At 37.7% G+C, this 68,711-nt stretch overlaps 2 protein-coding genes across 2 annotated transcripts; both read right to left on the reverse strand.

The window, feature by feature from the left end:
- Positions 1–3,742: 3,742 nt before the first annotated feature.
- Positions 3,743–9,217, reverse strand: rab18a (RAB18A, member RAS oncogene family). The gene is made up of 7 exons (XM_016230488.1): positions 9,025–9,217; positions 8,712–8,767; positions 6,992–7,053; positions 6,578–6,650; positions 6,248–6,366; positions 5,842–5,908; positions 3,743–4,798 (listed from the first exon to the last, which is right to left on the reverse strand). The coding sequence occupies exons 1-7, from the start codon at positions 9,090–9,092 to the stop codon at positions 4,626–4,628; spliced, it is 618 nt and encodes a 205-aa protein (XP_016085974.1). The 5' UTR covers positions 9,093–9,217; the 3' UTR covers positions 3,743–4,625.
- A 2,890-nt stretch (positions 9,218–12,107) lies between these two features.
- Positions 12,108–57,823, reverse strand: LOC107549403 (actin filament-associated protein 1-like). Its single transcript, XM_016230471.1, has 16 exons — positions 57,447–57,823; positions 49,665–49,793; positions 49,452–49,534; positions 36,187–36,295; positions 35,822–36,033; positions 34,843–35,022; positions 25,349–25,441; positions 24,628–24,703; positions 18,234–18,383; positions 16,288–16,499; positions 15,933–16,078; positions 14,636–14,784; positions 13,962–14,126; positions 12,932–13,122; positions 12,646–12,810; positions 12,108–12,477 (listed from the first exon to the last, which is right to left on the reverse strand). Exons 1-16 carry the CDS (start codon positions 57,478–57,480, stop codon positions 12,451–12,453), a joined length of 2,121 nt encoding a protein of 706 aa, XP_016085957.1. The 5' UTR covers positions 57,481–57,823; the 3' UTR covers positions 12,108–12,450.
- Positions 57,824–68,711: the final 10,888 nt, after the last annotated feature.

The following is a 68,711-nucleotide window of genomic DNA, read 5'->3' on the forward strand; positions in this document are numbered from 1 at the left end:
AACCAAAATTGACTTGGGCTGGGAGGGAAATGTGAACAGATTAAGAATATGATTTCAGTTTACATTTTTTGTTTAGCATTTGTATTGAGATTTTTTATAATATAATTAAACATTTTAAGTCATCCTATAGACTCCTTGGAAGTTTGCTGAGGCCCCAAACTGATCTCAGTGTAACTAGTTTACAGGGCGATTTCATCCGAATCTGTACAATATGAATCTTTGGTTTTTTTTTTAGAATAAAAGCAAACATGAAGGTTCACCCCAAACCCCATTTCTGAATATGACCGCCACTGGGGTATAAACAGATCATACAAAAATGCACAAATGAGATCATGCGAATTCATACATATTGTACCAATTCACCAAAATGTAAAATAGATACAAATTGCTATGACATTTTGTTGGAGACCCCCAATTGAGAACCACTGTCTTAAGGTAGTAATATGTACTCTTTAAGGGTAGAAATGGTACAAACTTGCCCCTTTGAGGGTACTGCCCCAGTGACAATGTGTTGTACCACTGAAAGTAAATATTTGCTTTTTTTTCCCCAGATTGTGCAGTTTCAGCATAGTGATAGGAAAGTTATTACAACCAACCAACACTTGTTAAAAGAATGATTTTGTGAACAAGTCAGCTGCTAAAATGTCGTTAAAAGGCCACACAAAGCTTGTCAGCTTCCAAAGTACATAGCCAACTAGTCAGAACAACTATTTATCTAGAGAGAATAAACTGTGGTTATTTTGATAGTTTATGTATTTTATACATTTGGAGGCAAATTATTATGACAGTTGTAGATGATTATTGCAAAGAAATTATGCACATTATACCACAGACATTTCTAATCAACATGATACTTAATGTTTTCAGATTCAGACAGTCTTATTCTAGGTTAAGAAGGATTTGGAAATGGATGGCAGCCAAGCAAATTGCTTTTCAAACCAATGTCACGCTTATCTGAGGCTTCAAAACTGGCCAAATATGCCAGCAGTAACTAGAGGACATGTGGTACAAAGAAACCCTGCATTTCACCCCCCATTAAGTTGCATTTACCATAGAAGTCTAATTAAATTGTTCCTTTGGTTTATATACAGCACGATGTGCTAAATGTGTCTCTAGAATGAAATACAGATCCCGAAATCATCACTAAACCCAGACCCTTTCCGCAAGCCATTCTCCAAACCACAACTGTTTTGTCTCCGTTCCCCGCGGCCGATACGGCAAATCAATCAGACTGATAACGAGAGCAGGGTGTGAGAGCAAGCCAAATGCAGCGATGTTTGGGGAACTCGACACCTAAAGAAACCACCACTGCAGTCTTATAATGATCTCATGGAGGAAAGTGTGATGAGCCCACAGAGAAACGGTCTGATCACTGAGCCATGCACGAGAGAGAGAGGAGGGGAAAGAAAGAATCAAGACATAGGCTGATAAATAAAACAGATAATAAAACAGAACCTAAAGATCTTCAACAGTCTATCATTACTGCTCCACAAATGGCAACACAAATTCAAATTCCAGAAGTGTTAATCTCACCAACTAAATTGCTAAACTAGCACTGACTAAAGGCTAAAAATATGCATATTGATGACAATATACAAGACGAGGGAAAACACAAACACAATGCTAGATATTAAAAATGCACCAACAACATTTCTGTTTAAATAAAAATGCAGTTTGGCTGACTGTCAATAATATCTGATTGCTGTGGCAGAACAGTAAATGAATAATGGAAAACTGAAGCACTTTGTTAGCGATCAATTAACCCAAACACATCTTATGAGATTACACATAAACATAACGTAATAACATAAACATGCGAATGAAATTAGATGCCATTTTAGTCATTCTAAATCTGACTAGAATGAAGATATGTGGTGAAAATATCTATATTTACAGGATATTTTTGTCAAAAAAATATATATGACAAAAATAAGGAAAAATTAACAGGACCTCAGCAACTCCTTGATTGGTTATTTTTGTATTATGCATTTATATAAAATTAAGAGTGCAGTATTTCGAGCTCTGGAGATGTATAAATCCTTTCCATGAAATTCCAATGCAAATAAATGAACAAACAATACATTACTAAAATGAAATGGCCTAAACTGGCTGAACAGAAAGTAATACAGCATTCAAAACTCAATACAAGGGCCTAAGAAAGTTGATTTATATCCTTACCCTGAAAAGACCAGAATGGCTGGTCACCCACACATGTTGAATTTTGGACAGTGATCCTCAGCATACTGGTCCAAACCAGGTTTTTAACTATGCCCTAACCAGCAGAGTAATTAGGCCTCAGTATTATATCATACAATTATAATATTGTGCTTGGAATATCCCTTTCTGATCCAAGAGAAAGATGAAACTGGCAGGTGGGAGCATTTAGAGAAGACTTCGGGGGAAATATAACATACTGAATTACAGGACTAACCAGTCATATAAGAACAATACAGTATAGACACCTCAAATCGCCGATGATGTATGATCGACACATACTTTCTTCAAAACATTTTGCACTTTATCCAAGATCTTTCGGCTAGGCCTTCATGTGTCTACTTGGAAATACGCACCTCCTGGTCAAACGGCTCTGAAGACACATCTACAGTGAGAAACCTGCAATCACTATGGTTACCGGACCTGCCTGTCTGTCCAAATGCAAGAATTTGGATTCACCCACATCGGACTGCTGGAGAAACCATATCAAGATGCCGTCTGAACACATGAATAAGCAAACACTTCAGTAACTACAGTATTCACGCAGAAATGTAACGGGAAACGGTGAAATCACAGAGGCCTGGAGATACATTCCTGTGGTGGGTCATATTTAACAAGAACTCACTGCTGGAAAAAGTATGAGAGAAGGTGAAAGAGAGAGAAAAAGGTATTCAAAGACAAAATATTGTCATTTGAAGTGCAGCATTATAGTGCAGAGAGTCAAACATCAACGTTACAATGTTTTTATGACCATTATCAGCAAGTATTTACATACAGCAATTAATGTGCAATAACAGTATGCACTCTTGTGTATTCATTGGATTTAGTGCTGAATAGCAATAACTTCCATACAAATATCAATGTGATTATTTAAGGAATCCAAACCAAAATTAGTTAGGTGTCCTCAGATCAATGGTGATTAACTACCTCATATGGGATGATTTTGATATGTAGTGAATGGTCAAAGCATACACCATTACATATAACTGCCATAAAAAGCACAGAAGACATCACTGCATGCTACTGGAAACTACACGACACATTTATAATTGCTCAATAATTCACATTTTCAAAACAAGTGAAAAGGAACGCATAAATGCTCAAAATAAGTAAATTGTCTGTGGGTGTATAACCCAGCGTTTCCTTCCACATGTGCCACACACTTTCTGAAACGGCTGGAACTGAGGTTGGCTCTCAGCAGGATTTTACCACCCAGTTATTAAGCAATGAACACAAGACCAGACATCTGGGACCCCCTGGATGATTCTCTAAAACAAACATAACAGACTAAACAGTCCAGATTAAACCAGGAGAATGGAAATATTCATTTGGCATCGCTGTTCAGTGTCATAGATTTTTTTTTGGTGAACATTTATTATTTCTAAATTTGTTCTTTTGTTCCATTTCTCTGTGTGTGAAAAGCAGCCATCTATAGTCACACCCTAATGACTCACTCGAAGGATTAAAAAAAAAAAAAAATTCTTTCTCTGAGATGGACAGTCATGTCAAGACAGTAAGTTTTACTGTGTCCATGAGTCTGCAGGCGAAAAGTTCCCATCAAAAAAAAAAAAAAGAACCTTTTCTTGTTAATCTATTCCAGCTATTTTTTACCCTCTTTTATATTTATAACAGAGACGCATTGTGCCAATCTGCTTGATTTATAAACCTTTCAAAAACCTGTTTTTATGCGGGCGGTCCATGTCAATAAATAGTAGTAAAACACAGATCCAAAATCTTGGTAACTCTATTATTCTGTAGAGAGGGACAGAGGGACAGAGAAAAAGAGACGGAACTGAAAGAACTGAATTGAAGACAGATACATGTAGCGAGAGAGAGGAAAGAGAGTTAACAAGTGACTGACAGTAGGAAAAAGTGGGATCCAAAGATGGACAGATAAAGAAAGAACGGAGTTCCGCACGTTGCAGACATCAAGCGAGGGCATGTTGATGGAAATCTGTGTTCTACTGAGGTCTCATTCCAGCAGTTTGAAAGGTCGAGTTAGACTGATGAGTGTTTACTTCTCCCTAAATAAGAAACACAGGCACTGGGACAAAACAAAGTAAAGCACTACGAGAAATATGCAAACTGATCTGAGGTATAATGAAGTAATTAAGCTTTTTTTATCCACCTCCCGAACATAAATGATGAGCATGCCTTCAATAGTGCTCTTTAAATTAATTTCATTGCTAAAAATGTGGAAGGTCCCCCCCAAGGCTTATCTAGTTTTTCAGCAATTGTTCTAATATTGTATGTGCTGGACCAGTTAAATGATTAATGCTTTAAGCATGAGATATGAGTGTTCTTGAATTTTGCTTGTGTGCTTGCACAGATACATAGGCAAAAAAGGTTTATGTATCCTGCATACATAAGCGTTAACTAATCTAACCTGCACTGTTTAAACAGTTTTTGTGTTAGAGAAGTGAGCAATACGCCCCACAGCCTCCTTGACCAGTTTCAGAGAGTTCAGACAGGGCAACTCCTCTTGTCTTGTGCACGCTCTCCCACAAGCCTGGAGTTTGCAGGATTTTTTCCACCAGCTCCTCAAATGCACACTGAACACCATCCCTCGTCTTTGCACTGGCCTCTGTATGAAAAAGAGAGAGAGAGACAAGTGAACACACACACTACACATAAAGGAGGTCTGTAACACCTGGAGAAATCTATGGCATGACCAATCACTATATATATATTTGTATCTATATTTGAAATCATTTAGTTCTCAAAAACATTTCTTATTACGATCAATGTTGAAAACTGCTTACATTTTTTTTAACTGTGAAACGGAAACTTTTTCTTTCAAGACTCTATGCTGAAAAGAATGTTCAAAAGAAAAGCATTTATTTAAAAAAATATATCTTTTGTAACATTATATAAGCCTTTACTATCAATGTAATGCATCCTTGCTGAATAATTTCTTTCAAAACAAACACACAAAAAAAACAACAACAACAAAAAAAAGAAATGTGAGACTGGTGTGCTGCAAAAACATAAGAAACACTTGGCCTTTAATATAAAAAAATCAGGAGAAAGTAGAAGCGATTAGGAAACATTAAATCTGAAAAAATAGCATTGGCCTCAAGCACACAGACCGCAGCCATGGTGTCCATCTGCAGATTTCATTTGGTCTGAGGGCTTCACGGCTAATTCAGACAGATTGCTGCTTACATACCCACTCATGAGGCGTGTCACATGACTTACAAATCAAACCCACAGTGGAGAAGAATGCGGCACGTCACCCACAAATACATATACAGAACTGTTACGATTACACAAGCTCAAATGAGAAATAAATCAGAACCATTGTAAAGTCTGACTTGAATTTACTGTCATAATAAATGAATGCACGACTTATACAAACAATCCATCTCTCAATTAAATAACATAATCTTTGTTTTTAGCAAATGGGCCCAAGTGTTTAAAAATAGTAGCCTGTGAGTATTACGGCAGTTGAATAACCTAGCTTACGTCAAAAGTCAGATTTTTCCATGTGTGAAGATGATGACTCTTGAAACGAAATATTGGAAATGAAACCAAAGTAAACGGTTAGTGTATTCCTATTTAAAGCTAGTGTATTAGTGAGTAAGGAGGGCTCAAGTAATTCTTCGGCAAATCTTAGCGACAACTCACCTATGAAAAGCATGGAATGTTTTCTAGCGAACTTCAGACCCTCTTCTCGCTCAAGCTCATGGTCTTCCTACGCAAACAGAGAAAAACAGCTCTGAATTAGGCATCGTTTTTCATTAGAGTTACAAATACAGAACCATTTTTCCATGACAACATCAGCATTATGTATTTAACAATCTAGAATAACTACTATTTTTTATAGATACATATAGAGCAGTGTAGAGATGAAGCTGAAAAAGCAAACAGAGAGCAGATCTATGTCAGGCTTTGGAAACTGAGTCCAGGCAGGTGTTTTAAAGACCAAAGGAAAATATATGACAATGAGTGCAAAGACTCTGCTGGACTTGTACAGCTTTAAACAAAACTAATTTAAAATAAAAACACATTAAGTGCATTAAATGTAACTTACCTTATCAATTTTATTTCCCACCAGCATTTTGACAAGATCATTTCTTGTACAGTATGTATCCAGCTCATTCAACCAGTTATCCAGCTTAGCAAACGTCTCTCGCCTAGTGACATCATACACTAAAAAGACGCAATCCGAGCGGGACAATTTAGAAATGACACTTAAATCACAACATTTTATGGTTCAGACACCATTCCAGTTTATCGTGTATAATTATCAGTGTATAACTTTGGATTATTCTAAAGTGGTACAACGTTTTCATGTTGTTGTTTGTTTTTTTTGTTAAATAGTATAATAGTGAAAAAAACTGTTTTATGCATGCTTGCTCACCCAGAATGACACCCTGAGCTCCTCTGTAGTAACTGGGTGTTAAAGTTCGAAAACGTTCCTGACCCGCTGTGTCCTGTAAACACGAAACAAAATCAAGGCAAATAGTGTTAAATAATATGTAGCAATGAATATGTTGACATATAAGACATTATAAAAGAGTAGCCTGCCTTCAGAGAAAAAAAAGAAAAGAAAAACACTGCCATCTTGTGTTACATTAGTAAAACACAGCAAGTCAACAAGCATTATAAGAACTTAATACATTACAGTAATGTCCAAACTAAGACACGATTGCCCTGGAGACTAAATATGTCTAAATAACTAACTAACAAAAAGTGAGGGAAAATAGTTAACTTCACAAAACATAAATCTGTGCAACTCTAAATCTCTAAATGTCGGGATAAAACACGTGCTCACCCAGATTGCAAGCTTTGCTCTGTTCCCATCCACAGCCAGGGTTTTCACCTTGAAATCTACACCTGAATGGAAATAAATTATGTGTTTAGTACATATAGAATACCATATCAACTTTCATTGTTTTACACTTACATTTAATCATTTAGCAGACACTTTTATCCAAAGCGGCTCACAACGGATGACAGTAGAAGCAATCAAACCAAAAAAGAGCAACATTATTTAAGTGCGGTGACAAGTCCTGGTTAGTCTAATTCAGTACCCGAAGCAAGTTTTTTTTTTTTATGATAGATAGAATAGAGAGTGCTTGTTTTAGAGGGTCAAGTGTAGATGGAAGAGTTTTACAGTGGGGCAAAAAAGTATTTAGTCAGCCACCAATTGTGCAAGTTCTCCCACTTAAAAAGATGAGAGAGGCCTGTAATTTTCATCATAGGTATACCTCAACTATGAGAGACAAAATGAGAAAAAAAAATCCAGAAAATCACATTGTAGGATTTTTAAAGAATTAATTGGTAAATTCCTCGGTAAAATAAGTATTTGGTCACCTACAAACAAGCAAGAGTTCTGGCTCTCTGCTATAAATATACTGTAACCAACCCCTAACCTTAACAGAAAGGTTTTGTCAGGTTTACCTCACTTCTGGGTACAAATTTGTCACCAAAAGATGGTTACAAAATATTTGTCCCCAAAAAATGGTTAAAATACACACACATATATACAAACACTAGCAAATGTAAACAGTCAGGTGGAATATTCAAAAAGATTCACAATCATATATGGAAATACAGTCTAGATGTTTTATGAGGATTATGATAAAACCATACATGTATAGCGAGACAGATTTAATTTTTAATGGCCCAAGATATTTGTCAGGCAACAAGCCCAGAGCGACAAGTTAGAAAGACCAGAATTTATAGCTGAATGGGGAATTGTTGGTTTATTACATAAAGATAAAAAGAAAATAGGACGACTCAACCACCTGTCTCATCACTAAGCAAAGCCACATCACTTACAAACATAAGCGATTTACATTCATAAAAGAAAAATGAAAGTATGTGTAAAGATGACAGGGGAATAAATCTCTCAGCACTCTGTGAATGAAAGATCTGGAGGCATGAAGCACTCCTGAATTTGAGCACAGCACTGACAGATTTACCAGAGGAAGCCAAAGAAGGAGATCTGGACTTGCTTGGTTTGGATTGGATTGGGGGGCTTTGAAAAGAAGACAGCGGTCACATCAACACGCGTCAACCTAAATGTGTCAAAGTGATGGCCACAGCTTTGAACAACCAATGAATTTCCACAACATATATGGTAATAATAACCAGTAAATTATTCATTGATCTCCAGTGTAAAGACACTAGTGAGAACATGTAGCTGTTAAACGGGATTTGATGTGGATAAATATACTTTTCAATATTTAAAATGTAACGTTTAGGTCCAGAAATCAACAAAGCAAGTAAAGCTGTTTTTCAAGTCAGACCAGCACTAGTGAGGAATGTGTGATAGTCGTCAATGCGAGCTGTGATTTGGTTGGGTTTCTGTATTCACTACATTATAAAGACAAACAATTAAACGAAATTATTATTATTGTTCTACATATCAGTTATCAGAAACTCAAAACACAATGTGAATGTCTGTTTTAGCTACACATGATAAGAATACTGTCGTGTTTAAACCTGCTTTTTATGTGTGTTGGACTTCTATGATTTTACATACTTACCAATCGTTGCACCAATTTCTGGATCAAATGTATCATCTGTAAATCTCAAAAGAAGACTAAGGAAGAGAAGAGGGGAAAGAAAGGTGAATCAGAGACTGTACTTTCCTTCTCTCTAGCAAATTATGACATATGCACACATCTGCACATATATGTGGTATGGGAATCTGAGAATACTGAACTGACAAACATTCAGAGGTTCCTATCTAAAGCGAGGAAAGGTTGTTTTAATATACCGTTAAGCAGTTCGTGAATGTGTTGTTGTTGTTGTTGCATCAGATGGCGTTCGGTAACGTTAAACTTGAAGTATAATTACCTGGATTTGCCCACTCCACTTTCTCCGATGATCAGTATTTTCAGAGTGGTTAAAATATCCTCAGTCATATTTTCCAGAAGATGCCACTATGAGCAAAAGTACCGTCGATATAAATAAAAATATATAAAATGGAAAGCAAAACTATTATTTGAGGGCCAAACGTTTCTCTCTTTTCTTCGGTCAAATCTTTCGATGGAGGCGAACGTCTGAAAAACCCAGCTCTGCCATCTAGCGGAGGTTTATAATCAACATCGTAGTAGAGTATAATCGTTTTATTTATTAATTTCAAGAGCTTTATACTAGACGCACAAAATGGAAATCCTCCTCGTGTATTTCTATACAATTGTTTTTTCAATCTTTATTCAAAAACAACTTTGATTAGTCCATCTTGACTAGCGATGAGAAAAGTAACAGATACCAGGTGACAAAACAATCTTAAAATTGAGAAATATTAATAATCTGATGGACCCTTTTCACAAGACTGTGACAACGCGTTTAACGGTCGTCAGCATCGTAAATCCTCGAAAGTTTTTCATATTTGTATTTTATTTTTATGTGTCTACATTTATAACACTATTTTTTTTATTATATCACCTTTGCATCAAATTACAAAAAAAATCAGTTAACGCTAATGAGAGGGTATTTCAAATGCAGCCTCAATGGTTCTCTCTTCTAACAGCCGTTATCAGTCTCTCTCAATTTTTTCCTTTTATTGAAAGTCATGAAAACACTATCGTGGAGTTTTTCTTTTGCTATTTGAGCAACTGGGAATGCAAAAAAAATATATTTGTGGTGCTCTTCAAGTTAACCCAACTATGACGACTTCCGCTTCTGAGAAACCCGGAAATGTGAAAAAGGTCCATTGTTCTGCATAAATCACTACATCTAAGAAGCAACTGTTTAAGCGTGGGATTTGTTAGCCAGATAGAAAAGAAGCTTTCCATCTTTGTAAGACTTTGGCTAGATTCATGTGAAGCAAAATCTACAATAGTAACCTGGCAGAGTGAAACATCACTAAGAGGGTCATTGTGATTTGAATATCATTAGTTTCCCAAAATCCAAGAAATGTTGCCAGTTATGGTCTATGGAGGTATTGTAATAAACAAATTGGTACACATTCACACACAAGATTTTTTTTAAAGCAGTTTAATTTTCTATCCTTTTGTTGCCAAGTTGACAACAGTCATCAGCAAAATAAAACAGAGTCATATCCATAAGGTGCAAAACAAACAATGGTGGCTTTGCTCCCACCCTCAAAGTTAAAATGCCATTTAAAGCAAAGATTTTTCACATTCCACATTCCTTTATTTCTGCAAAGTGAGGCTGAAAGATGGCTCAATCTAAAGGTTTTCTTTTACTTTGTCGAATCAGTAAATCACTTTGAATAAAGAATAAGCAGCTGTGCAGAAAGACTGAAGCATCTCATCGACTTTGAGCTGGAGCTTCTCCTTTACAAATATACGGATACCAGGTTTCATCCAGTGCTGATTTGTACAAAATGACTGGACAAAAAACAAACAAAAAAAGCTCTTAAGATTTATAGGCCTAAGCAGAAAAGAAGTATATTTACACAGGACCCTGCATATAGTGTAGCTTGAAAATGTGTAGCAAACTTCACTGCACAATAAACAAAGTTATAAATGTGCCTTGAACATTAATACGAAAGTTGGTCTGAATTAAGTACCAAGACTCCATAATCTGGCTGAATTAGGAGTGAACAGTTTAAGCACTGCTTAAAAGCACCATTTTCAGTACATCAGGTGGATGGACTTTGAGTGGTCAAAACAAAGCAGGATTACAGCCTGAACTCTTCTGCCAAATATTCTTTTGTTTGACCAAACATTCGCAAACGGATTACTTACAAGCCCTAAAACCTGCACGTGCACAGCTAGAGATTGCAAACTATAATGAAACTTCACATATGCACACGGTGTTATTTGTGTTGGAATGTAGTACATGTATAACTCTCAGTGTATGATGCATTGCAGTGTAGCCTACTGGGTGTTTCAGCTGTTTCAGTGCAGTGGCTGCAGTGTGTTCGGCGGAGGGGAAGTGTAGCGGTAGTTTCAGGCCCAGTTTCCAGAGCAGTCAGCCAACAGAGGACCACACCCTGGCCTGAGCTGCCCTGTTCTCCATGGGCTGCTCTTACCATAGCCAAAAGTTTGGCCAGACCACTGGATTGAAAATAAGTGGCCAGACACTCAGGAGGAGGAGGAGGAGGAGCAGAGGCTGGTAAAATACTTTCATACAGATTACACTTTTTTCTGCAAAGAACAAGCTTTGAGTGATCACATTCTGTAATTTACCTTAAGACGTTTATCCTGAAGCTGCTCTCTACAACTAGTGTGAAGCCCGATGAAAGGCATTACTAAACATCAACATACAAACACAGAGTGGCTTATATTTATTTAAACATTTACAAATAAATACTTGAAGATTTTGTCTTCCATTAATGGCTTCTTGTTGAAGAAAGAAACAGACTTTTATAGACTTTTAAGTAATTACCGAGACCAGTGAGTTTTGTGCACATTATATTTAGATGGTAAGTTATGGACCATACTATGTTCTGTGTTCTGTCATGATAAATAATAAAATCATAATAAAATGATCTTTCCTCTAACTTTACACTACCATTCAAAAGTTTGGGGTCTCTTACGCTCACCAAGGCTGCATTTATTCGATTAGAAATAGAGAAAAACAGTAACATTGTGAAATATTACTACAATGTAAAATAACTGCTTTCTGTTTTAATATATGGTAAAACATAATTTATTCCAGTGATGGCGAAACTGAATATTCGGCAGCTATTACTCCAGTCTTCAGTGTCACGTGATCCTTCAGGAATCATTCTATTATGCTGATTTGACACTCAAGAAACATTTGTTGTTATTAGAAATGTTGAAACAGTTGTGGTGCTTTATATTTTTGTGAAAACTGTCCTATATTTTTCAGGATTCCTTGAACAAAGGTCAAAAGAACAGCATTTATTTGAAATAAAAATGATAAATGCCTTTACTGTCACTTTTGAACCATTGCATACATCCTTGCTGAATAAAAGTTCAATAAAAGTATTTAACTTTTCAAAAAAAAAAAAAATGTACTGACCCCAAAATCTTGAACGGTACTATATATACTGTACATTTGGTATTGTGGCATTACTGTTGGCCTCTATTTGGTCTCTATTTTGAGTTTGAGTATTTTTTCCTAATTTGTTAGTCATTTTATAGTCAGATCATGACCCAAGGATAGTGCTATAATGAATAATGATAAAACAGCACCGGGCACCGGACTCAGTCAAGATCTTCCAGAATTAATTCTGGAAAATAGTGTGTCTATGGTTCAGTAAATTCAATTTCAACATCACTCATACATGGACAAAATTAAATAAATAGACACAATGAAAGTGAAAAGTTGGTGGAAAAGAACTTATGTGCCAGACTTCATCTCCCATTCCTAGGGGAAAAAAAAAGGAGAACAGAGTGAGTACATAGGGGAAAATACATTATACGTATACACTGTAAACTGTAAAAGCAACTGGAGGATCATGCTTTTACATGAGAACCAGAATATGTTACCTGCTATTAATACCTAGTGTGATGTAGAAAATAAGTGTTTACTGACCTTGGCTTTCCTGAGGACGTGTCCTCGCACAGATGAGGCTTTCTGTTGTGTCTGACGCCGCAGCAGAGATGCACTGTTGACTGGCAGAGAGCAGGTCTCAGTGTCACTGGTGTCACAGCTGGAAATGGGCGAGTTGTCCACCGTTCGCCTCATTAACACTGGAGACTAAGAACAGATGATACATTTTAATTCCTGCTTTTCTCTATCACCAAAAACTGAACGTGACACAACCCTACAGTTAGCATTACATCATGTCTATGTTAGAGAAATTGCTGTTTTTCCAGACCTGTGGGCTGGAGCTGCCCGTTTTGGGTTCAATGGTCAGGCCCAGGGTGACGCCTCCATTCAAGGCTTTCTTCAGACTCTCCTTCACCTCTGTCAGCTCCAGTTCCAGATTGACTCGTTCCTCCTCTTTTAGTTTGCATTCATCCTCCACTTTCTTAAGTCTCTCTGTCAAAGATGCCTGAGAACGCTTACCTGTGTGAAATAAACGCCAGGAGAGGTTATAACTGTCACTTAAGAGACAATTTGAACTACTGCTTGATTTTATTTTCAAGACAGATCAGTGTTTCCTTTCCTGCTGCTGAATTTAAAGTCAAAACATGGTTTAAACATTTGTGTGCCAAATTAAATGTGATGAAACAAAACAAACAAAAATCATATAGAGAGAACTCGTGCAGACACTCATAACCTTGATTTGTGTCAAGGTCAGCAAGTCTTTAAAAATATCAGATAATTGTATCTTTTTATGACAAAAAAAATCTACAACAAAAGGTACAATTCTAAGTACACTACCGTGCAAAAGTTTGGCATCGCTCAGATTTTTCATGTTTTTTTTTTTTTTAAAGGAATCTTTTATGCAGTAATAGTGTGAAATATTATCAATTAAAAAAACTGTTTCCTATTTTATTATAATTTAAAATGTCATTTATTCATGCCATGGCTGAAGTTTCAGCAGCCATTACTCTAATCGTCAGTCACATGATCCTTCAGAAATCATTTTGATATGCTGATTTGGTGCCTAAGAAACATTCCCTATTAATATCAATGTTGAAAAACTTTTGTGCTTTTGTGAAATTTTGATAATTTTTTTTCAGGATACTTTAATGAATAGAAAGTTTATATACAGCATTTATTTAAAATAGAAATCTCTAAATCTCTAGTAACATTATAAATGTCTTTACTGTAGACATTTGTAATGTTAAGTATTTATTACCAAAACCTTTGAACGGTAGTGTACAGATTTTTCCTTTTTGTAATCTTGAACACTCAGATTCAACCATAATTGAATGTCATAGTCCCACTGACATCCTCACCTGTGTTGTTCTCTATAGCAGTGCGGAGGTCCTTCCTGTCTTTTTTCAGCTGGGCCAGGCGGTTTCGAATTTCCTGCTTCCTCTTCATCAGCTCCTCATCTTTAGCTTGGAGTTTCTTGGCATCTGCCTCCACTCTGTTTTTCCCGTACTTATACTGGTCCACACCTGTGAAGGTTAATGACGCATTATAATCAAAGTAAACCATGATCAGAAAATCTTTCAATTTTTAACTTTTGGATTCGGTCTCTTCATCACATTAAAGACCTCTGAAACCACAAACGCAGATTAAAAGGCAGACAGAATATACAGTATACCACATCCAAATAATTGCGAGTCCACGAAAATGGCCACTGGATGGTTAAGATGTCTGTGACTGACTGACTGACTGACTGCCTGTCTGAAATGGAATTTGGGGTGATTGAGTTTACAAAGGAGCATGTCAACAGATCCACTGCTGTCTAACAGTACTGCAATTTCCACATACCAGCATTCTCCACAAATCTGTGTGGCTTCTTTTTCCTTGAAAGAAATTAGTGGTGTAATAGCTAGGATAATGGATGCAGACTTAATGTCTGCTTAGTTTAGTTTGAGCCTTATGTCCACTTAAAAAAAAAAAGAAAGGTTCATTTTGAGATTATCTATCAGATGTGCTCTTATATGTTAAGATCTCTTACTAGAGTTGTTGTGTTTCACTGGAAGAGTTCTGCTAATTCCATTGGCCTTTTTGGGCTGGTTCTTGTCCAACTTCTGCTTTGCAGCGAACCCATTGGTGAGCAGGCCTTTCTTTCCCTTCAGCTGATTGGATGAAAGAAACACGTATGAGCTTTTGAACACACAAAAAAGGTGCAACTGATATGTTGGCCACTAACAAACATCTGATATTTAAGGACTTTGATTTCGCTGTTAACACCTGTTACATTTTAAAGGTGTGATTTGTGATTTAGTTCTAAGATTACTACTTCATACAAATTATTTCACAAAGGTTATATCCGAAAACCACATCTACTAAGCCACACATGTTGCTAGACGGGATATTTTCTTTTAGTTAAACTATAGCTGTCAGGAACGCGTGCGTCCTTGCTGAATAAAAGTATTAATTTCTTCAGAAAAAAATCTTACCTCTAACTTTCGAATGGTGAATGTACAAATATATTAAATATTTGGTATATTTATTAAAAATGTAACAAACAAATAAATAAATATAATGAATATAAAATGTATAATTTAAAGGGGTCATATGATGCTATTTTAAAGATCATTATTTTGTGTATTTGGTACAACAGAATATGTTGACATGCTTTAATGTTCAAAAAACACATTATTTTTCAAATACTGTACATTATTTTAGGTCCTCTATGCCCCGCCTCTCTCAAACGCTTCGTTTTCTACAAAGTCCCTCCTTCCGACAAGCGCAGTCTGCTCTGATTGGCCAGCTGACCCAGTGCATTGTGATTGGCCGAACACCGCAAGCACTCGTCGGAAATGTCAGATAATTATCTTGATAAAAACAAAGAGGGTTTTTTGAATAAGCACTGTAACTATAATATTATATAATATTTAATTAATTATATAAATACAATGTATTTTTTGTGTATTAAATATACTGTTGAACAGCAGTGTTTTGTTAATCATATATTATACTTAAATATTAAAAAATGTGAAGATGCAAATGCACTGCAGGAAACTTTTGGCCAAAGATACAATTTGTTAACCAGCTCTTTATGAACTGGTTCATTAGCATGAACTCTTCAAACGAACCAGTTCAGTCAAATTAATCAGACTTTCCAATGATACATACTGTATAAGAGAGAGTTTTTAAGAGAGCATATTAAAGCTCAAATGGCTATAAGGCTATGTGTGCAATACAATCGGAAAAAAATAATGCTATACCGCTATGTGTTGAAAAAGTAGGTTGTTAAAGAAGTTACTGGCATGCTAATGAAAATATTTTTAGCAGTACTGGGTTCCCACCAAAATGACTGCTTGGCCAGTTGAATGACATTAGCAGTGGTTTCGACGTCAATGTAATCGTAGTGCAGTGCAGCAGGATCTGTTGTGGAGCCCGTTTCGGCCAGCAAGACCCCCAGCCACCTTCCCATATTCTCAGAGGAGGAGGCCTGACAGGAAAAGAGTGAGGAAAGATGCAATGAATGAGTGTCAGTGGAATATGAGACAAATAAATCACTAATCTATGCAATCTCTGCAAATCCACTCTACACATGATACAGCAGAGCCAGCCAACCAAATCATCCATCTAATCCCTGCCCTGAGGTCCTGTCTCAGACACATTAATTGCCCCGCAAGAGCTGAGGGACTTGGCACGTACCTCCAGAACAGCCACCTCCTGTCCGTTGCGCAGCAGACGGAAGGCAAAGGGATGTTTGGAGTCCAGCCCTGGAATGACCTCACACCCCCGCAGCGGCAGAGAGGCCATGTGTGTCTTCAGATCTGCCCGGTCCTTGTGCAGCAACAGTTGGTTGTCTTTTAGCTGGCACCAGCGCTCTCTCCAGCGATTATTGGACAGCACATTCAGATAGCCTGTTAATGAAGGGTTGGGCCAACAGACCCACACACAAGCAGAATGTAAAATGTTGATGATAGAGTTGGGGGAATAATTATTAAAAAATGTTGCCAGTAATTTATATTTTCAGTTCAGTTTTTAAGGTTAATATTTTTTGGGAAAAGAAGAATTTTCTATTTGAATATATTTAAAAATTTAATTTATTGATGGAAAAGCAGAATTTTAGCAGCCATTACTCCAGTCTTCAGTGTCACATCCTTCAGAAATCATTCTAATATGCTGATTTGCTGCCCAAGAAATATTTCTTATTACTATCACTGTTAAAAACGGATTAATATTTTTGTGGAAACAGTGATACATATATTTTCAGGATAATTTGATGAATAGAAGTTTCAAAAGAACAGCATTTATTTGAAATATAATTTTTTTTAACATTATAGATTTTGTTACTGTACAGGACAATCTAAAATGTATGCCTAATAGTAAATATGGTTATAAATCTGATCAATTTAATGCATCCTTGCTGATTAAACAGTAGTATATTTGTGCAAATCACCAAGTCCTATAGAGATAAAACAAGTGAGTACAATTTTGCAATACATCACAGTTGTATACTATACAGATAAACAAAGAATAACAATATCATAAAACCGTTAGCCCATATTGATGTAGTATCACATTGTCAGGTCCCTACTGCTGCTACTTTGGTTATTTAATAAACTGACATTACATTATCTAACTTCAGTGATTTTCTGAATTTTTTGAATCAGGACTGACAATTCGTAAAAATATTAATAGAACTACAGTCAACAACTAGAATGCTTCAGTATCAAACTTGAGGGGCTATCAACCACTAATGTTAGGACTCTCATGTTATGAAAATGGCAAAAATCGTGGTATTGTGTGGCTGGAGAGAAGACAATCCTTTGTTTGGGTAATGTGTTTAAGAGGTGGAGAAAGAAAAATCCTAGATGGAAAAAAACTATACAGCAACTAGTTTTGGCAGCATATCTGAGAGGATGAAAACAATCGGAGCTGCCTAAAACAGATATAACAAAATAATATGCATTCAAAGTTCAAAGTCTTGATATTTACTACCTCTATCTGTCACTATGGATATTACAGACATTATTTAGTGACTGACTTCAGTTAGCTGGTCATAAAGGCATTATTCTACCTGTATGTATAGGGCAATCTAAAATGTATGCCTATTAGTAAATACAGTTATAAATCTGAACACAGACTGTGTGAATGAAACCACTGTCATCAGTGAACATACACTATTCTAAAGTTTGGGGTCAGTATTATGCTTTTTAAATAATTTTTTTTTTTACTCCGCAAGGATGCATTCAATTGATAGTAAAGACATTCATAATGTTTAACAAGATTTGTTTAAAATAAATGCGGTTCTTTTAAACTTTCAAAGAAGCATCCTGAAAAAATTACCACAGTTTCCACAAAAATAAGTAGCACAGCTGTTTTCAACATTGATAATAACAAGAAATGTTACTGTTACATATTAGAATAATTTCTGAAGAATCACGTGACACTGAAGACTGGAATAATGGCTGCTGAATGTTAAGCTTTATGATCACAGGAATAAATTACATTTTAAATATATATTAAAATGAAAACAGTTGTTATAAATTGTGATACTATTTTACAAAATTTGAATATTACATTTAAAAATCTTTACCAACCCCAAACTTTTGAATGGTAGCGTATATCAAAATGGTATTGCAACAACTCACCACATGTTGGGACATCCTCCTCCGCCGATGAGGTCTGTTCATCTGTAGATGGTTTTTTCTTGCCCAGGCTTATGATTTTAGTGATTTTCTTTCCAGTCACACGTCCCACCGTGCCTTTCTGCTCTGATTTAGAGTTCTTCTTGCCTTTGGCTGCAAAAAAAAAAAAAAAGGCAAATTAGTGTCAGAGTGTGAAATATATGTATGAGATTTTATGAAGTAATATATTATACAGATAGGCTAGTTATCTAGAAACCAGTTGGTGTTGCAACTATAACAAGGGATGGGTTTGGAAAATATTTTGTTTGTGGGGTGGATTTGGTGGGGAAAAGATTATTATATTATTTTATTTTATAAAAAGATTATAGAATTATGGAAAATGACAAATCTGTTAGTAATTTAGACCAGAGAGTAAGAGGCTGAACTGACAATGACAGGACAAGTCTTCAGACTTGGAATCCAAATCCTAAACAGTGCGTGAAACCAACTCTGTTCTTCTCCAAGTTGTTCAGATACTTTTATCTGATGAGTGTGGTCTGTGGTTAATGGTATTGTAAGAAACAAAAGATCTAGAAAAACAAACTTGAGCACTGAAAGTGAAAGGACACACTGTGGAAAACCGTTCAGGTCACATCCTATTCCAAACCAATGGTGGACAATGTGAGCAAACTAGCAGTATGGGATTTGGACTGGGTTAAAATGTGTAAGACACTGCAGCACAACAAATTACAGGCTTTTCTCCATTCTCCAAAAGACCAACTACAAAGGCAGCTCAGAAGGACAAAGAATACATAAAAAGAGTGACACTCTTGCTCTTCTGAAGGACTGACTTGGTCCAAGTGATGAGGTATGAGGCAAAACCCAGAGGCACAGATGCAAAAATCATTGGCCCTTAAAGGACCTATACAGACATAGTTTTTCATTTTATCATGAAGGAAAATTCTGCGATCAGGCTAATATGATTTCACAGCGTCTCGGCACTTACGACAGCTGGAAAGAATATGCCGAATCTGATTCATCTGCATGGTTTTTTAAAATTTGCTTTCATCAAAGAAGTGCAGCAGTTGGCTACTGGTTTGATGTAAGAATATCTCAGGTGCTATCAGACAGAGACAGAGGAGATCAGATAGAGATGGTTTGTGTTTCTGCTCCCAAGAAACGCTACCCTAAATTTTTTGTTATAAAATAAAAAAAATACCTTTTTCATTACCGTTCCATAACCTTACACTTTTACAGGAATTATTATATGACGCCAGTCCTTGTTTATCCGTAGGTTTATCAGAGGTCAGCTGCCATAACTCATGTGAAAACAGCACAGCAGTTCCCTTTCAGTCATTCACGTTCTACGTTACGTCAGTCGCGACTGACGAATTGGGATCTCGCCTGAGAGCCCAATCACCTTTGAGTGTAAACTAAACAAGCCAATGACAGTTGGCGTGCGTGTTTCGCCACGTGCACCCCTCCCCGCAGCGCGGGTATAAAAGGAGAGCGCGTGCAAATGCACATCAGCTTTTCGCTTCGGAGCCGAGCCTTCTACAAGATGAATCTCCGCAAGTGTTTGGAAACAGCTGGCGTTGGTGTTACGGCGTGTCAGCGGGGGTTGCCATCCAGGCTGCTGAAACCTCGGCGAGCTGCAGCTGCCATTCTGCGGTCTCGCCGCGACCTCCCCTGGGCGCTTCAGCGCTCTCTCTAAAAGAGTGTTTGTTCTTTTAAAAAAAAAGAGCAATTTCTAAAAGAGCTTCACGAACGACGGGCGTCTTTTTAAAGATGGCTTCCCACTCGTGCGTTTCTGAATGTGGTCGCTTCCTGGCTTCATCTGATGGTCATGATCGCTGTGTCTCGTGCCTGGGCTTGCAGCACGCTGAAGCAGCGCTCATGGATGAGTCAGTTCTCAGTGCGGGAACATGACCATTGAGACGTTGCGGTCTAGATACCTCCTCATTAAATGACAGGATGTCGATCGCTGCATCGGAGGGCGAGCTAGGCTCTGGAGATGAGGATTCGGCTGTGCTGCCTCCGTCAGGAAGAGTGGCGTTGCCCGAGTCAGATCCAGAGCTGACCGCTATGCTTTCCCGGGCCGCCGAGAGTGTCGGGCTGCACTGGAGGCCTCCTCCTTCTCCCGAATGCTCGAGGCTGGATGATTGGTTCCTGGGGGCGCAGGCCGGGCATCGGCAGCCGCCTCCGGTTCCATTCTTCCCAGAAGTACATGAGGAGGTTATTAAGTCATGGGAGGCACCTTTTTTTGCCCGAAACAGATTGGTGCCTCCTCCGTCCAAACCACCCTCGACGGTGGGGCGGCCCAAGGGTATGTGGACATCCCCTCAGTCGAGCACACTATTGCTATGCAGCTCTGCCCCCAAAGCGCCGCCGCCTGGAGAGGTAGTCCACGCCTTCCGTCCAGGGCCTGTAAGTTCTCGTCCGCGCTGACGGTTAAGGCTTACAGTGCTGCTGGACAGGCCGCTTCCGCCCTGCACGCCATGGCCCTCCTGCAAGTCCACCAGGCCAAGGCGTTGAAGCAGTTGCACGAGGGTGGTGCTGACCCAGGTGTGCTGCAGGAACTGCGCACGGTGACGGACCTCGCGCTTAGGGTGACGAAAGTCACGGCGTGGGCCCTGGGTCAGACGATGTCCACATTGGTGGTCCAGGAGTGCCCCCTAAGGCTGACCTTGGCGGATATGAGGGAGGCCGACAAGCATCGCTTCCTGGACTCCCCGATCTCCCAGGCCGGCTTATTCGGTGAAGCGGTGGAGGGCTTTGCCCAACAGTTCTCCACTGCGCAGAAGCAGACGGAGGCATTTCGACATATCCTGCCCCGGCGGTCTGCTGCGGTCTCCACTCCACCGCCGGCTGCAGCCCCTCTGTCTGCTCGTCGCCGAGGGCGCCCTCCTGCGGCCTCCACCTCCGCTCCGGCGCGGCCACAACAGCAGCCTTCACAACGGCCGCAGCATGGAGCTGGCCGCAGGAAACCGGCGCAGCCCGCCTCCGCCCCTGCCAAGCCCGTGAAGCGCCAGGGCAGGCAGCGTCCCTGAGATGGGCGACCCGGAGCTCTTGGATCCTGCTCTTCAGGAGATGGTGACCGCACGACTCCTTCCCCTGAAGGAGGGCCGGGTGGAGAATCTTTTGTTCCCGTTTGTTTCTGTTCCGCCACTGGCTACCCAGCCGGTGGTAAGGCCTGGTTAGCGCTCCCCAGGCTGTCCCGCTGGCTCATGAGAACCATCAGACTCGGCTACACGATTCAATTTGCCCGGCATCCTCCCAAGTTCAGGGGCATTCGGTTCACCTCTGTGCTGGACAGGGATGCTCCTATCTTGCGTGCAGAGATCGCGGTCCTGCTGGCGAAGGACGCGATACAGCCGGTCCCTCCAGCTGAGATGAGGTCAGGTTTCTACAGCCCATACTTCATCGTACCCAAGAAAGGCGGTGGGTTACGACCGATCCTGGACCTGCGCGTAACGTCTCGGTTACTTGTGTAACCCTCGTTCCCTGAAGGAGGAAACAGAGACGTTAAGTTCCATCGCCACAGTTGCTGTACCACTAGTGTACGGCCGGGGCGCGTAGTCTCGGATCCTCAGCGAAAAACTGATGTGCGTTTGCACGAAACACGCACGCCAACTGTCATTGGTTTGTTTAGTTTACACTCGAAGGAGATTGGGCTCTCGGGCGAGATCCCAATTCGTCAGTCACGACTGACGTAACATCTCCATTCCCTCCTTCAGGGAATGAGGGTTACACAAGTAACCGAGACGTTACTGCGGCTTGTGGCTGTGATACTGAGCTATCAATCATATGGGTTTGCAGATTCGCAAGTTTTGGATTCCACTAAAATTAGGCAATTCTTCACCAACACATCTAAGGTAAGACAGTCTCAAATTGAAAAAAAAAGAATTTCCACAGACCTGAAACAGATGTCTCGAAAAGTTAAATCCCAGATCGAGACAACGTGGTGTAAATACTTGATAAATAATATTAGATTATTTAAGAAGGGTCTCCTTGCCTTGACTTTGGCGCTGTTCAAACAATGGGATTTTTCAATTCAAATAAACATCCACTTTGTGGGATTACAATTTGTTTTTTCAAGTACTGTTACTCTGCTGTTTTACCAAGTTTGTTTTTTTGTTTTAACCAAAAAAAGTTCAGATTTAAAGTTCACTTCATGAATTAAAACACTAACAAATAATATATATAATAATATTAAATAAAATAATAATATAATAATAAATAAAATTTTTCCTTTCTCTTTGGAGTGTTACAAGCTCTTGGTGCATAAAGAAGATCTGTAAAGTTGCAAAGACTAAAGTCTCAAATCCAAAGAGATATTCTTTATAAAAGTTAAGTGTCAACCACGCCTACCTAAAACGGCTCATTCTAACACGCCCCCACATGTCTACGTCACGATGTGAGAAGATTTGCATAACACCGCCTAAATTTTCATGCAAAGAAAGAAGGCGTAACTTTGATTCTCTCTGTAGTATTGTTGTTGCCACTGCCGCCATGTCGTGAAGGCATTTTTTTGGCCTTCCAAAAGAGGACGATATCTGCTTCGTCATGCCTGGAGCTGATCCGTGATGGTTGCTGAGGAAATACAACAACTTTGAAACGGCTCATTCTAACACGCCCCCACATGTCTACGTCACGATGTGAGAAGATTTGCATAACACCGCCTAAATTTTCATGCAAAGAAAGAAGGCGTAACTTTGATTCTCTCTGTAGTATTGTTGTTGCCACTGCCGCCATGTCGTGAAGGCATTTTTTTGGCCTTCCAAAAGAGGACGATATCTGCTTCGTCATGCCTGGAGCAGATCTGTGCTGGTTGCTGAAGAAATACATCAACTTCGCGATGTGGATCGCCAGAATGGCTTTCACCGTGGACGAAGTGGAGTCCAGCCCACTTCCGTTGTCACATGTGGTTGCCGTGCCGTTCTCAAGCCTCACTCTAGCCCGCCGTGTGTTTCGTTGTGAGAGCAAAACTACTTTGTTTGGCCTTCCAAAAGAGGACACGACTAGAAATCGGTGGATAAGTTGTATTTACAACACTGTTCCAGAACAGTTCAACCCAGATATTCAGATGTGTCAAGCGCATTTTATGGAGAACTGTTTCCTGATCCTGGTAGAGTAGACTACAATGCCGGCTGTTCTGACTCACAGACTGTCAGTAAATTTTTCATATTTAAAGAATTTGCCACTGACGATTCAAATGTGAGTTTTGAGCAATGTAGAGTAGCACTTGTTGTTTGTCATTTCTCCGATCACAAATGCAGACATGGTTTTATGTTCACGCAACGCGTAAAAAGACTGTATAATCCATAATTATGTCCCCACTGGATGCAACAAATGCCTCGTTTATAATGGGTTTTAATGTTTTGTCTTGTCACTCCGGCAGGACAGGGCATCACAGTATGGTAAGGGGCGTAACATTTCCATCACACGCTTGAGGTATTCGGCCAATCACAACGCACTGGATAGCTGGTCAGTCAGAGCACACAGAGCTTTGTAAAAATCAACGCGTTTCAGAAAGGCGGGGCATAGAGGAGAAACAATAATGTACAGTATGTGGAAAATAATGTGTTTTTTTTTACCTTAAACCACATAAACAAATTTCATTACACCAAATACACAAAATAATGTTCTTTTTAGCAACATCATATGACCCCTTTAAATACAGTGATTTTAGCTAGTAACTGACAGGTGTAACGAAGAGTCAGAGGCATGCGGATCCATTTGCAGCTTTATTCTAATCAAAGGCAGAGTTAAACAGGCAGTAATCAGTCAACAGAGTCACGAACACCAGGGATAATCCAGGAGAATAAACAGTAACAGAGCGAGGGTCGGGGCAGGCGGCAGAGAATCACACTAGTAAGAACAGTCCGAGGTAATACCCAAGAGATGACAAGCCAGAAATGTAGCCGGGGCAATACAAAACTTCGTGAACACTGAGAGTCTGGGAGCTGCTTAAATAGGGAAGCTAAGGGGAAACACCTGTGCCAGTAATCAATCCCAGGTACGGGGTGTATGGGAAATGTAGTCCATGGACATTAGTACTCGGGAGAGGGTGCCCTCCGGAGGCCGTCGGAGAGAGCCACAGAGGCCTGATTCGTGACAACAGGTTTTCCAAGCACAATTCAGCAGTCAAAAACAACTGACAATTGATTGACAAACTGATGCTGAAAATATTTATTATTAAAAATATTATTTAAATATCACTAAATCAACTCATCAAATACTAATTAAAACCTGTCAAACACTGAATCACATATTTTAGAGAGACAGACAGCTATAGATAGATTAGCTTCTTACCAGTTTTTACAGTGTATGACACAAAATACTCTCCCTTTACATGGACTCTACAACTGTCGTCTCCAATGATATGAACCAAAAAAAGGACTGAACAAAGACTCACCTGGATCTTTGCCATCTGAGATGCCATTTTCATGACAGGGCTCTCCATCTGAACTGGGTCGATCGCAGGACAGCTTCTGCAAAACAAGAGTAAGGTTACAGGTATGCTTGCAGTTACAGAGAAAACATGCATTTTAGCAGGAGAGTGAACGGCACAAATAACAGTGGATTCATTGTTAAATTTAATGACAAATTGTTTATAGAGAGACACATTATATACATACACAAAGAGTATGGAATACTAAAGTGCATACACACATCTCTGCAGTCTACCCAAACAAAACTCGGAGCGCATCTGTTTTGCATTAAGTGTGAATAATTAGACTGGGCTCATGCATGATGTGCCAGTTTAAGAGGTTTGACATTAAACCCCCTTTAGATCTGTCTTAAAAACAGAAAACACACATAAACAAGTGCAACATGCGCACGCTGCAAAAATAATGTCACAGCATACTGCATATTAAAGAATGTGTTCTAAAAAATTATAAGATCACATTTCCTCCCACACCTTTTTAACCTTGTCAGCAGAAGACATCCATAGCAAGCTGTGCAGGAATACAAATAGGAGGCGCCTGTGCAGGGTACTGAGGTGTGGTGAAGCTGGCAAGCATGCAAAAGTCTCACAAACCTGCATGTAGGTAGACCAACATACTCTGCAGGCATAGTAACCCCACACCCACACATGCAAAGTATTATACATAATTAGAATTATGAATTTGCACCTTTTCCAGCTCTGCTTTGTGAACTGGGGAACCAGAACCAGCTCCTTCACAGTCCACCACTCCATTTCCATTAGAGCAGACTTCCTTCATCACCTTAAAGAGACCACAGAACAAAAAGTTGAAGTGCAAAATAACAGGCAGAAATTCTATATTTCTCAATATCCCATTTTTAAATGAATGGGAATGCTTGTTCTATTATAAATAAAGAAACACTGATCAATTAAAAAAAAATGGTGGCATTAAAAAATGCTATTTTTATGATGTTTAACAGGGTTCCAACACTTTTTGCTCAATGAATTTCATGACTTTTCTGGAATTAAGATAAAAAAAATATTTTTTTAATTATTGCACTCAGAAAGATCAATTTACTGTAGCTGATATATATTTTACGTTAATAAATACAGGTAGAAAGCAATAGAAAACAAATGACATTAACTAGAGAAATTTTCTTAAACCTATAAAAAAAGAGCAATTTTTTGGTCAATATATAGTTTTAAAATATGATTTGAAAATTTAAGACTTTTCCAAGACTTTATTATTGTATTAGATTGTTTTAATTTTCACGATTTTTCCGGGTTTAAAAATTTTATTCTATTTTCCATGGGAACCCTTGAATAGTCTGAAACTTTCTTTGCTCCCAGTCAAACAGATAACACAAACTCTCCACCACCTCCACGTTCTGCCATGCACATGCGCTCAAATGGATTCTGCACGTCACATGCAGTTGGCAGTGCAGCTGGAAGGCTGTTACGTGCGTCATTGCTCTCGTGGCTGTCTATGCGCTGTGCAGTGGCTCTGTGTGAATGAGATATCCAGAGATCTCCAGACTGCACAGACTCTTCGCCACCACATATAAGTGTGACCTCACATTACCTGGGGGTAACGTCCAAAAAAAAACCATAACCAGTGGTGTCGAGTGAACAAGATGGACACAGAGATCCATCACAAAGTGAGAAGCTCACCTTTACACACCCTACACAGCCCCTTCCCAAACTGCCCCCATGCCAAAGACCCATATATATCTAAATATCCTTGAGCTCCTCTGAGCATCGTAACTTGACGTGCTGTTGGGGTTTGGCAACCGGTTTACATAATTGGGCTCATGGGAAAATTACAGGCTGTGGCCTCACTCTTTGGCTTTGACAGCAAAGTGGGTTTCTGGGATACGCTCAGTCAAAAAATCTTTTGTGCTGTGCTAATGTGCCCTCATTAGCAATTGATATTTTCAAATGAAGAGTTAATATGGAGAACTACTGCATGAAATCCAACAACCAAAGTCAAAGTTACAAGTCAAACAAATGTTTGTAGACATTCAAACTTTGAGTTGTAACGCAAAACTGTCACAATAGATAGTGAAGAGAAGCAAAGCCAATGACGAGCATTCAGCATAGGCAGTAATTAACAATTTCACACCAATCAGCACACAAACACAAACCTACACACTCAGTAGTTAATAAAATGCAACGCAACAGAAAGCAGGAAGTGACAAGAAGAATAAAACTTTCAACATTATACAATGGTCACGTTCATTGATACAATAGACAAAGACTAACATGAGAACAAATGCACTCCATATCTTACCATTCCCGCCAAGGGCAGAGGAGAGTCAAAAGACAAAAAATAGAGAAGAAAGAAGAACGAAGGGAAGACGAAAGACAGGAGGTGGAATTTCCCCAGGCCTGTCCAAAGGATCAGAACAGAGGAGCTACACGGGGAGAACTAATCGAATAAAGACTGGAAGAGAGAGAGAGAACAAAGAGGAAAACAATGCAGTGGAGAGATACAACACTAAAGCTAATTAAAAATGAAAAACAACAAGCCAACATTATCCATAAATAAATCATTAGCAAACCGGATAAAGCATTAATGGGCCACAGACACCTCTGGGCTTCTATAATGTTCCTCAATTTTTATTCCATTAAAGCTTAAAAAAGTTTCCTTGTCGCCTAATATTCCACTAATTGTACTGTCTCCCATAAAAAAATGTAGTTCCACTTAAAAAAAACCCCCCTGATTTTAATTGAAGCATAGCAAAACTGAACACATTCTGAAAAAAACTCATCTTGTGAATATTTAAAAGAGAATCAGTGGATTATTTACTATGTTATTAATGATCTAATGTCTAGTGACTAATGATTTAATGTCTAGAAAAAATGACATTAACAAGAAAAATTTTGAAATAATTTTGCAAAAAAAAATTATGCACTTAAAAAGAGCAAATTTCTAATTGCAATAATTTATTTGATTTAGTTTTAATTGGAGCGTGAATAATATTTTTTAAATAAATAAACTGGACTAGAGAAATTGTATCACTTTCCCAAGACTGTTAAGATTTTCATGATTTTTCCAGGCCTAGAAAATTATAATTATATGGGAGACATTAGATGCAGAATAAAAAAAGTGGAATATTCAAGTTTCTTTGGAATAAATAATTTACCAGGTTATTACTGAAGTTAGAGAGAATATGCTTCTTCATTTTGGGAATGAGTCCTTACGCACCATTGAGTTGTTGGGTGCAGTACCGTCACAAGGGCTGTGCCAAGTGTGCGACCGCATAGGGCCTCGCGCCTCTAGAGGGCCTTGCTCCTGGCCTGCATTTTATGTAGTTTATGTCTAATTTTTATTACTGTTTTTCCACCCATTTTGTCCTATGAAAGACTAAAATAGTCATAGCTGATAGACAGTATAAGACTCTGTGTACAGTATAAGAATGAGTAAAGCTGTTTGTTGTTAGGATGACAAAAAGTTTTAAAAGTAAAACTTTTAGGCTGGTCTGCTTCAGTGGACCAATAGCGCTTGTCAATGTCAAAATGATCGAGATGGCCAATCAAATCAAAGAAGGCGGGTCTTACTGTCACTGTCACAACACAACAAGAGTTCGTAGAAAGATGAAAGTAGTACTCTATTAGACAACTGTTTTACGATAGTAATGTTTACTGATTGACAGTAATAAGACTATCTAGTGATGCAAACTACTCAACTTTTTATGAAATTTTGAAACTGAATTGATTGAAATTGAATTGAAAATATGCGATCATGATTCATGTAAATCATAAATGAATGTGAAAAGAGACGCTTGCGTTTTTTCGACTATTAGACATACGAATAAGAGTGAATGTGCACATTTTAAAATAAAATATTATTTTCAAATAGTGTAAATTGATTACTACTTTATATGAAGAGTTCAGATGCAAAAGCCTCTGTTTTCAAAAAGTGTAGTTTGAAATCTTCTTCTAAAATGAGCTAAAATGAGGCTCCTATGTGTAGGTTCAGTAATTTCACTTTAATGGCAATGGATAGTTTATTTTCTTTCCCATTAAAGTAAAATAACTGAACATAAACATGAGTCTGAGAAAATAACCATTTTAGAAGAACATTTTAGATGGCACTTAGAGGCTTTTGCATCAGAACTCTTCATATATAACTACAAACCTATAACTTATTTTAGCATTCTTATTTACTTATTTAATTGCTTTATTATTATTATTATTATTATGCAGTAGATCTTATGAGCGTGTGCGTGACCGTGATTCAAGCATGTCAGTGAGCACGGCATCACAATCGATCAGATGCGTGTTAAAGTTGCATTCATTACTATAGTAACCCCCTCCCACACACAAAATTGCTGAGGGCCTCGCACGTCAAATTCGCACAGGGCCTCGCACCCGCCTTGCGACGGCCCTGGTTGGGTGTACAGTGTGTGCATGATTGAAACACAATACAACAAATCCCTTCAAGGAAGGGTGGTTTCTGTTTATCCCAAGCAGAAATCAATTACTCCAGTATGTTTTTAGTACATGACACCTGACCAAACAGCACAGAGCTTTGCCCCCTTCCTAAACAACAATTACAGCTGCTGTTGCTTTCCCGGGCTGTATATTTGCACAGTCTGATGTCCACACCCACTTGAAGGTGCTGTACAGCTAACTGCATGTGCCTTCCTGCCCGCAAATCAATAAAGAGAAGCTCGTTACCATATGGAAACATAGTTTGTCTTTATAAACAGAGCCACCAGAGGAGTGATGGACAGTAATGAGGGAACTGCAATTTCTATCAATCGTCCATTGACTGCAGCTGGTTTTGATGATTTATCTGCAGTATAAGTTGCTTTCAGTTTATAAACTCAAAGATCCATCACACGAGAGCTCAGAGACTTTCACTGGCACTGTTCACAATGTTTGTGAAAACCAGATGTGGAGGAAAACAGCTTTAAATAGATGTAGAACAGACTATCAAAGTAACAAGTTATCAACAAACTCAATCTTCAGAGCCGTTAAGATTAAAATCCTTTGAACTTAAACCAAGAAACACTTTTTAAAGTTTAAGCTCACACAAGACTTGCGCATGGAGTTGAAATGAACTGCAGCCGGATATAATTTAAATATGTTGATGTGACACCCGAGAACAAAGATGTAATATATAGTTCTGTATTTAGTATGTACAGGGCAACCTGCTTTTAACCCAACACACCCAACTGAACACAAACACTGAACAGCTGGACCTGAGGACTGCTACTGCTGGTTTGTTTAACTTCTGTGCTGAAAAGACGAGCATATCCGTGTGGTTCACCAGAAAAACTTGCAGGTCTACAGCTGCTTTCTAATAAGCTACTCCAGATTTTCATAATTGAGCACAATCCTTTGAATATGAGCCTAGCACTTTTTGAGCTGTCTGGTTACCTTTAGCCACTCTTCGGCCTGTTCTTTGCTCTGTACGGCAAGCACCAGAGCATCAGCTCCCTGATGGACGATCTTCAGTTCATGCTTCTTTTTCTTGCCGTCTTTGGGAATGTGTGTGATGCTGCAGCCAGACAGGAGGAGCTCCATCTGTGGAGTCTGGTCTTTGGAGGACTTGTAGCACTTAGAGAAAGAGAGATGCATTAAGGAAGCTATTTAGCTTATAAATATTTTCCGCTGAAATAATTTTGTTTACACACTACAACATAAGCTGAGTCAAACCAAGCAGAATCGCTTAGAAATAGAAGCAATGTGAGAGTGGGTTAAGATGTGCCAGTGGGTAAACTGAGTTACATTGATAATCATGCAAACTGTGCAATTTTCAAGTGACCATACATTTAGGCAAATCATATACAGCTTCCTGTGATTATGAAATGCACATAAAATAGATAAGGATGAGAAAAGTTGCATTTTTATTTTAAAAATAATACTAATTCTCCATGTCAAGGTACTTTTTTACATGGCAAGCAAGTTACATAAATGTAAAATTTCAAAGCAAACCTATTCAGAATTAAAAATAGAATTACTTATGTAGAAAAGTAAATTGTTAGACTAAACATTTACCATTAATTATTAAATTAAGTATTTTTCCTAAAATAGCTCTGTGGGGTAAAGTGTGCCAGATGCTGTACTATTGCAACTTAAAGTAAGCTTTGTCTCCAAATACATAAAATGTATTGCAAATTGTTTAAATGTCTTTTCACTGCATTAAAATAATCTGAATATTAAAATTTTATGAAAATGTGAAAAATGTGCAATACTATAAAGACCTTAGCAGCATGACATTTATTTTACTAATGAACTATTTCCCCGCCAGCATTTTTGAAAAAAGTTGCCAGCCACCACGTTTTTGCTGAGTTTCACTAAAATTTCATGGCCCCTAGAATATTTTGTTGTATGAATATCTAAACATGCAATACATCAAAATAAAGATCAGACCCTCTACTTTCAAACAAAAAATTCTGTTTTATTCTAACTTTTTCTAACTTAAGTTTTTTCATCAACACTTGAATGTAGGTAGGTTTCATAAAAAACAACATTTTGAGCAAAAAGCTGAGAAAATCTAATTTTTTTTTCAAATACTAGATCTGGATCATATTCAGTAATATTATCAAAGCAAAGATGCAGTAGATGGCTTCCATCAGTACTCCCAACGCTTGTACAGGCCTTTACCACTTCCTGGATTGACATTTCACTCTATAACATTAGGCAGTTTTCACTTATATGCGGTTAGTGTTGATGATGGTATTATTTTTCATATGCATACATATGAGATCGCTCATTTCTGTCTTCCCGATCTGTGTTTTTGATCGGCACATTCAAGACTCATTCAGGAGATGCGTAATAGCGCCCCCTAGTATGTATGGAGATAGAATTGTTGCTTAATTCCAAATAAATAGATTATGATCCACAAATAAATAGAATGAGATCCACAAATAAATCTTAGTTTCACAAACATGAATTAAATTCACAAATAAATAAAATGAGATTTGCAAATAAAAAAACATATTCACAAATATATATTTATGTCACAACCACAACTTTGCCTGGCATTTATTTGTGAATCGCGTCCTGTGCATTTGTAGATAGCTGCACGCATTTGTGAATCGTGTCCTGTGCATTTGCGAATTGTGAAGCATTTCTTGCATCAAGACGTGCTGACAATCCACAAATACGTGGACTCCACCCAGCGTCTACAAGCGTCAAGCCAATCAGATAACAGCCACATTCGCTGACCAATCGTAGCACGATCTCGCTATAGCCAATCACGTTTTGCTTTACAATCAGGGCGGTCTCATCCTGAGATAACTTCATGCATCTGCATTGGCTCAAATAGGTCATATAAGGGCCATACAATGGGTACAGTAAAATATGTTTAAAATTGGATTTCGTTAGACCATTAGACTGTGTATCATGCCAAGCCACAGTATTTTATGTTACTTGCCTTTGAAAATGCCAGAGAAAGCTTTAAATCACGGCTATATGGGAACAACACTATACTGTATTCAAACGCGATATGGAATCATTTATTCAGTATGGAAATAAAAGTGTCAATAAGTAACTGACTAATAAATAACTAAACTCAACCTCATAATAAACATTTGTTTGTGTAATAGGTTAAATTGCCATCACACAACAGCCAACAGCATTTCCCAGTTTTTCAGTCAAGTCGATGTATATGAGCTGCTATGTGGATCTAACGATGTATGAAGTTTTTGATATTCTGTGGTGGTCACAGCAGTAATAGAAATTAATCTACCAATAAGCTTAAATATACTTAAAAAGAGCAAATTTCTAATTGCAATAATTTATTTGATTTAGTTTTAATTGGAGCGTGAATAATATTTTTTAAATAAATAAACTGGACTAGAGAAATTGTATCACTTTCCCAAGACTGTTAAGATTTTCATGATTTTTCCAGGCCTAGAAAATTATAATTATATGGGAGACATTAGATGCAGAATAAAAAAAGTGGAATATTCAAGTTTCTTTGGAATAAATAATTTACCAGGTTATTACTGAAGTTAGAGAGAATATGCTTCTTCATTTTGGGAATGAGTCCTTACGCACCATTGAGTTGTTGGGTGCAGTACCGTCACAAGGGCTGTGCCAAGTGTGCGACCGCATAGGGCCTCGCGCCTCGCGCCTCTAGAGGGCCTTGCTCCTGGCCTGCATTTTATGTAGTTTATGTCTAATTTTTATTACTGTTTTTCCACCCATTTTGTCCTATGAAAGACTAAAATAGTCATAGCTGATAGACAGTATAAGACTCTGTGTACAGTATAAGAATGAGTAAAGCTGTTTGTTGTTAGGATGACAAAAAGTTTTAAAAGTAAAACTTTTAGGCTGGTCTGCTTCAGTGGACCAATAGCGCTTGTCAATGTCAAAATGATCGAGATGGCCAATCAAATCAAAGAAGGCGGGTCTTACTGTCACTGTCACAACACAACAAGAGTTCGTAGAAAGATGAAAGTAGTACTCTATTAGACAACTGTTTTACGATAGTAATGTTTACTGATTGACAGTAATAAGACTATCTAGTGATGCAAACTACTCAACTTTTTATGAAATTTTGAAACTGAATTGATTGAAATTGAATTGAAAATATGCGATCATGATTCATGTAAATCATAAATGAATGTGAAAAGAGACGCTTGCGTTTTTTCGACTATTAGACATACGAATAAGAGTGAATGTGCACATTTTAAAATAAAATATTATTTTCAAATAGTGTAAATTGATTACTACTTTATATGAAGAGTTCAGATGCAAAAGCCTCTGTTTTCAAAAAGTGTAGTTTGAAATCTTCTTCTAAAATGAGCTAAAATGAGGCTCCTATGTGTAGGTTCAGTAATTTCACTTTAATGGCAATGGATAGTTTATTTTCTTTCCCATTAAAGTAAAATAACTGAACATAAACATGAGTCTGAGAAAATAACCATTTTAGAAGAACATTTTAGATGGCACTTAGAGGCTTTTGCATCAGAACTCTTCATATATAACTACAAACCTATAACTTATTTTAGCATTCTTATTTACTTATTTAATTGCTTTATTATTATTATTATTATTATGCAGTAGATCTTATGAGCGTGTGCGTGACCGTGATTCAAGCATGTCAGTGAGCACGGCATCACAATCGATCAGATGCGTGTTAAAGTTGCATTCATTACTATAGTAACCCCCTCCCACACACAAAATTGCTGAGGGCCTCGCACGTCAAATTCGCACAGGGCCTCGCACCCGCCTTGCGACGGCCCTGGTTGGGTGTACAGTGTGTGCATGATTGAAACACAATACAACAAATCCCTTCAAGGAAGGGTGGTTTCTGTTTATCCCAAGCAGAAATCAATTACTCCAGTATGTTTTTAGTACATGACACCTGACCAAACAGCACAGAGCTTTGCCCCCTTCCTAAACAACAATTACAGCTGCTGTTGCTTTCCCGGGCTGTATATTTGCACAGTCTGATGTCCACACCCACTTGAAGGTGCTGTACAGCTAACTGCATGTGCCTTCCTGCCCGCAAATCAATAAAGAGAAGCTCGTTACCATATGGAAACATAGTTTGTCTTTATAAACAGAGCCACCAGAGGAGTGATGGACAGTAATGAGGGAACTGCAATTTCTATCAATCGTCCATTGACTGCAGCTGGTTTTGATGATTTATCTGCAGTATAAGTTGCTTTCAGTTTATAAACTCAAAGATCCATCACACGAGAGCTCAGAGACTTTCACTGGCACTGTTCACAATGTTTGTGAAAACCAGATGTGGAGGAAAACAGCTTTAAATAGATGTAGAACAGACTATCAAAGTAACAAGTTATCAACAAACTCAATCTTCAGAGCCGTTAAGATTAAAATCCTTTGAACTTAAACCAAGAAACACTTTTTAAAGTTTAAGCTCACACAAGACTTGCGCATGGAGTTGAAATGAACTGCAGCCGGATATAATTTAAATATGTTGATGTGACACCCGAGAACAAAGATGTAATATATAGTTCTGTATTTAGTATGTACAGGGCAACCTGCTTTTAACCCAACACACCCAACTGAACACAAACACTGAACAGCTGGACCTGAGGACTGCTACTGCTGGTTTGTTTAACTTCTGTGCTGAAAAGACGAGCATATCCGTGTGGTTCACCAGAAAAACTTGCAGGTCTACAGCTGCTTTCTAATAAGCTACTCCAGATTTTCATAATTGAGCACAATCCTTTGAATATGAGCCTAGCACTTTTTGAGCTGTCTGGTTACCTTTAGCCACTCTTCGGCCTGTTCTTTGCTCTGTACGGCAAGCACCAGAGCATCAGCTCCCTGATGGACGATCTTCAGTTCATGCTTCTTTTTCTTGCCGTCTTTGGGAATGTGTGTGATGCTGCAGCCAGACAGGAGGAGCTCCATCTGTGGAGTCTGGTCTTTGGAAGACTTGTAGCACTGAGAGAAAGAGAGACACATTAGGGAAGCTGCTTAGCTTATAAATATTTTCCTCCGAAATCTTTTTGTTTACGCACTACAACATAAGCTGAGTCAAGCCAAGCAGAACTGCTTAGGAATAGAGGCAATGGGAGAGTGGGGTAAGATGTGTCAGTGGGTAAACTGTCTCACGTCCATAATTAAGTAAACTGTGCATCATTTTTATCAAGTAACCATACATTTAGGCACAACATATACAGCTTCCTGTGATTATGAGATGCATATGAAAAAAACAGATAAGCATATAAAAAGTTAGCATTTTTATGCTAAAAACTGATATTATGATTACTAATGTAGAAAAATGTAAATTGTTAGGCTAAACATTTACCATTAATTATTAAATGAAGCATTTTTCCTAAAATAGTTTGGTGGGGTAAAGTGTGCCAGATGCTGTACTATCATTGCAACTTAAAGTAAGCTTTGCCTCCACATACAGGAAATACTATTAACAGTTGTTGAAAATTGTTTCACTACATTAAAATATTCAGAATAATCAAATATTTCCTGATTGATTTATGAAAATGTGAATTATGTCACACTATAAGACCTTAGAATGAGATTTATTTGACTAATTAACTGATTTGACTAATTAGTCAATTGAGCCATTGAATCACTTTTGATTAAACAGTGATTATATTTCTATGGCCCTGATTTATGAATGATATCTTTTAATTTCAGCTGACAGGAGACATCCTGAAATATAATTAAGTGTCTTTATCTAATTTCTCCTGTCAATCTCTGTGAGTGTGTGTGTGCTCACCAACAGTTTGTTGTCCTTTATGACACAGAGCAGTTTGGTCCATTGTCCAAAGCGTTTCTTTCGCAACAGGAATGCACAGATACGTGCGTCTTTCACCAGGTCCATGGAGGCCTCCTCAGATGGCCACTGGTGATGCATCTTCTGCCCCTTCCCATCCTCCTCTTCCTCATCGTATGACTCATATGAACTACTCATGGCATCCGAGTCATAATCTGAGAAAACAATTGGAACTCTGATTACTGAATTTTATTGAAATGAATGCAAAAATGTTCTGGCCATTCTTAGGTCACAGATGCAGCTACATTACTGTCATAGCTCTAAAACCTATAACATATTAATAGTGTGGTGTTAAAGACTGTCCTTACTAGAGGTGATGTACTCTGGTGCTTTCCCAGGGCCCAGCGGAACGGCTTCCTCATAATAACCTTCAGGAAGAGAGGAGCTCGGCAAGGGAGGAGGCCCGTTGTCTGGAGGCTTTGGGACGGAGGGAAAGAGAAAGAGAGAGAAAGTGGTCAGCTCAGTCATACAGCCTCCTGGATGAGAGTGCTCGTTCCTCCTTTTCCTAGAAATGTGAGGACAAAAATATCAGCTTCACTGGCTCCAATGAATGTAAGCAGTTGTGAATCCTCAAAAACTAACAATATCAAAACAGCTGAGGCATCATCCATCTTATCTGAAGTCCATCTTAGAGGTCAACTGTTCATACTGAACTACGATCTCTAACATCACGATGAGGCCAATATGAACCAACCAAGGCGTACATATCAACAACTGTGGCAAGAGTGAATGTTAACAAACAAAACTGTAGAGAATTTTATGGTAAAAGAGCAGCTGGTCATGATAAGTAGAAGAAAGAAAAAGAAGAAAGAGAAAATACAACACAAACAAATCAAAAATAGGAAACAAGAGCAGAGTGAGCTACAGAATAGAAAAACGAGAATCATAAGGCTGGCCAGCAAGTTCTGGAAAAAGAGTTCAGGGCTATTTGCTGTTCTTTATTCCCATCTGAAGGAACACCAGTAGAAGTGTGGGCTTCTTACCTAATGCAAGTCATTTGGCCAGATTTCTCCATCTGTATTTAAACAAAAACAACTGTAGTAGTAAATAAAGGTAATACCTAACAGTCTATCATTCATTTAGTTTGCTGCAATTAAGATTCACTTCCAAAATCTAGTGTGCTGCCTCCACAGGTAGCGTTTTACATCACCATAGACACTCTCCTAATGCCAAGACTGTACCCAAAGGTAGGTGGCATAATTATACTGCCTTCCAAGACTTTCATTTGGCTCAATTGCTAGGGCAGGGAAGCATTGCATCTTTAGTGGAGAAGGCAATCCTAGAAAGCACTAGAATAAGGTCAGTGAAAGCAGGAAAAGTATTACAAATGTGTAATAATTATAATTAAATAATGAAATTAAATACAATAAAATATAAATATATAATAATAATAATAATAATAATAATAATCATTAATTAAATGATTATAAAATTCTGAGGAAAAAAATATGGAGGGAAAAACTGAAAGATTAGAGAAAATCTAAATATCTGCATATGCATTTTCATTCTTATTAAAGTTACAACATGAATAAATTGTTTAAAAATCTGAAAACTTTTGTGCATACACATACTTTTAGGATAAAATCTGCACAAAGTTTTCTACACGAGGCCCTTGGTGTCTATAATCAATGTGCACACTATAGAACCTAATTAGTGAGCGAGTCAGATTGTTTGAAAGAGAGAAAAAGAGAAAGAGAGACTGTGTGTATATGAGCGCAAATGAGCATGCATGTGTGAGTTACAATGTGTTTAAGACCGTCTGATTTGGGCCTTGGTTGGTTGGGCCCCGCTGGCAGCACATGTGACAACCTGGTGTCGTCATGACAACACAGGCCCTTCAGAGTCTCCCTCATTTCCCAGGCTGCATGCAAACAATTATGGTTGATGACAAACTCATATAAACACTTTTCATTTTCCCTTTTCCCCCCCTCTAACCAATGGAAAGTATGTCTTTATTTCTTTTTCTTTCATTTCAGCTCACAGAAAGCACTGTTATTTTCCAGTACTTTTCAGGTGGGGGGATTTTCAAGAACACATTTCAAGAGACCAAAGGACCAGTGATCACAGTTGCCACCTGGCACACTTTATCACCATGGTAACCTCGATGTGGTACAATAGTAACACAGAACATGAACGACTATTTACATTACAAACACTGCAAGAAGACATGGAAATATACTGTAGGGGAAAAGTTCAAACAGACGGGAAACAACAATACAGAAGATGTTTTCTCACGCTTTCACTGGTGCTAAATGCTTTACTGCATTTTCACTTTAGGAAGTAACTGTGATGAGACCTTCTATGTTCAGATATTCCCAAGAAATATCACACTTGAATGCTTTTTAGACTATTGATGGTGCTAGAACAGCATCGCCTTTTTCAGCATGGCCTAAATGAGCTCATAGTATAATTGGCAACAAAAACAGCATCAAATTGATTGTGTGTTGGGCTGACCTCAGTATTTATGTAGTCTGCTGGTTCCTGAGGATTTTTGTTCACATTTGTAATCAAAACTACAATAGAAACTGTAATGTTTTAGTGTGTCCTCCTGGCACATGAGAGAAGGGTAGAGGAAGTTTGACGTCTGAGGTAGAGGAGGATACTTTATCTCAATGCTAGTCATTACAACTTGGCTTTAGATATAATGAAGACCAGAACATGCAAACTTCCCCACACACTATTCATCTTTGTGGGTAGTTAAGAGTGAACCTACTATAAATGTACGTCCAAAACAAGACTTGGCTTCTCCTTTCTTCCTCTCAGTATGATTTTTTTTTAAAGAAATTCATAATTTTATTCAGCAAGGATGCATTAAATTTATCAAAAGTGACAGTAAAGACATACACAATTTTATAAAAGATTTCTTTCTATTTTTTAATGCTGTACTTTTGACAGAAAAAAAATTATAAAAAATATTTGATATAATATAAATATATACTAAAACCTTAAAGGGTTAGTTCACCCCAAAATTTAAATTCTGTCATTAATTACTCACCCTCATGACGTTCCAAACCCGTAAGACCTTCGTTCATCTTCAGAACACAAATTAAGATATTTTTGATGGAATCTGAGAGCTCTCAGACCCTGCATAGACAGCAACGCAACTGTAATGTTCCCAGGTCCAGAAGCGTAGTAAGGACATCGGTAAAACAGTCCATGTGACATCAGTGGCTCAACTTCAGTTTTGCGAAGATACGAGAATACTTTTTGAGCACAAAGAAAACAAAAATAACAATTTCTTCAACAATTCTTCTCCCCCGAGTTACGTCTTCCGCCATTTTAGAGAGTATCACAACGCATACGCACGCTTTCCCCTAAGCGTAAACAACGCTGATTACGCAGATTACGTTCTTGCGCGCACTTTCTCTTCTGAACGTAAACAACGCTGATTACATCGATTACGCTCTTGGGTACTCTCCAAAATGGCGGAAGACGTAACTCGGGGGAGAAGAATTGTTAAACAAATTGTTATTTTTGTTTTCTTTGCGTTCAAAAAGTATTCTCTTATCTTCGCAAAACTGAAGTTGAGCCACTGATGTCACATGGACTGTTTTACCGATGTCCTTACTACGTTTCTGGACCTGGGAACATTTAAGTTGCGTTGCTGTCTATGCAGGGTCTGAGAGCTCTCACATTTCATTAAAAATATCTTAATTTATGTTCCGAAGATGAACAAAGGTCTTACGGGTTACGGGAACAACATGAGGGTGAGTAATTAGCATATCATGATTTCTGAAAGATCATGTGATGTAATGAAGACTGGAGTAATGGCTGCGGAAAATTCAGCTTTGCCATAACTTAAATAAATTACATTTTAAAAGATATTAAAATAGAAATCAGTTAATTTAGATTGTAATAATATTTCATTTATAAATATTTTATGCCTTGGTGAGCATAAGAGAATTATAAAAAAAAAAAATTTAAATCATACAGACCCCCCAACTTTTGAACAGTAGTGTACATTGTTGAAATAAAGTGGGGGGAAAAAACAATGAAATATGGAAAACCAAAAGGGCAAAGAACTGTTTTTCTTTTATGGTTGTCATTTCCAGTCAAAAAGTTCACTGAATACAGAAGTACTATTTATCAGTTCCTTCCGTCCCATCAAGCCATAAACTGCTCAGCTAAACACAGAAGACGGCTGTGTTACTGCCTGTTATGGTTTCGGTTCATCAGGGCATCTAAGCCCGGAGGGAGGACAGAATTCCAGGCAAAAACGGCAGTGTGAAGAGTCTTGCTGAAGCAGCGTTCCGTACCAGAGCCGCTCAAGTATTTTTAGGCATAGTTCCACCACTGGTCTGAGCTGGAAACCTGTATGAAGCATATCTGCACCTACAGAAAAAAGTACACTTCCACCTATTGATGCAAAATCTAATCCATCATGTCTGTGCTTATGTATAAAGGTAAATACTTGATCTAGATTTCAAAAATGAGCTTCAAACTTCATTTCACACTTCCTTTCCAGACCATTTCACTTCATAACATAGTGTATAGTGTTATTATGCGGTCCGTGATAAGAGTGAGTGAGACAGACGTCTGGGCCAGTCTGGGTCTATTGTATTGGGACTGCAACACAGGGCAGCCAGGAAAACGCACTGAAGTCCGACAATAATTAAATCGTTTAACCTTCAAATTTCCTTGTTTGGCTGCCTTGATATGCAATGTATTCATGCATACACTTAAACACTATTTATACACTAAGACTCAACTAAATCTTACTTTCACACACATTCATGCAGTGGAGTTAGTTTTGTGAGGTTTGTGTCTCTACAAATGGTTTTCCATGTGTTTTGGAGAATCTTTTTATTCTCGATTGGTTCTTCGGAGAAACTTTCCAGCAGTCCCACATAAAAAAACAGCCGAAAAACTGAAAGCTAATTTTCCCGAATGAAATGGCTTTATAAACTGTCACTTGCTATAATCTCTAAAAGATGTTCAGAGGGGTAGAAATCACCATCTGTATTGGTATTTCCATGGCAATGAACAAAATGCATTGTTGTGCATGAATCATAATTCATTTTCCTCCTTTTGTCCATGACACAATGAAGGATTACTAGAAAGAGAGAACATAGACCCAAACTCTCCTGCAATGACTTTTGTCATCAATAGTCAGTGATACATCATTTTGGGCAAAGAAACTTAATTTAACTTTGGGACATTCAGTGAAAACGGGGGAAATATGAAGAAAGGAGGAGCTAAAAAATGGCGAGGTTTTTCAAAAACAGACTCCCTTTTGGGTTACAAAGAGCAGACAGATAATGAGGTTGTCTGCATCTGTGTTCATTAACGTGACATTGTGTGTTGAGGTGCAGTTGGGGTATGCTGGTGGGGAGGAGCAGAAGCCAACATCAACACAGATGGAAGTCATCATTGTCACAGTGGAGTCTGTTATGGCTTCCCCATATTCTCTTACATGCACTCTCTCTCTCTGCTCAGTTACGAATGGCAGGATGCAATTCGGTGACTGCAGAAAGTGTACCAGGGTTTTACCCCCTCCACGACAGCATCCACAAATGTTTATTTGATATGTGGCAGTGTTGTCTTTAAACTCACTGTGCATGATGGGATGGGAGGTTGCATCATGTTTCTTTGTATTTTCAGCTTCTCAGCATCAGGTTAAGATGGTGTGTCAAAAAACACACCTCAAGACGGGGGTCCTGTTCCATTCAGTTGCATTCCGTCTAGCTAATTTTGAAGAACAAGCCCTGTAACAGCACTCACACTAGGGGCAGTCTTGAGATGTGTTTTTTGACATGCCAGCTTAAGAAGCAGCTAAAATATTGACTTGATTAGACCACTGAAAAGAGTGCTTTAGGTTATAGTGTTCTTTTTCTAACTTTCAAGACCAACAAAGTACAAACTGGGCAAAATTAATTTAAAACAGATTGGAAATTGCTGGAAAAATGAATCAAAAAATTAAAAATTTAATTAAATAAAAGTGTTGTACCACCTGAAGGAACTCTATTGTATAACTGATGTAGACCACCGTATTGATAATTAATGCTAAATCTAGTCAACAAATTTGAATCAAATTACATTGGAACTACACCGTCTGCAACTGTGCACATAAAAAGAGAAACTGTCAGTTCAAAAGTACCTGATTCTCCTGCTATGTTGGGCTCTTGTCACTGGTACAGCATTATGGGAAATGCTTTCCTGTGGCTCAGTGGTAGAACATTGTGTTAGCAGTGCAAAAGGTCGTGGGTTTAATTCCCAGGGAACACACATACTGGTAAAAAATGTATAGCCTAAATGCACTGTAAGTCGCTTTGGATAAAAGCATCTGCTAAATGCATTAATTATTATTATTATTATTATTATTAAATGAAACTTCATGTAACTTTGGTGTAATAAATTTAAAATGAAACATTTTTGTATCATGTTCACATTTAGCGGGTTTTGATTGGTATGATATTTTGGAAAAAAAGTTACAAAGTTTTCATAACTGAGTATTGTTGTTGCTCTTATAAGGGTTATTGGAAGTTCATAGACCAAACTGTGCATGCATGTGCAGTAAGCATAACCTTGCATGCATGTGCAGTAAGCATAACTTGTCTGTAAGTAATAGTCACTATTGTTTGAAAGAACTAAATTAGCATTTAGAAAGCTATGCATTAACAGAAAGTCAAAAATTCCTCCCCGGGTTCATTATAGTACATGAACAGGGAAGATTTGCAGTGAATTTGCTGCCAAACGTTCAGAAACCCAAAGCCACAGAGTTAAATTCAACGCAAACACACACACACATGCACAGAAAGTCTCCAGACACGATTCTTCCCCTTGCGTACTGTGGCGTCTGCTGTCCTATCCACGGCCCTATCTCACCACCCACATGCCCAGCTTCAGTCCTTTTTCTTCAATCTCTCCCACTGTGGTTTTTGACCACTCATAGGGGCCATAGAAGGCTTTAGTCAAACACACACACACACACACACACACACACACTGAATGTGTGTTAGGTCTGGCAGGAATATGACAAGGAGTCAGTTTATAAACCTGGCTCACTGACTCAATACTAAATCATCACATAGCTGGGGAGAGAGAGAGAGAGAGTGAAAGTTAGATGAAGAGGATGGAGTAGAGGGTGTGGTTGACGGAGAGCAGGAATAAGAGAAACTAAACAGTGCAATGGAAAAGAAACTTTGTGTTCTGCCTTTCCTCAGGCAGGTTTTGCACAGGCACAGGTCTGACCTTGGGACTGTAGTAAACGGATATTTCTCTCCTCTCATCTCACACAGTCTATCCCACAAATCCCTGCCCCCTCACACCTTCCGGGAACGGGAACAGCCCCCCCCACACACACTGGGGTTATGCACGGATGGCTGAGGTAGGAAAGGATGTTTCTAATTATACTGTAAAGTGCTGAGTGTGTAAAGGGTGGACTGTAAAACAGTGTGCTGGGATGTGTGCGTTTGAGAATGTCCAACCGCGACCTATGAGCATATAAGCATCTCCTTCTGCCCTAAAACAAAGATGATTGTTACTCTAAGTGTCACACACATGAGAGCACATAATGGCATAATGTGTTTCATTTGTTGACGGATGAGACCACATCAGGGTCGTGTGTCAGCAACTATGAGGTCATGTGACAGAAATCAAACTGATGTGAACACTTCCTGCTGCTGTTTTACAGAGCTCATAAAAAACACTGAACACTTCACAAAAAGAGACCATCAAACCACCAGCCAGTGGCGTTCAGGGTTCAGATGACATCACTTCCAAATATAGGACAACGCTATTTTTGTTTCTGGACTACAAGGAATGCTAAAACAAACTGAGAAAAACCTAAACTCACTGTAAAGAAACCAAAGGTTTTCTTCTTGATATTTAGTTTAGTAGGGCTGGACGATACAATGAATAATCACATTGTAAATAATAGCATGATTTTACCAAATTAATACTTTTATTCAGCAAGGATGCAAACAATTAATTAAAGTGACAGTAAAGTCTTTGACATTTAAAAAAAAAAAATATATATATATATATTTCAAATAAATGCTGTTTTTTTTTTTACTTTCTATTGATCGAAGTTTTCACAAACATTTTAAGCAGCATAACTGATTTCAACATTGATAATAATAATAAATGTTTCTTAAGCACCAAATTATTCAAAATAAATCTAAAATATCAGAATGTTTTCTAAAGGATCATGTGACACTGAAGACTGGAATAATGGCTGCTGAAATTCAGCTTTGCCATCACAGGAATAAATTACATCTTAAAAAGTAGATTAGAAAAGGTGTTTTTTATATAATATTTAAAGGTCAAATATTGTCAAAACTGAAATTTCCTGGCTTTTTTCATGATAAATGAGGTCTAGGTGCTATGTAACTACCATATAAGTTTCAAAACAGTCAATCCACAGTCAAATGCACACAGCCTGCATTAAGTAGCTGTGATTTTTCACGAACCGTTGTGACTTCCGTAAAAAGGTGACGTCAGAACTACACAGTCACCGCCTTCAGTCACCACCCCGAGCACCGCCCACCGTCCCACTCTACTTTTGCCAAACCCCAGACAACATCGCGTCCATGCCATTGCTGAACAACAACAACATGGAAACATGTCGAGAAAACGCTGTTCAGTCTGGATGTCAGGAAACTACATCATTGCACAGTAGGTCTGTGACGGTCACCGTGACAACCGCGTCAACCGTTGTCTATTGCCACCGGTGGTAGTGCACGTGATGTCACACACTCTATAACAAGCATAATACAAAGTGTTGTATACAAGTGTGATAATAGTAACAGTTGCAAATTGTTTTATTTAGACTATAAGTCTATGCTAATTCACAAATTACCTCAAACGCCATACACAGCATTTGATCCTTTAGATTGGCAGGTTTGAGCGCAGGAAAATACAGTACAGAATACAGAAACCAAATACTACATCGCCAATCTGGAATCATTTCCATTCATGTCACCCATCCACATTTGTACAAGTGTCTTCAAGTTCACGTGATTGCAAACGCTCAGCTGGTCAGGTTTGTATTTACTGCATCCGGTGTTTGAAAAAAAAAAAACTATTGAAAGGACACAGACAAAATTGTGCATGCATGTGCAGTAAGCAGCATAACCTTCACTTGTCTCTAAGCAATAGTCACTACTGCTTGAAAGAACTAAATTAGCACTTAGAAAGCTATACATCAACAAAAAGTCAAAAATTCCTCCCCTGGGTTCATTATAGTACATGAATAGGGAAGATTTGCAGTGAATTTGCTGCCAAACATTCAGAAACCCAAAGCCACAGAGTTCAATTCAACACAAACACACACACAAGCACAGAAAGTCTCCAGACGTGATTCTTCCCCTTGCGTACTGTGGCGTCTGCTGTCCTATCCACGGCCCTATCTCACCACCCACATGTCCAGCTTCAGTCTTTTTTCTTCAATCTCTCCCACTGTGGTGTTGACCACTCATAGGGGCCACAGAAGGCTTTAGTCAAACACACACACACTGAACGTGCAGAGTTAGGTCTGGCAGGAATATAACAAGGAGTCAGTTTATAAACCTGGCTCACTGACGCAATACTAAATCATCACATAGCTAGGGAGAGAGAGAGAGTGAGAGAGAAAGAGAAGAGGATGGAGTAGAGGGTGTGGTTGATGGAGAGCAGGAATAAGAAAAACTAAACAGTGCAATGGAAAAGAAACTTCGTGTTCTGCCCTTCCTCGGGCAGGTTTTGCACAGGCACAGGTCCGACCTTGGACTGTAGTAAATGGATATTTCTCTCCTCTCATCTCACACAGTCTATCCCACAAATCCCTGCCCCCTCACACCTTCCGGGAACGGGAACAGCCCCCCCCACACACACTGGGGTTATGCACGGATGGCTGAGGTAGGAAAGGATGTTTCTAATTATACTGTAAAGTGCTGAGTGTGTAAAGGGTGGACTGTAAAACAGTGTGCTGGGATGTGTGCGTTTGAGAATGTCCAACCGCGACCTATGAGCATATAAGCATCTCCTTCTGCCCTAAAACAAAGATGATTGTTACTCTAAGTGTCACACACATGAGAGCACATAATGGCATAATGTGTTTCATTTGTTGACGGATGAGACCACATCAGGGTCGTGTGTCAGCAACTATGAGGTCATGTGACAGAAATCAAACTGATGTGAACACTTCCTGCTGCTGTTTTACAGAGCTCATAAAAAACACTGAACACTTCACAAAAAGAGACCATCAAACCACCAGCCAGTGGCGTTCAGGGTTCAGATGACATCACTTCCAAATATAGGACAACGCTATTTTTGTTTCTGGACTACAAGGAATGCTAAAACAAACTGAGAAAAACCTAAACTCACTGTAAAGAAACCAAAGGTTTTCTTCTTGATATTTAGTTTAGTAGGGCTGGACGATACAATGAATAATCACATTGTAAATAATAGCATGATTTTACCAAATTAATACTTTTATTCAGCAAGGATGCAAACAATTAATTAAAGTGACAGTAAAGTCTTTGACATTTAAAAAAAAAAAATATATATATATATATTTCAAATAAATGCTGTTTTTTTTTTTACTTTCTATTGATCGAAGTTTTCACAAACATTTTAAGCAGCATAACTGATTTCAACATTGATAATAATAATAAATGTTTCTTAAGCACCAAATTATTCAAAATAAATCTAAAATATCAGAATGTTTTCTAAAGGATCATGTGACACTGAAGACTGGAATAATGGCTGCTGAAATTCAGCTTTGCCATCACAGGAATAAATTACATCTTAAAAAGTAGATTAGAAAAGGTGTTTTTTATATAATATTTAAAGGTCAAATATTGTCAAAACTGAAATTTCCTGGCTTTTTTCATGATAAATGAGGTCTAGGTGCTATGTAACTACCATATAAGTTTCAAAACAGTCAATCCACAGTCAAATGCACACAGCCTGCATTAAGTAGCTGTGATTTTTCACGAACCGTTGTGACTTCCGTAAAAAGGTGACGTCAGAACTACACAGTCACCGCCTTCAGTCACCACCCCGAGCACCGCCCACCGTCCCACTCTACTTTTGCCAAACCCCAGACAACATCGCGTCCATGCCATTGCTGAACAACAACAACATGGAAACATGTCGAGAAAACGCTGTTCAGTCTGGATGTCAGGAAACTACATCATTGCACAGTAGGTCTGTGACGGTCACCGTGACAACCGCGTCAACCGTTGTCTATTGCCACCGGTGGTAGTGCACGTGATGTCACACACTCTATAACAAGCATAATACAAAGTGTTGTATACAAGTGTGATAATAGTAACAGTTGCAAATTGTTTTATTTAGACTATAAGTCTATGCTAATTCACAAATTACCTCAAACGCCATACACAGCATTTGATCCTTTAGATTGGCAGGTTTGAGCGCAGGAAAATACAGTACAGAATACAGAAACCAAATACTACATCGCCAATCTGGAATCATTTCCATTCATGTCACCCATCCACATTTGTACAAGTGTCTTCAAGTTCACGTGATTGCAAACGCTCAGCTGGTCAGGTTTGTATTTACTGCATCCGGTGTTTGAAAAAAAAAAAACATGAATTCCCATTCTGAAACCTCCTGTTGTAAGTGCGTTTGAGGAGGTGGTTGGTTGTCTCCTGTCGTCGCCGATTCGGTCTGAGTTCAGCTCAAACATGTAAGGCCGGACATTTCCCTCAGCAGTGACCATCATTACCGGTGTTTCTATTGACCTTACTTGTGAGTATCACCAATCCACAGCAGGCTACAGCATACATGACCCTAGTTACCTGTGATTGGCCTGGCCGTGCGTCACTCAGAAAACAACAGGCCAATCAGAAGAGAGGCTCATGAATATTAATTAGACAGCCCAAACTCAACCTTTTCTTTGCAGAGCTCCTGAAAGAAGAGGGGGTTTTTGGTACTTATACCGCAAATATATATTCTTAAGGACATCAAGACTTAAAATAAAACTCCAGAAAGGTGTAAAATATGTGACCTTTAAAATATTACTGACACCAAACTTTTCAATAGTATTATAAAACAAAACATTGCTGTTATGTATTATTATATAGGTGTTTTAAAAAAAAAACAAGCTTGGGAAAATGTTATTAAATAACTAACAAAAAAAATCCTAATGGTTCACACTTTTGAGTTTTTTTAGAGCAAATACACTAATGATATGACACATTTTGAATATTAACCCTTTTGCGGTTCACTTTTGACCGAAGAATTTTACATTTTGAATACTTAAAAATCGTAGCTTCATCAGAATGGTACAAAACTTGGTGACTTTTATGGCACTTTGTATGTAAACACACAAAAAAATTAAGGGCATGATTCGAAAAAGATAAGTGCTTGTAAAAAAAATTGTCACACTCGTGGTCTTCGGTCAAAAATGACCGACCATAGGAAATTAATGGAAAATGGCAAAAAAAAATTAAATACAGAACATTTTTGTGTGTACAATCTACAAATCCCCCACGATGCAGAAAAAAAATTGCACAGCAATGAAGTGATGAAACTCTAAAACATCTAGAGTGCAAAATCAACACACCCACTCACACACGCGCAGACACACACACACACTTGTACACACACACACCCCTATGAACTGGTGTGCCTGTAACACAGCAACTATGTAAAATAAAATCAATAATTCAACTACAATTTAGTTAAAAAGTGGACAGAAAGGAAGGGGTTACACTCTAAAACATCAAGAGTGCAAAACAGACACATCCACTCACACACACTCACTTACACACACTCACAGACACACACACAATTATACACACTCAAATGAATTGGTATGGCTATAACAATATAGCCAAAATGAGTCAGAAAACAGAAATAAGAGGTTAAAATCAGATCAGGCCCAGAAGGATTAAGCTCTGATAAAGCATTCCTGTTCCTGTTTATTTTTATTACATTTTTATAGAATTTTAATGTTTTGTATAACAAAATAATAATAATTCAAAAACTGACGCTTCAAATCAACATTAAAACAACAAAAAATATCAACCTTGACAAAAAGTGGTCTTTGAGAATGCCTTAATATACATTTAAATCCACAACCTAATAAAAGTAAACAATTATGTATAAAAACAACTAGGGAATTCAAAAGACTCTCTATAGACTCCTATACAGGCATCTAGTGGTTACACCATGAAATTACATGTTTTTCTTTCTTTGCTCTCACCAGGAGGTGCTAATCTGCCTTAAAAAATGGATTTTAAAGGCCTAGTCTCTATTTGAATCAGAGATACTGCATTGATTGAAAAATTATTTTAAAAAATTAGAGAAAACATTTTTTGTACTATTTTCAATGGGGAAAATGTATAATAATTATTGCATAAATATTAATTATTAATATAAAATTCTCTCAAAATACAAAATAAAAAATAGTATTGAACAAAAATATATTAGATTGATTTTACTGAAGAAAAAAAAATGTTACATTTCAGGTGTCCGGTCACTTTTGACCGCGAAGACCATGAGTGTGACTCCCAAATGAGGAGCGCACAAGGGTTTTAAAAGAAGAAAACTACAGTGATATAATTTTTTTAGTTATATCGCCCAGTCCAAACTTATAGTAACTACTATAATATACACATCTTACCATCCAGGGGTGAGGAATCTCTGGTAGGGGCATCTGAGGAGGGGCCGGGAGAGAGGTGTGTATCTCTGTCTTACATGAGGGCTCTGAGAGAGCAAAACACACATAAAAACACATTCACATCACTGAAAAAAATGATAAAGAAATATGGTGCACTGTGAATAGTTTAGCTGAGGTCAAAAGTGAAACGAGCAGCTAAAGGGGGTTTGGGCTTACCTCTAGTGGCTAGAACTCTGTGCAGGATGTTTAATATTTGCTGTTTCTTCTCTCTTACCCCAGCAGTTAAATATTCTCTGTCCAACAACTCCAGAAAGACCCGCAACTCTGCCAACAACTCCTCCATCGCTGAAAAAAAAACACATACAATCAGATGTTCAATAGGCACAACAGGAGCTTCAGAAGAAAAAATAAGTTTGTGTCATCAAATCTTCTGCTTTGTTGATTTTCTCATATTACCACTGTAAAGATGGGCCGTGTGCTTTGTTCAGCACTGAGATGTTGGCTGGTATCTGGAAAAAGCAATGAATTATGGGTATCTGTTGGCTCGGCACCTGAGGAATATCAAAGGCTATCAAATGCGAATTGCAGCCCTGGAAAATCAGAGGACTATAAAATGGCATTACAATGGGCTCAGGCTCATACTAACACATAACTGAAGGTTTACATAAGACTGAGGGCTGAAGGGGGGAGGATGGCTGCTGTATGGACAGTTTCTTGACGTAAAACAGAAAATAGAGCTCACTGATTAGAGTGTGCAATGAAATAGCAAATTGAGTGTGTCACTGTACTGGTCTAGAATTCAGCCATCAAGACACTTACACTTACACCTGAAAATGAGCCAGTCTTTTTCAGGTTGGCTACAGTTCATTTGAATGCAGATATTTGTCCCTCAAGTATGCAGTTCCCAGTGATAAATACCAAACAAATTTGCAGACGCAGTGACTTGTGTCCTTTACATATGAAGCTTTTTTAAATGTTCTTGTTCTAAAGGTATACACAAGACAGTCATTCATTACAAAAAATGTTTGTTGCGTCATAATTAAACTGATTGGCTGAGCATTGATTGATTTAGGAAGACATTAGGGATGTCCTTACATAAGGACATCTACTTGAATCAATGGAGTTATTGTTGATCTGCTAGATAATTCAAATTGCATGTTCTCGTGTCCAACTGAATAGACATTTCCCCCTGTATGTGCTTGAATTGCTCCTCAGTTATGCTGTCCGTAGTCAACCAGCACACTTTTATACAGGGTTTTGTCCAAATTGTCCATTCTGAAAAGCAACTAGCTTGATGCAAAGGTGATATGATTTTATAAATACACATGCATTCTACTGCACACCCCATTTTAGTAGCGATTTAAAAATCTCAAGTTAAAACATGAATGAATAAAGCTACCAAGCAAAGATTAAAATGAAAAACATGAGATAAGTAGAACATTTTGTTGGCTTTTGCAAGAGCAGTCTAGTAATCAACAAGCATTATAATTAAAGTTTGAATAATCTTTTAATAATTCTGAAATCATATATTTTACCTGAAAATAATGTTGTATTCAAATCATACATAAAAGTAAAAAAAAAAAGCATAACTAGAGTAAAATAACTGCAGTAAAAAAAATTATAAATGAACTTTTTCAACTGTTTTGATGGGTCTTCGATCTCATATTGCTGTTTATGATGAAAAATACAATAAGCTTATACCGTTTCCAGTTGTTCCTTTACCATTCCCTGTCCAACAGCTTGCACATGTCAGAGTGAATAAAACTAATGAAGCACTTTCAGTGATGGTTGCCAAACAACATGAAAGGAAATACACTTTAAAAACTGACCATGCAAACAAATCGCTGCATTAAAGAGCACCAAGTTCCACACAAAAATGAGGACCACCTTCAAACTATGCTTGGGGGCAAAGTCAGGGGAGAGAGAAATGATAAGGGGAAAACTTTAAACAATCACAACCACCCATGATCACAATTTTCTGACTCTGATTCTTCTTCATTCACATAATCTCAATTGACTAACCCTAGTGTAAACAAGACTAAATGATGAAAGATAGCAAGCAATGCATCCAAAGAGCCCATCTTTAAAACAGTGACACACCTCCAGCTGAGGAATGACAAATTAGGGCATATTAACACATCCCAACCAAAAAAACAAAGGTCTCAAAGTCAGCAAAATTAGATTTTACAGAGAACTTTAGTCTTGTTTTACAAATACCTGCCAAAACAACCATAAAAAGGTTGATGCCACACCAGAGAGTGTTTCAACAAGCAAAGCTGATTTTAATTCAGTGTTGACAGAGGGAAATAATGAATGGCATTCGGTTTGGTGGTTGTCTAGGACCAGTTTGACAAGTTGACCTATAGTGAACTTTCAGAATAAACAACATTCATAGTCTCTCCTGGACAAAAATCACATTATTCTACTATTCCGACCCAAATTCAATAACATAGAGGGATGTGGTCTGCAAAAGCAATTGTGATGCTGCCAGCATGCAAAAAATTAAGCGTTAGCATTAGTTCTGGCAGGTCACGTGAGTCAAGCTTGCATCAGCTGATTCTCAGCTTATCACATATACCTATAGGAATACGACACCTATCGCGGCATTCCTATATAAGCTCTATTCAGTATTATTCAGCAGCTTTTCAGCTTGCTCCGAAGCAAATTACCCTCCTCCATCCCCAGCTCCTCCTTACGCCACAGTCAGGACTTGGCTTTCTGATATTCCTTGCTAATCAGACTCCTTTATCTTGAATAAAGTGTTACACTTAAATATCATTAAGTTCATTAATGATATCTACCTTGTTCTGTTCTGTTAACCCTAGGGGGGTTATTATTGCTGCTCTCCCTGCTCATTCATGACAGGCTGCATGGATGGGCAGGGAGGTTTTTGCCCAGAACAGAACCATACCTCCAAACCAAACTTTATGCTAAGTATCTATAATTTTGACGATAGTGGTCCTGACAGAACTAGTATTATTTGTCTGCTGATGCAGTATGTGTGTACATTTTGCGTAGGTGTGTATGTATATGTGGTTACAGTCTACCACCCAGGCTGTTGAGAATCAACAACATCCTTGAAATTCCCCAAAGGAAATGTGTGTGCATGTAGATTACAGAGTACCTTTCTCTCCACGCTGTCATCCTAGCCGACTCTTCCATCAGATCTTAAAGCAATCCTCTTTAATGAACTGTTCAAATCCATATGCTCACACATGATCTATGACCTACTACATATACACTCTTAAAAATAAAGGTGCTTCACGATGCCATAGAAGAACCTTTTTGTCTAAATGGTTCCATAAAGAACCATTAACATCTGAAGAACCTTTCTGTTTCACAAAAGGTTCTTTGTGGCGAAAGAAGGTTCTTCAGATTATAAAAAGCTAAGAAAGAGATGGTTCTTTAAAGAACCTTTGACTGAATGGTTATTTGTGGAACCAAAAATGGTTCTTCTATGGCATCGCTTGAAGAACCTTTTGAAGCACCTTTATTTTTAAGAGTGTATAAGTGTTTCTGTGAAGTACCCACCATCCCACATCCTTCACTCACGCTTCTGCCTTCTTTTACCTCTCACTCTTCTCCATTTCTATTTCCATACTGAGCCAAGAAGCTATTCATTTTTCTCACTTCTTACTTCAGAGTATGACAGCTGACAAAAAACCTTTTGAAAAATTGAGATAACACACAGCCTCTCTTGTTTTGGTTAAGAAACCTGACAAGAACATAAACATGAACCTCTCGCTCATCTGTCCTCCCTTTCTCATCCAGTGCATTGGTTCTCTTTGATGTCAGCCGACAGGAACCAGGCGGAGAGCTGGTGATGACTGAGATACAACACAAGCTCTTCATACTCCGATCTGGTTTTACACAACGAAAAGCTTGGAGGCTGAACAGATGGATGGAAGGAGGGATAGAGTCATATCAAAGTTCTTTAAAGTCAGTTTACTCTGCAGCTATCTTGGTAACAGATATTTAACAATTATCTAAATAATTGGCATACAAAATGCAAATTCTATCTACCTGAAATCTCCAAACAGTTTTTATGTTTCAAAATACATTTCAAATCAGTAATAAAATGTGACAATACATCATAAAATAAACATTATGCTAACATCTTAATGATTATTTCCATCCTTAAGAATGGGAGGGGGGAGTCGCACATGACATTTTACAACCTGATCTAACTAAATCAAAAGAAAATCAAAATTAGAAAAATAATCAGAAATTGTATGAATTGCATTGTTTCTTATAAAGAGCAAAAAGCTTTTGAACATCTGCAACCGCAAAACAGTGCAATTGGAGAACTGTTCATTATTTCACATGTTAATGTATTTATTGAAGAAAAAAAACTAATAGATCCATATAAAAAAATTTACATTTACATTATATCATTGGCTCGCATGAGTCACATCTGTGATTTAGATTAAACAAACTCTATCAGTAAGCTGATTGGTTCTTTTAAGTTAAAGACTGACAGCCACCATATTGACTGTTACAATTTCTCCCATTGATTTTTCTATAAGTGGTTCACCATCTGTTCATATCTCCATCCCATTAGAACCCAAAATAGCAATATAAGTTATATATTGTATAGAATCTCTCATAGATCTGAGAGGCACTGGGTGTCCAAAACAATACGTTTGACAGCTGGGAATAAGGCAGCTACTAGTCTGTGGTTTGTGAAATTAGGCTGCTTCACAGTCTGGCCTCATCATGGCTCACTGCCACAGGCCAGGGCACACCAGAGCACCACTCATGCTACACATGCCTGGAAAATAGCAGAAAACTACAGGATAGAAGAAAATATTGAACAGATGTTTCACTGTCCCCCTAATGATGGGCTTCAATACCAGCATCTGTGTTGTCACATAAATCAAATGCACCGGGATCATCAATAAGTGAATATCTCAGCTGTGTGATTACATTCATCTCTGTGTTTGATTATGTGTGTGCACTATCCATATGTGTTCACATTAACATATGAGGAAAATACTGAAGTGACAATTATGAAAACAATCATGAAATACATACTTATGTGTTTATGAGTATGTGTGTGTGTGTGTGTGTGTGTGTGTGTGTGTGTGTGTGTGTAATTACAGAGTGCTAACTCCTAAACCACACTTGGCAGAGGGGTGGGAGAAAGGGGCCACTGGTTACAGAAACCTTTAAGAATCATCCTTCTAGAGGGTGGAGGAGACTCCATGGTGCCTGGGAAACTGAGCAGAGAAGTGTTTGCATTCACTTTTTATATGAACGCTCACCAGCATATTTGCCTTCCACCAATGACTTCAGAACTTGGGCTGAATTGTAGAATATTTATGAGTTTACCATGCACAGGATGATGATGCATTATCCAAGATATTATTAGGGGAAAACATATAGATAACTGGACATGTAATTTAGCAGAAAATTAAAAATCATAAAAAAGGCAACCTAGAGACTACCTTGAAATTGCAAAGGGTTAACTTGTCCCAGATATGATCTGGTTCTTTGCAGAATTTGTACACTACCATTTAAAAGTTTGGGGTCAGTATTTTTATTGATTGATTGATTGAAAAAGAAAGAAATACTTTTATTCAGGAAGGATGCATTAAATTAACCAAAAATAACAGTAAAGTCTTTCAGGTTTCAAATAAATGAATGTTCTTTCTATTCAAAGAATCCTGAAAAAGTATCACTAAAATATTAAGCAGCACAACTGTATTTAACATTGATAATAGGAATAAATGTTTTTGAGCTTCAAATCAGCATATTAGAACGCTGAAGACTGAAGTAATGACTGCTGAAAATTCAGCTTTGCCAACACAGGAATAAATGACTAAATATATAAATTTAAGAAAAGAAGAGTTATTAAAAACAATAATAATATTTAACTATTGCTGTTTTTACTGCATTTTTAGAATAAAAAAGAGAAAATAAGAGAATTATTTCACAACATTAAAAAATCTTACTGACTCCAAACAATAGACATTAGACAAAATATATTTTTAATATTAACAATAAATTCCTTTTTAAGGTGTCATTAAAATACTAAATCAAATATTCTATGTAAATCTATGAATGTTGACAAATTAGTTTAGACCACAATGGTTCCCACCCCCACTGATCTGTATATTGAATAATAATTGAATACTGAATAATTATAATTGAACTATAATTATATAATTGAACCAATTATTGAACCTATGGCCACAAAAATACACTTCATTTAATAGTCACGATTCACGAATGCTTGGAGTTCCTTTTTTCTTAGAATGTCCCAAATTTGTCTTAAATTGTTTTGCCAAAGAGACAAATACACTAACCTCTCTGGCACACTAATCTCTCCCCTCAGGGACAATGTAGAGATTAGAGAGCTATTAACTCTCTTACATAGTAGAGGATGTTTATGGTAGCAATTGAGAGAGGGGAAAAATATGATAAAAGACTGCAGTGGAGCCAAGCAGCAGTTGACAAAGTGGGTGGAAAAGATGGAGGAAGGCAAAGTTAAAGAGTTCTCTTCTTCCCTCTCATCTTTTTTGGTTCAGACATCTCTACTTGAAGGGAAAGAAGGGCTTTAGGGGTTTCTGGCACATGTAAGCCTTTAAAAAGTCATCAGCGTGGAAACTGTTATAGAGGAGACCCCCTAAAATAAACCCAAGTAGGCTAACAGGCCAATACCCACATCACACACAGTAATCGAGTGCCAAATCGTACCATGTCAGACTGGTCTAACAACACTGTGCCATGTTCATAAATGCCAATAAACACATTAACCACCAGCACAGCCATGAGCTTTAGAACGAGATGAAAAGTTCAAATCCACAAGGAAAATGGTCACATCTGGAACTATGCTGACATGTTTTAGTGCAAAAACTTAAAGAAAGAATGGTGTTGTAGTCTCACTGTAACATATGTAATATATGGTCTTTAACACAAACCCTAAACAACGTGATTATTAGGACCCTGAAACAAAGCAAAGGGGTCTGATATTAACCTGACAGAGTTTATAATGACATCCTTTTCATATTCTGGACAACAATCATTCCGAATGATTCTGCAGCGACTGACCAATCAGAATCAAGCATTCCAGAGAGCCTTGTAATAATACCCAACAATGCTATAGCAAAACCACACTTGGCCCTTTACATATAAAAGTCCAAAGCCAATACTATGCCCTGCACTCAGATACTGTTAAACCACTGTGGACAATAGGGCTCTGTCATATCCAACAGAGTGCAAGCTGTGATGCACGTACGGGATACCCGACACCTCACAGCTGCAAGCCAGCCAACCAATCACAGATGGTCCTACCTATCTATCGCATGTTGTGTTTTTAAAAGTGCAAACTTCTGTGACAGAAGTTAACAGGGCACCTGTATCACCCCAGAGTTATTATGGGTGACTGGAATAGCTCTTCCTCACACGTGAATTATTCTAGTGTGCTAATACTAATTTTAAAATATAATTTAAAATAATTAGATTTAATTAAATGCAAATCTGAACATTAATAATAACAAGCACTTTTAAAAAAAAAGGTTTTATAATAAATAAATAAACAAACACAGCAAACAAGCAGTCCATGACTTCCTTGCAACGTCATTAAATTTACCGCCTCTACACATTTCAAATTGCAACGGCTTTTCTATCTGACCTGAGAGAAAAGCTGAGAAGGAACGGAGACGATCTGACTCACGGGGTGAACTCAGCTCTTCCCAGTCCGAGCCGGTAATGTCGCCTTTGAAATATTCGTTATATGAAATAGTTCTTCTCACTTGCAGTGTAGTTCAAATTCAATTCATCCGAAAAATTGTTTTGACAAACTTGTTCCACACGCAAAGCGCGAGGATATTCCAGGATGTAAGGAGAAATGTGTTTCTGTTTGTTGTCATATTGCATGTCAGATACACCGTGGCTGTTATTTTATACTATAAATGAATCGTCTGGTGACCGTAGTATATCGACGGTCTCAAAGCATGCAACAATGAATCCACTCATGGAGATACTGACACTCACCCCTCGAGGCGAACAGTATGGGGTCGCTCCGCATCTTAAAGTCAAACGCATCTACCTCGGGAAAGGTAGGGATTGCAGGCGTGTGTCCGACAGCTGCAGTATTTCATTAAAATACGCGCAACCAAGCCGTCTGTTTTCCCCGCTTTCTCCCTATGCGAATCAGCAGCAGACCTCCGCTCGCTACCGCCCGGCAATGTCTCTGAAAACTTCCCCTGAATCTCTCCTCGAGCCGGACACAGAGCAGCTCTGTTCGCTTTCTGTTTATCGCGATCCCGACAGCAAACCGCTGCGCCTTCGAAGGGGAGCTGCTTGGAGACAAAGTCAAATCTGTCACTTTCTCTCCATGTCGTGCTCGGCGGAAAATGAGACCTCCTTCCTCTTTATTTAGTTTCCTTTCCCTATTTTCTCCGCCCTGTAGCCCCACTTCTCCAATTCCACAGCTGGATACAGCGCATGTGTGTGGAGAGGGACGAATTTCTAGGATATGTTTTAGTGAGAGTTATGCTCGGATAGGTTTATTACTCCCATATGCTAGATTACAATATTTACCTCAGACTGATCAAAAGCATCTTTATCCTTGTCTGTATTTAATAAAAACTTTAATCCTAAAAAGTTTCAAAATTCAATACATGAGCTCATGGATGTATACATATGTTTTAACGGAGCATTAAGATACAGTCTTTAGTGGCTAAAATTTTGTTTTTTCCAATAACATTAGTTCATCCTTTGTTTTACCACTTGTGAAACAATGGGGCTTGAATTGATGACTAATGCTTTTCATGTTTCCAATAAACAGATCCAAGGCTGATATGGCTGAAATTTGTTGTACATAGGTCAAAGACGAAAAGGTGTTTCAATAATAAAAAAAATAAAAGTGCAATACAGCTAGGGCTGCCACTAATGACTATTTTTATTTTGATGAATCTATCGACTAATTTATCGGTTATTAATCGATTAATTTCCCACAAAAAAAAAATCAAAATTTTACTTAAGAATATTTTATTAAACTATATTTCATTAAACCAAATTAAATCCAAAATTAAAAAAGTGAAGTGCAACATAAAGTGCAAGAAGCAAGTGTCCATCTCATAGTCCAAATCACTGAAATCAAAGTTCAGTATTATAGTGTAAGAATGACAACATATCCACATGTTCTAGTCTACTAATAATACAATTATAATAAAAAAAAACACTTTTTAAAGGAGTATTTACCAGAAATATTATTTACCAGAATTTATTTAGGAGAAAAATGTAAATGTGCAGTATTTCTGAGCGGGAAAAAATACTTTAAAAAAATAAATAAAATCAATTAATTGGAAATGCTTTTGATTATTAAAATTTAATGGAACCATTAAAATAGAATTAGGGCTGTGACAGTGGCAGATTTGCCGGTGGCGCGGTGTTGATATAAATATATGTAGGCCTATATATAATTAATATTAATTATATATAATATATGTATAATATATATATTAGGGATGTCAACGATTAATCGATGATCGATTAATTGTCGATAAGAGATGCAATCGATTAAAGCTATCGATGGTCGATTAAGCAGTTTAATTTTGGGCTGCGTGCGGCTCATGCGCAAAACACGTGCGAGCGGCTGTGAGTGACGGTGACGGTATATAAATGCATCATCATTCACTCATAATTACAAATTAAGCTTTTAATGTGATTTAAACTTTAAAAGTACATTAAAATAGAAACAACACAAAGTTCTTCAACATGGAATGCAATAGAAATGTAGTAACAGTCATTTCCCCAGATAATTCTTTCAAATTTGAAACAATTAGGCGAAGGTTGCAGGGCTGCGGGACACTGCGGGGGAAGGATTCATTCCTACACCTTGTTAATTAGTTCCTACGACTTATTAATTTGTGGCCACTGTCCATGTTTCATTAATTTTGTTCCTTAACCCATGATTTAACTAAAATGAGGGAACAAATTAATACATCGAACATTAATTTAATGCACTCAAACCTGCCAGTCTAAAGGAAATGCTGTGTATGGCATTTGAGGTAATTTGTGAATTACCATAGACTTATAGTCTAAATAAAATAATTTGCAACTATTACTGTTATTACACTTGTATACAAAACTTCGTATTATGCTTGTTATAGAGTGTGTGATGTCACGTACACTACCGCCGTCACGCAACCATCACAACCCTAAATGGAATCCAGAAAATAATGGAAAACAGAATTTGGGAAAGGTAAAACTCAATTAATTAGACAGGCTTTTTGATTAATAAAATTTAATTTAACCATTAAAACGGAGTATAGAAAAAGCTGAATTTGGAAATAAAATGGATTTAATAGTGCCCTATAATTATAATACATTTTGTTTGTGGTACTACGAATAGATGTAAGTGAACAATAGCCTTTAAAATTACTTAAAATACATATATAATAGCAATGAGGCAATAATAATTAGTTCAAATAAAGTATCAAATGCAAGAAATCATATGGTTTTATTGAACAAAATTGTTAAAATACATAATGTATTATAAACAATAGATCTAATGTACATTATGCATTACAACAAAGGCCTGCAGAGGGCGCCAACGGCCTAATGATTAATTTTACACATTGCTGTGCGATCTAATCCTTGTTTAATATTGACCAAGCACCATTTCATTCAAACGTCCACTTAATCTTTAACATTTGGCTATTTCTTTAGGACAGAAATGCTATAGACACTGTAATTAAATGAATATGTGGACATCAAAACGTGTAAACTCAGAGTGAGGGTTTGAGCTTTTATTTAGAAACCGCGATGTATTCTCCTGTGTTTGCGTAGATTTATAAATGATTTACATTACAAATCTGGGCGCATGTTTTGTTCTCAGATGAACGTTATAATAAACCTAAACTCACAACAACATGCAGAGATGGAGTTTGAGAAGCTCCACACATGTAAAAGATAACAGTTCCCGTGGAACTACTGTGAACGGAGCCGCTGTGTGACGCATGTACTTAACCTACACGCATGTAAATAATTAAAGCGCATATACTGTATTAGAACTGCATCGCATATAATTATTTAAATCGTAGCGGTTGTGAATTCACAATTATGCTTAATTATGATTTTTAAATGGGTTTAATATATCATGCAGCCTTGGAAAACGGACTAATAATGTGTTTTATACATTCTCGTCTGTGAAATGCGCCATTTCCGGTATTTTGCCGGTTAGTCAACGCGAGCAAAATGAAGTTGAGGATTTTTACAAATCGAATAGTCGAATAAAGTCGACGAATCGCGACAGCCCTAATTTTACACATTGCTGTGCGATCTAATCCTTGTTTAATATTGACCAAGCACCATTTCATTCAAACGTCCACTTAATCTTTAACATTTGGCTATTTCTTTAGGACAGAAATGCTATAGACACTGTAATTAAATGAATATGTGGACATCAAAACGTGTAAACTCAGAGTGAGGGTTTGAGCTTTTATTTAGAAACCGCGATGTATTCTCCTGTGTTTGCGTAGATTTATAAATGATTTACATTACAAATCTGGGCGCATGTTTTGTTCTCAGATGAACGTTATAATAAACCTAAACTCACAACAACATGCAGAGATGGAGTTTGAGAAGCTCCACACATGTAAAAGATAACAGTTCCCGTGGAACTACTGTGAACGGAGCCGCTGTGTGACGCATGTACTTAACCTACACGCATGTAAATAATTAAAGCGCATATACTGTATTAGAACTGCATCGCATATAATTATTTAAATCGTAGCGGTTGTGAATTCACAATTATGCTTAATTATGATTTTTAAATGGGTTTAATATATCATGCAGCCTTGGAAAACGGACTAATAATGTGTTTTATACATTCTCGTCTGTGAAATGCGCCATTTCCGGTATTTTGCCGGTTAGTCAACGCGAGCAAAATGAAGTTGAGGATTTTTACAAATCGAATAGTCGAATAAAGTCGACGAATCGCGACAGCCCTAAATACAGCTTTAAGTTTTGTTTTTTCCCCATACATTAGAATGTGTCCTGTTTAAGTTTATATTCTTCTGAACAAAAAAAATTACTATCATGCATTTTTTACCATGTTTGACAGAAGACACACACTAAAATGTCATTCAATGTAACAATATTTATATACCAAAACATCTTGTTAGGCATATTTAAAACATGAATCATTTGATGACATATTAAAAGGCTCTATTTAAGCATCACAGTGCAGCCCTCAAATATCAATTAACTTTAATTTTTAAATCTTTATACTTTGCTAATGTCCTTCAAACCACTATGTTTTCCAATTTGCCAGCAAGACGTTTTTGTAAGGAAGTGAAAATCATTTAAAATATATTAAAATTTAGCATGATCATATATACTTATTTGTATTTTAATAAGTACAGGTCAGAATAAGTATATTGTTTCGTTTTTACATAAATATGTGTTACACTGAATGACCATGTTACTCTGAATGACGATTTGCCAAAAAGATAAATAACATTGCCATTGTTCCCAGAACTGAAATATTTGTAGTATTAATCTGTGTCATTAAATTAGTTTTAATAATAATCCTGAGTAAATGACTGCAGAAACAGATGTTAAAAATATAATAATAAGCATTTTCCTGATGCTCCCCTGCCATGCTTGCTCGGCCTCAAAAATTCCTGCTTGCAGCCACATTTATTAATACTTTCTGTTTGCAAACATAAATGACATGATCAGAATGAGTATTTGGGTGGAGAATCCCCTCAGTGATCTCTCTTGAACTACTGACATACTGTAGTGAGGGGGTCTCTCTACCCAGAATTATTGGCAAGCTATTATTCCAATGATTACAATCCTCAATACCCTTCTCTTTTCCTGGCTAAAGGCACGTTCACACCAAGTACAGTAAGGATAAAGATAAAGTAAAAAAAAAATCAAAGTGGAAGAAAAAAAAACCTGTATAAAAGAATAGCAGATTCCACAGCACAACTAACGATAACTGCACAGAGAAACAATATTGTTGGAATCTCTTTTATATTGTTGGATATTGATGGATTTGTTTTTTTTTCCAGCTGATGAATGATAAAAGCATTGACAGCCAATATTAGAATTCATTCAACTTTAAAGAGCTCGAGCATTTAAAGTGGCAGACAACAAATCTGCAGCACATGCTTAGAATGAACAGTGCTATTGTTCATCGGTGTGGAGGCTAACATAGTTACTGTTATAGTTATTGTTCTTAGTGTGAACAGGCTTTAAGAGTGCCACCCAAGCTACTGGGCTCACACTTAGTTTATTTGTCAATGCTAAACATTCCTCATTTATCTGTAATATAAATAAGATGCTAAAATTGTTATTTATACAGTGATACTGTCATTCAGTGTAATGGATGACACTGTGGTGTAACAGAGAATTTGCATTACCCTGAATGACGAAACTTCTACATCAGCTACCTATTTCAAACAGTGAACTTGACCAGTAAAGTTAATCACAATTATTCACAACATCTACTTGTTTTTCAAAAAATAGAATATTAAAAGTGTTTTTTGGCATTTCACTGAATGACTTGTGTTTTTGTAACCTATGTTACCACACCATGAAAAAGGTGAAATGATCAAGTATTTAAGAGCAATAAACTCACGTTTCTGCAGCACCACATGATCTTTCAGGTGCCATTTAATGATGTTACAGACTGCCATCAGTTTTTTATATGATTTCAGAATAACTTCTTCTTCCTGTTACACTGAATGATCTCAGATAAACTGCCTTTTTCGGGACAAAAGTCCCCTGTCCATTTAAATACTTAAAAAAAAAAACAATAAGACATAGTCCTTTTAATATAACACAGCCAATACTTACTTGAAAATTCCAAGACAACAAATATATTTTTTAACTTGGTATTTTATGTTTATTTAAAGATGTATTGGTAAAAAGTCCGGACCATTACACTGAATGACAATTTTACACTTTGGAACATTATTTCCCCCATATTTTGACATTTTATTGTCACGTAGTTATTTGAAATATGAAAGTAGACAATTTACTTGCATTTAAAATGTTTTTAATGCATTTAAAATGACTTTTGTAAATGTAATTTGATGCGGACACCAAAATGGTGACGTCTCGTCTTTGACCTATATATATATATACACACACACACATTTAAATATATATACACATTTAAAACGATTCATTCTAAATTATATAGCAATAATATATAAATATTATAATATAATAATAAATAATTATTACATAAAAGTAAATAATTCAAATGAATTTACATGACACTTACAATGAGATAAACTAACTTTTTTAAAAGAAACACTTGATTAATAGCTATTAATATTATATACATTTAAATATTACAATATATTAATTCAAAATTATATATAAACAATATAAATATTAATTATAATTAATGAATAATTATCGCATAAATATTAATCAATAATCAAATTAAACAATACCAAAATGCATTCAGATATTAATATTTATTAAGTTTAAGGCATATTTGTCAATGCTAAACATTCCTCATTTATCTATAATATAAGATGCTAAAATTGTTATTTATACAGTGATACTGTCATTCAGTGTAATGGATGACACTGTGATGTAACAGAGAATTTGCATTACACTGAATGACAAAACCATTACCCTGAATGACGAAACTTCTACATCAGCTAATATTTCAGGCAATCAAATGGCCACCTATTTCAAACAGTGAACTTGACCAGTAAAGTTAATCACAATTATTCACAACATCTACTTGTTTTTCAAAAAATCTAATATTAAAATAGTTTTTTGGCATTTCACTGAATGACATGTGTTTTTGTAATCTATGTTACCACACCATGAAAAGGTGAAATTATCAAGTATTTAAGAGCAATAAACTCACTTTTCTGCAGCACCACACAGTCTTTCAGGTGCCATTTAATGATGTCACAGACTGCCGAATGACTATCAGTTTTTTTATATGATTTCAGAATAACTTCTTCCTGTTACACTGAATGATCTCAGATAAACTGCATTTACAGGACAAAAGTCCCCTGTCCATTTAAATACTTTAAAAAAACAAGTGAACTCACGAGTGTGTCAGCAGGATATTGAATCTGGACACTGATCCATGTATTTGGCCTTGGTGCAAAAACAACTATATGCTCTGACATCATACTGGGGAGAGAATCAAATTGAAATGCAGACATTAAGTCCACCCAAAGCCTGCAGCACAGCGGAAAGCAACAGTCTCATTGACTAAGCGGTTTCAACACAAAGCCTGCATTCCCCACAGTATCAGATTCAACACTGTGACTGTATCAGATTCAAACAAGTGCCTGTTTTAAGATAATACTTATCTGTGTTCTGTTTGTTTAGTTGCTTTCCTGTATAACTTTATCAGTTGGGGTATACCTTGTGTATTTAACTTAGATTACTGAAATATGCACTGTCAACTGCTTCTCATATGAAGGTCATGACAAAGCCATGTTTCTTATCCACTGTTATGACTCCGTCTTTTCCTTCTTTACCTGATGCTGGCAGGATAACATCAGAATGTGATGTCACTGTTAATTGGATAACTCATGGGTGGAGAGTATAAATGTTTGGCTGAACTGCCCAACAGTACTTCCTCTGAGAGAACCCAGTTCTTCCGAGGAGTCATTTGCTCCAACTTGTCGTCTTGTTGGTTGCTATTTATCAACGTTTCTTGCCCATTGGGTTGTTGTTTTCTAACTCTCAACAACTCTCTTGGGTCGTTTTATTCCCTAGGCATTGTGTTATATTTCTGTAACAGGTTATTTTCTATAGAATAAATAATCTTGCAAGTCAAACCATTCGTTTGTATGTGTGGACCTCTTTATGTGACGGTAGGGAACGAGCTGGCCGTGACACCACTCACAATAAAACAATTATGTTATGTGGAGAAGACGACAGAGAGAGAATAATGTTACACTGCCACAGAATTGAATCCTTGAGGCCATTAGTCAAGTCAAGTCAAGTCTGCTTTATTGTCAATTCTTCCACATGTACAGCACATACACACAGAGAATTGAAATTGCGTTACTCTCAGACCCTTGGTGCATACAGATAACATAAATACAGATAGGTACAGATTAATCACCATTATAACAGCATAATTCAATACAGTGCACTAGGGGTGTGCCATATCATACCGTCCACGATAATACCGGTATACATTTTTACATGATAAAAATTTCATATCAATGATATAGCGACGCGATGACGTATGGCGGATATACGTTCCCTAGCCAGTGTTGCCAGATTGGGCGTTACTACACACACACACACACACACACTGCAGAGGCGCTGGTGCTGATGTAAACGTCGACAGCCGCACTTATCACGAGGGCTCAACAGACAGACTTTATGATTCATGAGTGACAAGTTTTTAGCGTGATAAGTTATAACGCATCTGATTTTAAATGTAGTAGCTATGACTGTATATTCAAGTAATCACAATGCCTAAATATAAGTTAAAGAGTGGGAGAGTGACTCGACTCTCAAAACGTGAATTATTGTGGAGTGAGATGACACGAAGGCTCTATCAATGCAACTCCGAAATCAGAGCACATTTGAATTAATCATAACCGAAACTAAATATGTCAGTTTATACGATCATGTCTTTTATCTTTTAAACGTCCAGATTGATAAATCCTTAAACTGCTAGACTTGATTAGTTGTGACTGTGCAAAGTTCTGTATTATGTTCTACAATATGAACTTAACAAGAGGCTTCCTCTAGTTCTGTGTAAAATTATAGAGCGACACGAAGGTAAGCGCATTATTGTTGTTGTTTTTTTAATTGTCGGATTATAATTAAGTATTAATGAATGACACAGTTTTGAGTTGACTGTCATGGTGTGCGCATGAACGAGTGTGAAATACCTGCTAATTACGTTTCTTTTTCCTATCACTTATGTTGGGCACTTTTTGCATTTAAACTGGATTATTTTGACTGCTGACATTGAAAATCATGCATGTGTTGTTTCGAGGGTATCGGTTAATTTAATGATTGCCGTTTTGACACTGTCTGCTTGCATATTTTATTCATGTTCGGTAGCCTAATTCTCTTTAATGTAGGCTATTCGCCCCGATTTGATCCGTTTACCTGCAAAATTTATCTCATTTATAATTTATATTATTTTGTCGTCAATATTTTGTTTTAAGGAGTTAAAATGGTCCTTATCAACCTTGATTTACATATTCTATAACATTATTTTGACAGTTAAAGTTTTGGGCGGGTTTTTTTGGGAGCTTTTGGGCCGGAAATCGTCCATCCAATCTGGCAACACTGTCCCTAGCGCGCACAACAACACCACCACAAACCCAATGGGTGTGTTCAACTTGAAGCAGCGCTGCACAGACTGATCGGTGTATGACATCAAAGTATTGCGAGAGCGGTTCTAGAGCATATGCGAGCGCACACTCTTACCTTCAAAAATAGGCGAGGCTCATATATTTAGCGAAGCGGCGCAGAGAGAGAGGGGGCCTTGGCAATTTCAACCGACTGCCCGAGGCCAGCATAAAAAGACGGCCTGCGTGTGCGCATGAACGAGTGTGAAATACCTGCTAATTACGTTTCTTTTTCCTATCACTTATGTTGGGCACTTTTTGCATTTAAACTGGATTATTTTGACTGCTGACATTGAAAATCATGCATGTGTTGTTTCGAGGGTATCGGTTAATTTAATGATTGCCGTTTTGACACTGTCTGCTTGCATATTTTATTCATGTTCGGTAGCCTAATTCTCTTTAATGTAGGCTATTTGCCCCGATTTGATCCGTTTACCTGCAAAATTTATCTCATTTATAATTTATATTATTTTGTCGTCAATATTTTGTTTTAAGGAGTTAAAATGGTCCTTATCAACCTTGATTTACATATTCTATAACATTATTTTGACAGTTAAAGTTTTGGGCGGGTTTTTTTGGGAGCTTTTGGGCCGGAAATCGTCCATCCAATCTGGCAACACTGTCCCTAGCGCGCACAACAACACCACCACAAACCCAATGGGTGTGTTCAACTTGAAGCAGCGCTGCACAGACTGATCGGTGTATGACATCAAAGTATTGCGAGAGCGGTTCTAGAGCATATGCGAGCGCACACTCTTACCTTCAAAAATAGGCGAGGCTCATATATTTAGCGAAGCGGCGCAGAGAGAGAGGGGGCCTTGGCAATTTCAACCGACTGCCCGAGGCCAGCATAAAAAGACGGCCTGCCCGTCGTCACGAAAGCTTATCAATTGCAGGTGTTTTAAACATTCAAAACAGTTTAAAGCATTCAAACACAAGACGCGGAAAAACTCAACTGAGAGAGTTCGGTGCGCACACGGAGAGCCGCGCAAACACCAAACCGAGCTCTTCTTCGCTTCCTCCCGTGCCTGAACGAACAAATACACCTAGCCAGTTTAAACATACAAGCACAAAAAGACATGAAAAGCTTAATTCAGCACCCGCGCGCTGTTCTGTGCGTACAGTGTGCATGCAGAGAGCCGTGTCTACAGCCCTTAAACACCGAATTAAGTTTTGTCTCTTCTTGCTCTTGAAATGACAAATACATACAAAATAGTCACAATACCTGTCTTTGCGAGCATCCTCGAAAAAATGGTCGGTTATGTCTTAAGTGAAAGTAAACAGTTGAGTAAGAAATGGAATGTGTATCAGTATATTGGAGGTATTATCTCTTAAAGTGACCACGCCTAATTTACTAGCTGCTGTCAGTGTCCTTACAGGGGTCATATGATGCTGCTAAAAATAACATTATTTTTTGTATTTGGTGTAATGAAATGTTTATGCAGTTTAAGGTTAAAAAAACACATTATTTTCCACATACTGTACATTATTGTTTCTCCTCTATGCCCCGCCTTTCTGAAACGCGTCGATTTTTACAAAGCTCATGAAAAAGCGAGGTGTGCTCTGATTGGCCAGCTATCCAGTGCGTCCAGTGCACTGGTCCACGGTGAAAGCCGATCCGGCGATCCACAGCGCGAAGTTGAAGAATTTCCTCAGCGACCAGCACGGATCAGCTCCAGGCATGATGAAGCGATATCGTCCTCTTTTGGAAGGCCAAACAAAGTAGTTTCGCTTTCACAACGAATCACACAGTGCCTTCACGACATGGCGGCGGCGGCAACAATACTACAGCGAGAATAAAAGTTACGCCTTCTTTGCGTAAACATTTGGGCGGCGTTATGCAAGTCTTCCCAGATAGTGACGTAGGTATGTGGGGGCGTGTTAAAACGAGCCGTTTTAGGTAGGCGTGGCTGACTCTTAACTTTTATAAAGAATA

This window comes from Sinocyclocheilus grahami, unplaced genomic scaffold, assembly GCF_001515645.1.
Source record: "Sinocyclocheilus grahami isolate Dianchi unplaced genomic scaffold, SAMN03320097.WGS_v1.1 scaffold371.1, whole genome shotgun sequence".
Taxonomy (NCBI): domain Eukaryota; kingdom Metazoa; phylum Chordata; class Actinopteri; order Cypriniformes; family Cyprinidae; genus Sinocyclocheilus; species Sinocyclocheilus grahami.

Bases quoted from the DNA above. Each gene is read 5' to 3' on its own strand.
- rab18a (XM_016230488.1), bottom strand. From the start codon at position 9,092: ATGACTGAGGATATTTTAACCACTCTGAAAATACTGATCATCGGAGAA. The intron at 7,054-8,711 runs GTAAGTATGTAA...ATTTCCATTCAG, and splicing joins AGAAATTGGTGCAACGATTG to GTGTAGATTTCAAGGTGAAA. The intron at 6,367-6,577 runs GTGAGCAAGCAT...GCGTCTTTTTAG, and splicing joins AGCTCAGGGTGTCATTCTGG to TGTATGATGTCACTAGGCGA.
- LOC107549403 (XM_016230471.1), bottom strand. From the start codon at position 57,480: ATGCGGAGCGACCCCATACTGTTCGCCTCGAGGG. The intron at 49,794-57,446 runs GTGAGTGTCAGT...TTTTTTTTTCAG, and splicing joins CATACTGTTCGCCTCGAGGG to CGATGGAGGAGTTGTTGGCA. The intron at 13,123-13,961 runs GTGAGGATGTCA...TATTTCACACAG, and splicing joins TGCTATAGAGAACAACACAG to GTAAGCGTTCTCAGGCATCT.